This window comes from Engystomops pustulosus, chromosome 7 (genome assembly GCF_040894005.1).
Source record: "Engystomops pustulosus chromosome 7, aEngPut4.maternal, whole genome shotgun sequence".
Taxonomy (NCBI): Eukaryota; Metazoa; Chordata; class Amphibia; order Anura; family Leptodactylidae; genus Engystomops; species Engystomops pustulosus.
In genome coordinates, this window is record NC_092417.1 from 75,998,279 (window position 1) to 76,053,096 (window position 54,818).

Below are 54,818 nucleotides of genomic sequence, written 5' to 3' on the forward strand. Positions count from 1 at the left end.
TCTAAATGGCGATTTGGGACACTAAACCACCGGTCCATAAGAACCTGTAGGTGGGTTAGTGTTCCAAATCACCCTGATAGGCCCCTTTTAAAGTTTACAACTTGTGGGCTGTGTGGCGACTGTATATCACCAAAGGCCGAGTATAGGGTAACTTATAAACCCTTCAGCCAGGCATTTAGCGTCGCCTGTATATAACCGGAGGACACGTAGCAGGATATTTGACAGATCACTCCATATAACGGGCCACTGGGTGTTTGAGGGGAATGTGGGAGGCAGAGAATAACATTATTTTTATAACTGTATATAACACAAATCTGTAATATATGTCGATTTTCGGCGACTACTTTCACCCGGAAGCGCTAAGATGACACCCGGAAGTGAGCAGATCGTATTATTGTTTTGACCGGAAGCACGTGCTAAGCTGAAGTCGGATGTCACCGGAGCTCAGCCCGAGGCGGTGACAAGTCTGTGAACGGAAGGAAAGGGGGAGAAGAGGGGTGTGTGATGTCTGTGTGACGTGTTGTATAAGTGAAGTGCGTTGTTGTTATGTGACGTGTTGTATATGTGCGTTGTTGTTATGTGACGTGGCGGTGTGCGCGATAATGTACGTAATGTGATTGTTAGATCTGTTTCCTCCCTGTTTCTCTCTTTTTGTGTGATGAACCATATGTGACATCCTTCAGCCTGCGCTCAGCTTTGTTCAGCAGTTACAATTTGTGACATGGAATTGGGTTATGTAAACATGATGTGACATCCTTGAACACGCTTTCACTCCTGTTCCTCATGTGTTGCTCTTTGTATATTTGATGTGGTGAGTTGATGTGCATGTTATATTTATGTATGTGTTTTATGTGTATGTGACATGATTATTATGCCCTGTCTACTATTCTTTCACCTCTGTCTCATGTGTTTGTATGTTTGATGTGATTTTTATATTATGTTGTGTACATGACATGCAGTGTATATGCCTGCTGTTGCTTCCTCACATGTCTCAGGAGTTGCTCTTTGTATATTTGATGTGTATGTTTTGATATATATATAAAAGGATTGTAATGGCCCATCTACTGTTTTTACTCCTCTGTCTCAGGTGTTGCCCATTGACATCTGCTCTGCTGGCAAGATAAAAACATGGGCGATGTAGAGAGCCCACCCAGCACAGAGGTCCTCGGGTCATCCCCAGTAGACAGTCCTGTGGAGGAGGTGGATCAGAGCCCCAAAGAGCCTCAGTCAGATGCCCAATCTAAACAGGGAAGTACATGGCAGGAGGACTCTGCAGTTCTGGAATGGATGTTGTGTCGCAAGGAAGATGGAAAGTGGGCAATGGGAGACCTGGATCAAGCCCTTCCACAACCAGTCATGTACCATGGTCAGTGCACACCATGTGAGGTTTGACATACAAGACAACCTGCACACAAATGTGTAACATTGTGAGCCGCAAACAAGGTGCCAATGATGGAGGGGGGGGGGATTCCCTGCTCATACACGGGGCAGTGAAAACCAGAGGCTTGTGGATGAGAAGATTATATGTGTGGCTGTGAGCTAGACACTCCAATAATGGCTAGCATTATATTTGTGTGCACCTTTTTTTAACTGTAATCTTAGAGTTCCTCCATTTTTGGATTCTACTCTTTTTGGAAGGACTTGAACATATCTGCTTATTTTTGTACTTTTTTATATTTGTGTGCCTAAGTTTGATTGCCGTGGACTCACCCTGTGCCTTCTCTTACATGTTCAGAGCTCCTTTGGAGAGACTGGCAGGACTTGTCCGATCCTCTTCCCACTGCTGAAAATCAGTTTGACTTTGCTGTCCTGTCCTACAACATACTTTCACAAGACCTGGTAAATGAAAACCAACAGCTCTACCAGCATTGTGAACCCCAAATCCTGCACTGGGACTACCGCTGGCCCAACATCCTCCAAGAGCTGCAGCATTGGGAGGCTGATGTGAGTCAAGATGAGAAACTTGTAGTGGAACTTGTAAGCTGACTCTGTCCCTGTGTGTTTCCATATATCATAACTGATACCTGTAGATAAAAGGTCAGCAATCCCCTTACATGAGTATTGAACACACTGGATAGACTGGACAATTTATAACCATCATAAAATATTTTTGGAGTGTCTTGCTCTGAACCTTTTTCCACATTGCTATGCTTTGATGGTTCTCTTCCCTTCTGCACACTACAGCCTTATTCTTAAATGGTAGTTCTGGGCGTCTTAGACCCCTACCACACTTGCGAGTGTGATGCGCTGAACTCGCAGCGAGTGCTGCCTGGATTGCCCGGCCCAAACGCTGCAAGCCAGGAGATCCAGGCAGCACTTGCTGCGAGTGTGATGTGAGTTCAGTGCATCACACTCGCAAGTGTGGAATGGGCCTTATACTGCTGCTGACTCTGAGTCATTTCTTTAGCATCAGTTGAGAGCCTAGAGGTGATGTGGATAGTGCAGGGATTAGGGTGTGTGAACCTCTGATGTTTAATGCTTATGACTCATGCTTCCTCAGATCCTCTGTCTTCAGGAAGTACAAGATGACCATTACCGGGAACAGGTGCAGCCGAGCCTCAACGCATTGGGTAACATGTCTCCCTGGTGTTTTATGTTACATTCAGAAGTGAGATTTTGCTCAGGACTAGGCCTTTGTCAGTCTATGACTACTATTTATCTGTTTGCTCTTTTAAAAAATCAATAAAAAGTATTCTGATTAAAAAAAAAGTGAGATCTTGTCTGAAGAACAATCTTTGTTACCCCCTACAGGGTACAGCTGTCACTACAAGAGAAGGACAGGCAGGAAGACTGATGGTTGCTGCACCTGCTTCAAAACACAACGCTTCACACTGTTGGCTGAAAGTCATATGGAATTTTTTCGTCCTGCAATTGACGTCTTAAACCGTGACAATGTGGGTCTGGTGCTACTCTTGCAGCCAGTTCTCCCTGAGGGGTTACAAGATGCCAGTACCCTATCTCCACTGTGTGTGGCAAACACTCATCTTCTCTACAATCCTCGCAGAGGAGATATTAAACTTGCACAGCTTGCACTTCTTCTGGCGGAGGTGGAGAAATTATCACGGAATCCTGATGGACCTCGCTACCCAATAATATTGTGTGGAGATCTGAACGCAACCCCAGACTCTCCTCTCTACCAGCTTTTGTATAATGGTGTCTTGAACTACAGTGGTCTGCCTGCTTGGAAGGTGTCAGGGCAGGAGCTGTACTGCACCACCCCCAATCCAAGGCTTCTGCCCTCCCCATTGTGGCCGGACTTCCTGGGTATTAATGGCTTCTGTCAGTATATACCTCAACAGACTGCTCAGATCAAGGGTAAGTATAAATGGGGTGCCATAAAATACTGGAAGCAGTTGCTGAGATTCTAGATCTGAACACTGGTTATAATTCCAATCTTACAACAAGAGGCCATTGAAAATATGAGAGGGACTATTTCATTCTGCCAGTTTTTGAGTTAAAGTTATGTACAGCCTTCCCTATCCGTTTGGGTGACTAAGCACCGCTTGTTTGCTCTTCCACAGCCTTCTCATTAGTGCAGTTTTATAAACCACCTCTAATTATACATTACTTCAAAGTGAATTGTAACAAATATTGACATTGGTCCTTAGTAAGTCAAACATAGGTGTGCACAGTCCATCAGAGTCTGTTTTCAGACATTCATATGGGGTTCTGAGTATGTAGTCCACATATGATGTTGGAAGAATTCCATGTGTAGCTTTTGCTGGTCATCTGAATGCTGAATAAATCCTAAACATCATGCGTGGCTTAACCAACGCGCTCCCACCACCGAGACCTCCACACTTCTCAAGACACAAACAAATGCCTTTGAAATGACTCTATGACAGATTGGATCCACTTTGAAGGACTGTTTGTATGATGAGATCTGTTTTATATACCAGTATTGTGATATGTAGAATTTTCAGGTTTTATCCCCTCATTAGTAACCAGTTTTTTACTGTTGTAGACAGACAAACCTACACTCGGCAGTGCCTTCTAGAGCTTCGCTACTGCAACTATTCCCTCCAACGACCCCAACACCTGGTGATGTTGAAGGGTGTTACAGACAAGAAGCCAGGTAGGTGGCTGAGGAGGGTTAAAGAAGTTGTACAGTTTCAGCAAATAGATTATATTGTTTCTAGATTGGAATTGTGTTACATTTTTCTGTTATGGTTTATGTATCAGTTGCTTATTTTCTAGTTCTTTCTTTCCAGTCATTTTTTGTTTTCTTTCAGTCTAGAAAAATCTGGGGATGTCACAAGGGTGCACCTGTGTGACCAGAAACAGATTTTTATTTACTGGAAGTAAACGGTTTCCTATTTATTCGGATATCAACAGAACAATCAGAAATTAATATGGAAAACTGTCTTTCATCATAAAAACAATAATATTTATTGCCTGCAACTGGAGACCTATTAATGTTATGTGTATTCCATACATTTTGTTCATCCTGTTTGTATCTCCTAGATCCAAAGCGCGAGCCGATCCATGACATCCTGGACAATGGAATACCATCATTCAGGTAAGTACTAGAACTCTCACCATTCCTGTGACTATCAGGAAATAGTTTTTAGTGATACAAATTGTATACAGTAGTGTGCAACAAACTCATTTTACAGCCGCTCATCCAATAATACGATGCGGGTTCTCAGTACTAAGTATCTGGCCTTTTGTATAATTTAAGTAAATTAATGAGCACTCCCCTTTTTTTTTTGCAGTGAAAACAATGAATTTTTATAAGTGGTTAGAAATTATGTGTAATGTTTTGACTAAACATATGCTCTTATCAAACGCTTGATTGTGCAAGTTTTGACCCTCCCCGTTGCCCATGATTTGTATTTACATGATGTTTGTATTCTTTTCCTGTTTGTTCATTATCTATGGATCATATACTTGTAATTTATCTCTCCCTATACCTTATGTACACCAATTAATATATTGTTATATCTTTTGTTATATTCTACTCACTATTTATCTATTTTTTTCCTTCATCACAGTTTTTGATAAAGGCTTATATTTAGCAGTAATGTCACAGATTTCTGACCATTGATAAAAATCATGTTTTAACTGCAAACATAAAAAAGAGTGCCTATTACTTTACATGCAGTGCGCAACAGTTATCATATCTGCTCATTCATTACTATGTATCTTACTGTTATGACCTGGGTATGGGTAATGTTGTATCTATGTGTCTCTCATGTGCCTAACCCTTCCCCCTGCTCTCTCACTTCGGCTTTGAAAACTCCCACCAGAGCCCCTCAGGCTCATTAGCACAATTTTTGATTGATTTTGGAAGGAAGGAGGTCATGGATCACAAATATAAGCAGACTACCACAGTCTCACTGCCTGGATCGATTATCAAGTGCTCCTGGTTTATCAGGTTTGATGGTAGATTTTCTCTAAGTCAGGGCTGCCTGTACTGAGTTGTAATGTAGGATACACTTTATAGACAAATTACTGGGACCCAGCTCTTAATCATTGAGTTCAGATGATTCATCATTTCCATTGCCTCAGGTGCGGCCCTTGCGTTTACAATTATTTGTGAAAGAAGTAGTTCTAAAAAATGTGCACACAGAAGCACTGTATTGTAATAGGTTTTCTGCTTTTGGAGCCTATTTTCCCCGTATTTTAGAATGCAATCTGTGCTGAATTGTCAAAATGTTAAACACTAAAATTTAAGGTTTCATCTGCCTTAGCAAACTGTTTTAAAGTTGTCCATGAAACTGCATAAAATTGTGTCAAGAGGTTTATACTAAGGTGGTGTTGAGAAACTGCTACTTGCATGGTAGAGATGTCATACGACTTTTAAAATGTCACATGTTCTAAATTTGGCACACCAAGCGCAATACAGAAATATGACCAATTTCTAAGTTAGTTACTTGCTGCTGGAGCATGTCGCAGCTACCATTCCAAAAAAAAATTTAAAACATGCCCAGGAAAACTTCTAGAATTCTTGTGATAGATTTAGCACTGCTAGATTACTGCACTGTTAGGCAGTATCTTACTCCAGTTTTTTAGACTGTGTTATGAGCTGTTTAGATGCCACATTGCGGCTTATACAGCTTGATTAATGTGGCAAATGCCATGTTAATGTTTGCAGTTGATATGCACATTAGATTCACTTGAAAAATCAGTAAGAAGAGAAGTTGGAAAAATTCACAAAAAATGCATAAATTTGGTGCAATGCAGCATATGCGACAACTCCCTTCAATGATGCATTTTCCCCATAGTGCATCCTGTAGCCTCCTGACTCAATAACTGCAGTTTGTAACTCCCTCTCATACTTAAAAACAGTGCTCCAGCCAAGATTTCCTAGCCAAGCAGCTTCATGCAGGCCTTGCATCACCAAGCACAGTGACACAAGTGGTAAAGTGCAATGCAACCACTGGTGCAAATTCACACTTCTCTGTTTGGCAAAGACACTCCAAAGTCCTATAGAAAACCCTCTGAGGAGAGTGGAAGCTGTGTTTGCTGCAAGCAGTTGTATCTTCTCCACATTAATGCCTATGGATTTACAATATAATATCATATAAGCACCTGTAGTATAATGTATAAGTGTCCCAATATATTGTAAATGTGAGAAGAGGGAATCCTAAAATAATTTTCTCTTGCAGCTAAAAGAATTGTAACTCCATCTTTGGATGTGACTGGGGTATACAGGGTGCTGGTACTTGGGACCATATGGAGATCTAGATGTAGCAGTTTGTCCAGTTACTTCTGATTGCCATAGAGCTTGCCGTGTGGCATGAAATAAGGCACAAAGGGGATCATAAATGTAACCATGTCTTTTTATGCAGGTCACCGCCCCTTTTACTCCAGCACAATCTAGACCTGACTTCTGTGTACACCCATTTTCTGCCGGCTAAAGGTCGTTTTGAAGTCACCTCTATGACGCTAGGAACAGGCAGCAACGTGGATTACATCTTCTATTCTGCAAAACCCGTTCCTGTACGTGGCAACAAGCATGGTGAGCGCTAAAATTGGCACATTATCTTACGTGTTTGCTGTATTTGTACACTGTGAGCCTCAAACTGTCCCTGTGTCTTCCAGGTTTGAGATTCTACCAAGACACTCAGCTAAAGCTTCTGGGGCGACTGTGTCTTCTGTCTGAGGAAGATTTGTGGGCAGCACAGGGACTCCCAAACCCCTTTTGCTGTTCTGACCACTTGTGTCTTCTGGCTCGATTCAGCCTCGATCAGTCGACAGGGGGTGAGAAGATGTAGATTGCAGGATCTGCTGTTCCTTACTCACAGGACACAGGTTTTATATGGTTCTCTTGCTGGTTTTATGATTGCTGCTGGACTCCTTTTTAAATAGTTAGAGTTAATCTCAGGGGTCTGCTGCACCGTGCGGGAAAGGAACCCTCGGTGATTGCGTGTATAAAGTGTATATAAGAAGCCATTTTAATTTTGAATTCTATGAGCAGGGTGAAAGTGTGCAGACAATGACATTTCAATAAACACCAAAGTGAAAGGACTGGCTGTTCTGCTGCCACGACTCACCACCCACATAAACTAGAGCAGACTGAGCTGATGCCTTTATTAGGGAAGCAAAAGTGTAAAAGGGCATAAATAAGGTGGAAAATGAGCGCCTTTGTGACGTCACTGCATCAATTATCTTATAATGGAGGTGAGAGGAAAAAGTCCTGGTTCCTCATAGGCTGGCACATGTGGCTTGGTGATAAGGCAATCTACAAAGGGTTAATACTGACCAGTAGCCCCTTCCTCAATAGTGGTTACTAATGACCCCCTCTCCTAGGTTCACATTGAGTTGCTAATCTGTTCAGTATTTCTGGGGTAGGGGGTCTTCTGTTGTTGTGATAGGAGGGAAGGTCCAGTTGGCTTAGAGGTTAAAAAAATGCAACTGCCCATTTCATGGATGTCTCTTCAGACCCTGATTTGGTAGCTGCTGAGATCAGGTAAAGATTTTGGGTCCACAGGCTTGTCCCCTGAAGGCCTGGAAAATACAAGCTGCATGTCAGACAGTATTTCTTCCAAGAGATAAATACTCCTCCCCTGCTATGATACTAAATCCAGCATGTCTGCCAGAGGTAGAATACTGCTGCTCAGCACAGTAACTCCTACACAGCACCTTTTGGGTGAAGTCAATCACATCAGCTTTCCTAACAAACTTCCACTGTAATATAGTTTGGTGGCAAGGGTTAATCTCGGGAGATTGTGTAACATAAGGACAATACTGCTATAAGTCTGAGGCACAGTATCAAGATCTGTTTCTCCTTCCTGCTTTAAACTACAGTTTCCCTCCAGTGAGCCACAGTTCTAAACCCTTACTAGAGTTGCTAAGCAGTGTGCTGGAGTCTGGGATAAACCACTTGCCCCTTCAGTAGTTCAGCAAACTGCTGCTCTCCCCTTAGGCTACAATCAGACGACCGCGTGCCCGCCATACTGTAGCACGGCACTCGGGCTGCTCACCCCCGCCTCTCCATAGTGATGCACGGTGCCTTATTCTTGGGAAAGATAGGACATGGCCTACCTTTTTCCCGGGTACGGAACGGTAAGGTGCTGCACCATACTGCTCCATACGGCATGGTGCACCCATTGCCAACCTATGGGGGAGGTATAACCAGCATATATACACTCACCGGCCACTTTATTAGGTACACCATGCTAGTAACGGGTTGGACCCCCATTTGCCTACAGAACTGCCTCAATTCTTCGTGGCATAGATTCAACAAGGTGCTGGAAGCATCCCTCAGAGATTTTGGTCCATATTGACATGATGGCATCAGTTGCCGCAGATTTGTCGGCTGCACATCCATGATGCGAATCTCCCGTTCCACCACATCCCAAAGATGCTCTATTGGATTGAGATCTGGTGACTGTGGAGGCCATTTGAGTACAGTGAACTCATTGTCATGTTCAAGAAACCAGTCTGAGATGATTCCAGCTTTATGACATAGCGCATTATCCTGCCATCAGATGTTGGGTACATTGTGGTCATAAAGGGCTGGACATGGTCAGCAACAATACTCAGGTAAGCTGTGGCGTTGCAACGATGCTCAATTGGTACCAAGGGGCCCAAAGAGTGCCAAGAAAATATTCCCCACACCATGACACCACCACCACCAGCCTGAACCGTTGATACAAGGCAGGATGGATCCATGCTTTCATGTTGTAGACGCCAAATTCTGACCCTACCATCCGAATGTCGCAGCAGAAATCGAGACTCATCAGACCAGGCAACGTTTTTCCAATCTTCTACTGTCCAATTTCGATGAGCTTGTGCAAATTGTAGCCTCAGTTTCTTGTTCTTAGCTGAAAGGAGTGGCACCCGGTGTGGTCTTCTGCTGCTGTAGCCCATCTGCCTCAAACTTCGACGTACTGTGCGTTCAGAGATGCTCTTCTGCCTACCTTGGTTATAACGGGTGGCGATTTGAGTCACTGTTGCCTTTCTATCAGCTCGAACCAGTCTGCCCATTCTCCTCTGACCTCAACAAAGCATTTCCGCCCACAGAACTGCCGCTCACTTTTTTTTTTTTTTTCTTTTTCGGACCATTCTCTGTAAACCCTAGAGATGGTTGTGCATGAAAATCCCAGTAGATCAGCAGTTTCTGAAATACTCCGACCAGCCCTTCTGGCACCAACAACCATGCCACGTTCAAAGGCACTCAAATCACCTTTCTTCCCCATACTGATGCTCGGTTTGAACTGCAGGAGAATGTCTTGACCATGTCTACATGCCTGAATGCATGAGTTGCCACCGTGTGATTGGCTGATTAGAAATTAAGTGTTAACGAGCAGTTGGACAGGTGTACCTAATAAAGTGGCCGGTGAGTGTAAAGTCTCTTTAGAATGTGGACTTTGTATAATCTGCTCATACCAACATATCTACCATGACAAAATCGAGCATGGTAAACCAGAGACACATACTCCTAGATCCAGGTACTGTGACTATGGTAAGGTTCTTACATTTGTTCTCCATGGCCTCCTTTCTTTTAAAATTATGCTAATGAGCCACAAGGACTCTGGGGGCTGTTACCAGAGCCCTGGCAGCAGAGGAGGTTTCGGCAGGAAAAGGGAAGTGCTCCTTGCACAGTCTGACAGCCTGTGAAACTACTGCATGGAATGGCTCTACTAATGCCCCCGCAGAGCCCATATGACTCATTAGAATAATTTTAAAGGTAAATGTTAGAAGGAAGGAGTCTATGAATTACATATAGAAGATTACAAAGTCACAGTGCCGGGAATGTACCCCTGGTTTAACAAGCTTGATTTTTGTAGATTTCCTTTAAGTGTGGCACGGATAGCCCCTATAAAAGTGTCTTAACACTGAATTTTCTATTTTTATGTGGTGCCAACATAATGGAAATATACATATATTATGACCAATGACTTTGATAGAATGAAAGGCTACATGTTACCTTCTCTCTGGCCGCTCCCTGCGCTGTGGACTGGCCTGTCCTCTCTGAGGTGAAGGGGTGACATCCCTTCTTCGTTCTTTAGGAGGTGAAGGGGGTCCCTTGATTATCTACAAAAAATATATATATTTTTAAATAAGTCTCCAAGGGCCCCTGCTTGATGTTTTCCTCTATTTGTTCTCTTTACCCTGAGTCTCATCTCCCTGCTGTGCCGCTCCAGCTCCCGCCGCAGTCCCTCAGCACCCAGTTCTTGCACGTCCAACACTGAGTGTTTCCAATCTATTTGCTCCACACTATGCGGGTCGTGTGACACGTAAGGACCGATCTTTATTTTTCGGAGCGTGTGCCAACAGTGAGCGTAAGCTTCCTGAAAATCTGCCAACAGGTCATTCAGAGTCTTATACCGAAGTGGCTTGTACATCAGATCTTCCCGGCGGCTGATTCCAATCGCTCCAAAATGTCCACCCCAATGCAGACCCAGCACAATGTGCCTGAAGCAGCCACCAGCAAACTGAGTCTTGAAGCTAATGGGAAAGCGCTCAAGGCCAGAGATGCTGTTTGTCAGATATCTAAAGATAAAGACTCAGGAGAACAATAGAGACTTCTGATCAAACCCAAACTTGGCTTGAAAAGAATGAGACCAAAAGGGCGAACTTTAACCCCCCCATCTACACAACCAGAGAATATCTGCCTTTATAAAAAATAAGCAGAGTACATAGCACAGGACTAAACCTTATAACAGATCACAATCTGCAAAGGGGGAATATTTTCGGTGGTCCAGCTCATAAAATGGAACACCCTCATAACCCTTTTTTTTTTTTTTTAAATTCCAATCCTGACCGAAACCATAGATCTGTTGCCCCCTAAGCACCCCAGACAGTTTAGAAGACTACTACACTCTATCTCCCTATACAGGGGAAAGCTGCTGATGACTTGTAAATTAGCTGTCCAGGAGGTCAAGTCTCCAGAGAGAGCATGACTCCTGCACAAGACCTTTGGAGATTCCTCTTCCTTAAAGGGAACCTACCACCACGATTCTACCTATAAAGGTGGATGTAAGGGATGTGAGGATAGCTCTTTTTAGAGCTAATCCTCACGTCCCCGCTAACTTTTAATAAACTTTATTCCCTTAATATGTAAATTTACTTATGCGGCTACTGGGGTGTGGACTAGCCGGGTTACTCCTCCTACCCTGTGTGTGAGGCGCGCAACATCCGACAAGCCGGAGTTCTGCGCATGCGCAGTAGCTCCGGCCTAGGAGCTGTGTCTGCTCAGCCGCGGACCTGCGTTCTGCGCATGCGCAGAACGCCAGCATGTCGGGCGAGGGCGCGCAGCTACGAGGAGCTGTGCGCCGAACACACAGGGTAGGAGGAGTAACGTGGCTACTTGGGCATGGAGTAGCCGTGCCGTGTAGCCTCATGCCTGGCTACTCCACGCCCCAGTAGCCGGACAAGTAAATTTACATATTAAGGGAATAAAGTTTATTAAAAGTTAGCGGGGACGTGAGGATTAGCTCTAAAAAGAGCTATTCTCACGTCCCTTACATCCACCTACCACCCGATCTACCTTTATCGGTAGAATCGTGGTGGTAGGTGCCCTTTAACCTATTTTCTCACCTAGAGTCAGGAAGTAAGAGCTCTACCTGACTTTGCCAATTATGTCCGCCTTGCAGGCGTGTGGAGACTTACAGCCATTGATGCTCCACTGGGGGATTTCTGGGAAATGCGCAAATACGTTTTACATGATGAGATAAGGAAAACATTGCCTTTTAGCTACCTTGTAAGGTAGCATTTATGGGTGACATTTCCGTTTTTGTGGACGTACAGTTTAGAAACTTTGAAAATACTAAAGACATCCTGCCTTACTACAACAGCCTTACTCTGCTGTTTTCATTAGGTTTAATCAGCTGAATATAATCAGCCTGTGAATAACTGGAGGATCAGACATCAATGCTCTCTATTTTCCCCCCCCATGTGTCACTTTGGCGACAACCTAAGCTTCTGTACTCAACACATTTTGTGCTGTGCGGTCTCTTAATATAATATCTGCCACTATAAGGATACATGCCCAAAATTACGGCCTCCAAGCATTTGATGGGTAGAGCTTCCTTTGTCATTTCTTTAGCTAGGTCCATCAACCTAAAAGAAGAGAGAAGATAAGCCGTAAACACATCCCCACGATGGTCCCTGCATATACACATTTTTAATATGCAACTGAAAACATGCAAAGATTATTCTAAAAAGAGTAACCCTCACCCTATAATCTGGTAGTTACTATGGGGCACGTTTACTTACATTGCCGCTTTGAGTTCACACTGCATTGTCCGACTATAATGCACCCTCCTGCGATTCACTAAGATTGTGTGCCTGATATCATGAATGTTTCTTTTTAGTGGTTTAACTAAGTGCTTGGGCTTGTGACACAATCTGAAAGTTAAATCCTGCGCTCCGTCCGAATCAGTTGGACAGTCCGACGGCACGCCGCCCAGTTTGTGTCCCATGGAAGCCAGCAAAGCTGTGCCAAAAAAAGTTTGCATGCGCCACAATCCCAGCGCAGACACTTCTTAAATACCTGTGCAAGCTGTGTAATCCCCAAAAAAGGTGCACAGTCCAACAAGTACAGGGCACAACCATTAGTAAATGAGCACCTACACTCACCGGCCACTTTATTAGGTACACCATGCTAGTAACGGGTTGGACCCCCTTTTGCCTTCAGAACTGCCTCAATTCTTCGTGGCGTAGATTCAACAAGGTGCTGGAAGCATTCCTCAGAGATTTTGGTCCATATTGACATGATGGCATCACACAGTTGCCGCAGATTTGTCGGCTGCACATCCATGATGCGAATCTCCCGTTCCACCACATCCCAAAGATGCTCTATTGGATTGAGATCTGGTGACTGTGGAGGCCATTTGAGTACAGTGACCTCATTGTCATGTTCAAGAAACCAGTCTGAGATGATTCCAGCTTTATGACATAGCGCATTATCCTGCCATCAGATGTTGGGTACATTGTGGTCATAAAGGGCTGGACATGGTCAGCAACAATACTCAGGTAGGCTGTGGCGTTGCAACGATGCTCAATTGGTACCAAGGGGCCCAAAGAGTGCCAAGAAAATATTCCCCACACCATGACACCACCACCACCAGCCCGAACCGTTGATACAAGGCAGAATGGATCCATGCTTTCATGTTGTTGACGCCAAATTCTGACCCTACCATCCGAATGTCGCAGCAGAAATTGAGACTCATCAGACCAGGCAACGTTTTTCCAATCTTCTACTGTCCAATTTCGATGATCTTGTGCAAATTGTAGCCTCAGTTTCTTGTTCTTAGCTGAAAGGAGTGGCACCCGGTGTGGTCTTCTGCTGCTGTAGCCCATCTGCCTCAAACTTCGACGTACTGTGCGTTCAGAGATGCTCTTCTGCCTTCCTTGGTTGTAACGGGTGGCAATTTGAGTCACTGTTGCCTTTGTATCAGCTCGAACCAGTCTGCCCATTCTCCTCTGACCTCTGGCATCAATAAGGCATTTCAGCCCCCAGAACTGCTGCTCACTGGATGTTTTTTCTTTTTCGGACCATTCTCTGTAAACCCTAGAGATGGTTGTGCGTGAAAATCCCAGTAGATCAGCAGTTTCTGAAATACTCCGACCAGCCCTTCTGGCACCAACAACCATGCCACGTTCAAAGGCACTCAAATCACCTTTCTTCCCCATACTGATGCTCGGTTTGAACTGCAGGAGAATGTCTTGACCATGTCTACATGCCTAAATGCACTGAGTTGCCACCATGTGATTGGCTGATTAGAAATTAAGTTTTAACGAGCAGTTGTTCAGGTGTACCTAATAAAGTGGCCGGTGAGTATATGTCTAATAACTTTCTTGGAGATGTTCCCCATTCTGTATCACCTACCCAGTGAGTGGCCTTGTCTTCTTGATCTCAAAGAACTGAGTTCCTGTATGATTGTATCTGATCCGTTAGTTAAGGTTATAACCAGGCAGAGGTCCCTATCCCAGGTCTCCTGAGTGTGAAGATTCAATTTTTTTTTTGAGGTTTTGTATCTTTTCAGGGCAATTTACAGCATATGGCCAGTTTCACACAGCAGTAGTGTGTATCCTTATTTGTGTATAATCAACGTTTATTAGAAGAAAAAAAAAGAACAAAATAAGAGAAAATAGGCAAGAAATCAATTGCACAATACGACTGATCACGCAGGATCAAATATTGCATCAGGTAGGCAGGCATATTGGAGGTAAAAGCATAAATTCTAAACATGGAACATGAACGAGATACCCCAAAAAGCTGTTACAAGTGGGTGATCGTCACAGTATGTCGGTAAATTAGCAGAAACATTAAAGATGTAGAAGGACAAAGGGGACACACACACATGGAGGAAACACATAAGACTGGGGTGCAGACTATGAGAGAAAGAGGTCTTGGAATTTCTGGGAACTTTGATATGTGTCCTATGGGAGCCATGACGTAATGATCTTATCCGGGTCTGCCGAGTTGTTGGCCACCATCTCCTCCATTCTACGGATGAAACTGAGCTCTTGGAGCCACTTGATCACTGTAGGGGGCTCTTCCAATGTCTTGGAATCACAGTATGTGCCGCAGCTAAAAAGTGACGGAGGAGGCCTTTTTTTTTTAGAGGAGATGGAATCAGGTCGAATCGACAGCAAGGCTGTAAGAGGCGATGGGGCGACCCTCCTCCCAGTAACCTGATATGTATCAAAGACATTATTCCAGAAAGGCTGGAGCAGTGAGCAGCTCCACCAAATATGAAGTAGGGTACCCACATTCACACCACACCACCAAAATACATCGGAGACCTCAGGGAAGATCCTATGAAGTTGAGAGGGGCCTCTCTACCATTTGGACAATATTTTATAATTCTTTTCCTGGGCACTACAAGGAATCTGCATCTTATGTGAGAAGAGGAAGGATTTTTTTAAACTGTACTGTACAGGTGAGTTATTGGCTCACAAAAACTTATGTAACAATTGATGAAATAACGGATGTAAACTGGTCCTAATAAAAATCTGCTAAGAGCTGCTGGTCACAGGATAGTAGTGGGTGTAGCAGGGGCTCCCTTAAATCATGTAAAGTTAATCAACCTTTTTGTTTGAAAAATGACTAAAGAAGTGATATATTGTCTTTCAAGAATTATTTTTATTTCCTGATGTTGTAAAAGGGAAAGCGTTATCAGAAAGTGACCATTTTTTACCCCCAGACAAAATACATAGCAGTACAATCGACAATGGGGGGAGATTTATCAGAAGTTTCTGAGAACAAAACTGTTCTTGTTGCCTTTGGAAATCAATCAGAGCTCAGCTTCCATTTTATAAATTGATGTGGGAAAAAGATAGCTGAGCTCTGATTGGTTGCTAAAAAACAGTTCTGTTCTCAGATAGATCTTTCCTAATATATATATAGAAAACACTATGATTGCCTCCACCACTGGCAATAGATGATGTCACAGCTACCTCGCATCTGCACAGAGCATGTCTAAAAATATTTTTAGCTGTCTACGGCCAAGAATATCACTACATACTGATAACAGAGCAAAACAAAATGACTGCCCCAATAAGAATATAAAAGAAAAAATCTACAGCAAAAAAATAGACAAATGTGATATTTTGTCATTTGGATTAGCGAGTCAAAACAATAAAGTTATATATCCTTTAACAGTATGTTGAGTCTGAAATGTTTATTAAAGGGGTTGGCCACTTTTCAATAAATCTGTTCCATTAGACATACCTCTGCATGTATATGTACCTCTGTATCTTTGCCTCCTTTGAGAGTTTTGGCCTTTCCCTGTTCTCACCATGCTGCCCATATATATATATATATATATATATATATATATATATATATATATATATATATACACACACACACACACACACACACAACTTCCTGTCTCTCACTCCTTTAGTCTGTCCTAATGGCATCACCCACTGTGCCTCTTTCTCTACTGTCTCTCACTCCTTTAGTCCCTCCTAATGGCATCACCCACTGTGCCTCTTTCTCTCCTGTCTCACTCCTTTAGTCCCTCCTAATGGCATCACCCACTGTGCCTCTTTCTCTACTGTCTCTCACTCCTTTAGTCCCTCCTAATGGCATCACCCACTGTGCCTCTTTCTCTCCTGTCTCACTCCTTTAGTCCCTCCTAATGGCATCACCCACTGTGCCTCTTTCTCTACTGTCTCTCACTCCTTTAGTCCCTCCTAATGGCATCACCCACTGTTCCTCTTTCTCTCCTGTTTCTCACTCCTTTAGTCCCTCCTAATGGCATCACCCACTGTGCCTCTTTCTCTCCTGTCTCTCACTCCTTTAGTCCCTCCTAATGGCATCACCCACTGTGCCTCTTTCTCTGTCTCTCACTCCTTTAGTCCGTCCTAATGGCATCACCCACTGTGCCTCTTTCTCTCCTGTCTCTCACTCCTTTAGTCCGTCCTAATGGCATCACCCACTGTGCCTCTTTCTCTCACAGTCCATCCTCACGGACAGAGGGAGAGGGGAGGGGGCAAAGTAGGAGGAGTCATAACATCCTGGTGCAGTTCCCTCCTATTCATCAGTGCACAGGCATGTAAACAAAGATCCACAGAGAGTTAGTATCGGGGATGATGACTCAATTATTAAGGCAGTAAAAACACATGGGAAATTATGTAAAAGAGTGACCAACCCCTTTAACATCTATGGGAAAGTTTCATAGATTTTCTGTCTAATCAGGGCAGAGGTATAAGTGGGCAAGGGGAGTATGTAGGTTGTGTTGCCTATAATGTGAATAGCTAATTCATTAACAGGAGTTTTGCTTAAAAGGGGTTTTCCCACAAACAAAAGTTAGGGCCTAATTTGCTGATCAGTGGGGGTCTCGGAGATGAGACCCCACAGATCATGAAAACGAGGGGCCCTATGTACCTCGGTTGGACCCCTCATTGCTCCGTCAAACAAATGAGGCAGACGGCCGCACTTGGCTGTTCTGCTCCATTACTCTGAAGGAGCGACGAGGGGTCCAACGCAGGTACTGTGGGGGTCTCATCACTCAGACCTCCCACTAATCAGCAAGTTAGGCCCTATCCATGGGATACTTGCGTTTGTGGGAAAACCGCTTTAATTTTAATTCTGGCGATAAGGACAATCAAATAAAAAAGATAAAGAGACACATAAATAGAGACAGAGGTGGTAAAGGATACTGCAACTCTCGGATGTACTTCTGCACGGCCTCCACACGCTCTGGAATAGAGGATCCGGACGTCAGTGCTGGCACTGGTGGGATTGGCACCTGTGGTTGAATGTGAGAATCAGCATTAGGTCCACACTCATACCAGGGCCAATGTACTTCTGTCACCAGCAGATTCTATTCGTATTCGTTGAACACTTACCCGGGGAAGTTCTACAGCACTTCGGATAGACTTGACAAGGTTGTCACCATCCGGATGAGTCCGTGCAACGAATCCCCACATCCGTTCCCATGTGGGTCCGTCTATAGGGAGTCCACCCCTATTCACATAAAATGGGACTCCTCCGTCTTCGTCGACAGTACCATTGTGAAGTCCCTCAGACATTCCTGAGCCACCCACCTGTTAGCAGCTGCTACACAAACCCAGCCAGGACCGCTGTCCCCACACATCACTCCCCACTTCTTCTAGCTGGGCCCCAAAACTTGTGACTGAAACCCATTAACTGGATATGAACTTTCCACACTTATTCATAGCTGTGGCCTCAATACAGCAGCCCCCTTCCCTTTATGGAGACCCCTCACACACGGAGCAAATGACCCTATTCATACAGCAGATGGGACCCCAAAACTAAGCAGGGACACTATTCTTTGATGCTCAATAGAAACCTCATTTCTCCCTATTTCTGCAACCCCAACATTGAGCAGCCCATCTATTCTTGGCTGACTTTATCCCAGTGACACAACATGCAAAGCTGTACCTGTAATCCAGGGACCCAACACGGTAGCCCTCTCTTTCCTTGCACCCCCAATAAAACAGCACCGCTATTCTCGAGCACCGCTATTCTCGGGACCCCATACACCCAGCAGCACCGCTATTCTCGAGACCCCACACACCCAGGAGCACCGCTATTCTCCGGACCCCACACACCCAGCAGCACCGCTATTCTCCGGACCCCACACACCCAGCAGCACCGCTATACTCGGGACCCCACACACCCAGCAGCACCGCTATTCTCCGGACCCCACACACCCAGCAGTACCGCTATTCTCCGGACCCCACACACCCAGCAGCACCGCTATTCTCCGGACCCCACACACCCAGCAGCACCGCTATACTCGGGACCCCACACACCCAGCAGCACCGCTATTCTCGAGACCCCACACACCCAGGAGCACCGCTATTCTCCGGACCCCACACACCCAGCAGCACCGCAATTCTCCGCACCAAACACACCCAGCAGCACCGCTATTCTCCGGACCCCACACACCCAGCAGCACCGCTATTGTTGGGACCCCACACACCCAGCAGCACCGCTATTGTTGGGACCCTGCACACAAAGCCCCCGATCATCAGGAGGAGCCGCCCTGTCACAGCTGGATCATCATTAACCCTTAAGGTGCTGGCGGGGGCCCGGGGTTCCGTTATTTCGAGCTGCTCTTCAAAGATTCCTCGAACTGACAGTGTTAAAAATCAGCAGCCAATCACACTGTCTGTGATGCCACGTAACGGGAACCAATCAGAAACCGGTAGCGAACAGGCGGAGCCATGTACTGATAAGGTCTCATCTCGGATGCTGTTGCTCCTGGTAGGTTTTATGACGCAAGTATCACGTGGTTTGGTGCGGTCACATGATGTCTCTCACCAATTTCATGCTCTTCAGTGCTAAACTAGGAGAGGGATGTGGGTTGGCGATGCACGGGGTGTGTCCGGATTTTAGGAGAACTCAGGACAGTCATACATAGGGGCAGCTGACCTGTTACTATCATGCTTGTGGTAGGCTCAAACTATTCCTGAGAGACAAACAGAAGACGTGGTTGATATTGTTCACAAATGGCACCGAGTCCGGGCGAGGCAAAAAGAAAAGGCGCCAGGGCCAGACAGCATATATACTGCAAAGAGGTGAAATATGGCCCAGAGCCTGCTCTGTTTGCTGCGTAACTCCCTGACAAGGAAGAACTGAAAGGCATCTAGGAAAAGAAAGAGAAAGTGGAATAAAGTCTGAAAAAGGCTCAAAACAAGTGGCTGATGTGGGCACACGTTCGTGTAGATGTACCCTAAATCACAGCCACATGATGACTGTTTGGGGCACGGTCACATGTTGCCTTTTGGTTGCGTTTTAATTGCATTTTGAAACCCATTATAACAGCTGAGTAGAGGTGATTCGCCTAATTACATTTACAAAACACAGTGTAAACACAACCAAAATGCACTGTGTGACCGAGCCCTCAGAGATTTTATCCAGGGCTCCAACAACCTCCCTCAGTTGTAAGGTGATCTCCAAATTAGCAGAGAAAAAGAAAGTTTTCACATACCTTGGCTTGTCCTGAGGTGGTGGAGGCTCCTATAACTGGAGTGCACACGTGTAACTGGCTTTATGCATGTAGGATCCAAAAAAGGAAGAGTTCCATAGCCGAAACGTGTAGGTGTTTGGACCTACTTGAACACCATGTACAATTTTTAATGATGACTAAATAAAGGAAAGAAATATTGTTTTATCTGGATGTGCTACGGAACATTTGGCTCTCCAAATTAATTGTTACAAGGGAGGATAAGAAGGCTGACGGTACCAGGTAACTGCGCTCAATCACTCTTTATTCAAGTAACACAGCCTTGTATATAGAAAACAGAAATACTTTTGCGTAACAGGAGGTGCCAACTGATTTCATGGCAGCCCTGGGGTCCTATGAAGGTCCTGAGGGTTGCTCGCAATAAGTGCCTGTTAGATCGTGCTTTCAGCGTTCTTTTTTTCAGGAGACTACTGGGACTAGGGGAAAATCTGTGTATTTGGGCTAGTAATTGTCTTAATAATATAATACAGAAGGTCACCATTATTAATTGCACATTCCCAGATTGTGGTGGAGTTAACACGTTTAATATTTTTATTAATGACCTCAAAGAGGGTTTACACAGCAGAGTTTCAATATTTTCAGATGATACTAAGCTCTGTAAAGTAATTGATAGTGTGGCCAATAATATGACATTAAAAGGGTATTCCCACAAAAACAAGATTCTTAAATGTACTCAGGATAACAAAATAAAACATTCTCTAATTTACTGTTAACAAAAATATAGCATTTCCAACCTATCTATATCAGTCATGGTGTATACAATTTCGGTTGCCCTGGGATCCAACAGTTAATTTTCCGACTTAGGGTTGGGCAGAACAGATTCTTCTCATGAAAATCTTCTCCTGTCTCACCCTGCAGTGTGTCTCGGCATTCATTCCTCCCACTTGCATTCCAAGACCAGCTCACACATAAAGACTCACATTTCTTTCTGTCAAGCAGCAGTATGAGGACAGTAAATCTACAAGCTACAGGCAAGATAAGATCTTTATATCAGTGGAAGGAGGCACAGCAGATCTGACTGTGTATGTGATATAGCTGAGTTAGCAGTGCTGGAAAGTGTCATTGTGTGTTATAGCCATCTCATGATCTCTGATCTGTCTTATCTCTCTTTTTCTATGTGTCAGACACTAGTGAATATCCAGAAGCTAAATTAAAGTGTATATAAACCGGGACCCTGATAATGTAACCACATTGTCAGCAAACTGCATCTCGTAGCACAGAGGGATCATGAAGTGTCAGCTAAGATAGTCCCTGCCCGCACTGGAATTTTATATTGACCATCACTGAGTTAAAGGAGCTAAAACAGCAATAAAACTCAGTAAAAAAGTAAGGGGCTAAAATTAAGTTTATTGTGTAAACATCACTAGGGGGTTATAATTTGATAACTTTCTTTCATGGACAAAACTTTGTAAAGAGGGATTTGTGGAAGCTGGAGTAATGAGTGGGGAAATACCTGAAAGCTTTAGTGTAGATACAAGGCAATGGAAATTTGAATTACTTCTCAACAGAAAATTGAGATGGTGTTCACACTTTCCCAGGAAGATGCCGACACTACCAATCCCGTGTCCAAAGAGTTATAAGGCAAGGGCACATATAACCTGTGACTGGGTGTAGTTAAAATACAACGGCGGTGCTCAGCTGGCTGCCAGAGTCATAAATCAACGTAGTATTAAAGAGGAAAGGAAGCGGCACTCACCAAGTGAATCTTCTTTTATCAAACAACCATGGGCAGGGAGGTATAACAAGGCATCACTCACGGCGACGGCCCGTTTCGCGCAGTCCTGCGCTTCCTCTAGCCGGCTGCCCATGGTTTTTTAATAAAAGAAGATTCACTTGGTGAGTGCCGCTTCCTTTCATCTTTAATACTACGGAAATTCGAATTATGTTCTTAACAGTAAATAACATGGTAAACTTTCAGCAGAAAAAGACTTGGATTGGTGGACGATAAACTTCATTTTAGTGACCAGAGCCAGGCATTTTATAGTTTGGGCTTGAAGGACTTTTTCCAAACTTATAAACTATGATTACCTGCGCCGATCAAGCTTGATAGAGGTACCAGGGTATCTTCTGTTGGCCCTCCCAACGCAAACCCCGTCTGCCAACTACGGAAGCCTATTGGACCCATCCCACAAAGAGTCTCAGTGAAAAACACAATACAATATACTGCAGTACTTCTGTATTACTTTGTATTATACCAGTGATTAAGGTATTACATATGTAAGTCCCTTAGTGGGACATAAAAAAAATGTCAAGTTTAAAAAAATATATATACAGTACAGACAAAAAGTTTTCTGTATTTTCATGACTATAAAAACTGTAGGTCACACTAAAGGCATCAAAACTATGAATTAAAACATGTGGGATTATATACTTAACAAAAAAGCGTGAAACAAATGAAAATATGCCTTATATTCTAGGTTCTTCAAAGTAGCCACCTTTTGCTTTGATTACTGCTTTGCACACTCTTGGAATTCTCTTGATTAGTTTCAAGAGGTAGTCACCTGAAATGGTCTTCCAACAGTCTTGAAGTAGTTCCCATAAATGCTTAGCACTTGTTTGCCCTTTTGCCTGCACTCTGCGGGGTCCAGCTCACCCCAAACCATCTTGATTGGGTTCAGGTCTGGTGACTGTGTAGGCCATCTGGCATAGCACCCCACCACTCCCCTTCTTGATCAAAGAGCCCTTACACAGCCTGGAAGTGTGTTTGGGGTCATTGTCCTGTTGAAAAATGAATGATGGTCCAACTAAACACAAACCGGATGGAATAGCATGCCACTGCAAGATGCCGTAGTAACCATGCTGGTTCAGTATACCTTCAATTTTGAATAAATCCCCAACAGTGTCACCAGCAAAGCACCCCACACCATCACTCCTCCTCCATGTTTCACATTGGGAACCAGGCATGTAGAGTCCATTCATTCACCTTTTCTGCATCGCACAAAGACACGGGGGTTAGAACCAATGATCTCAAATGTGGACTCATCAGACCAAAGCACAGATTTGCACTGCTCTAATGTCCATTCCTTGTGTTCTTTAGCCCAAACAAGTCTCTTTTGCTTGTTGCCTGTCCATAGTAGTGGTTTCCTAGCAGATATTTTACCATAAAGCCTCCTGCACACAGTCTTTTCTTACCAGTTGTTGTAGAGATGTGTCTGCTGCTAGGACTCTGTGTGGCATTGACCTGATCTCTTATCTGAGCTGCTGTTAACCTACGATTTCTGAGGCTGGTGACTCGATCAACTTATCCTCCACAGCTGACGTGATTCTGGCCTTCCTTTCCTGGGGCGGTCCTCATGTGAGCTAGTTTCTTTGTAGCGCTTGATGGTTTTTGCAGCTGTACTTGGGGACACTTTCAAAGTTTGCAGATTTTTTCAATTTTTTGGACTTACTGACCTTCATTTCTTAAATTAATGATGGCCATTCTTTTTTCTTTACTTTTTCTACTTTTTTCTAGCCATAATACACATTCTACACATCAGCTGTGTATCCACCTGACTTCTACAGAACACAGCTGATGGTCTCAACCCCATTTATAAGGCAAGAAATCCCACTTATTAAACATGAGAGAACACACCTGTGATGTGAAAACCATTTCAGGTGACTACCTCTTGAAGCTCATCAAGAGAATGCCAAGAGTGTGCATAGCAGTAATCAAAGCAAAAGGTAGCTACTTTCAAGAACCTAAAATATAAGACATATTTTCAGTTGTTTCACACTTTTAAGTATATAATTCCACATGTGTTAATTCATAGTTTTGATGCCTTCAGTGTGAATTTGTATAGCAGAAAACACTCTACAGAAAACTCTTTGAATGACAAGGTATTTGCACATTTTTTGGTCTGTACTTTATATATATAAATATTGAAACAAAAAAACCCCAAATTGCTCTTTCATCATAACTAACTATTTAGTATATTAAAAATAAAAGATATTAAAAAAACCAAATTAAGGAGGGTGTAAAAATAAAATTAAAAATGCAATTTTAGTGCTTCAGACTTTCTCAGAAAATGTAATAAAGAGATCAAAAAGTCAGATGTACCCAAAAAATAGTACCAATCAAACATTATCTTTTTGTGGAATAAGTAAACCCTAATAATGCTTTTGATTGAGGAATAAAAATGAGTTCTCATTAGAAAGGTTTCTTTTTGCTAGTAGTAGTAGTAGCAGCAAAATATACGGTAAGTAAATCTGTTTAGTACATTTGGTATATCCTTAACCCCTTAACGCTCTGCGCCGTAGCTCTACGGCGCAGAGGTGTAAGGAATGTATGAAGAGGGCTCACGGGCTGAGTCCTCTTCATACAGAGGTGGGGGTTTTTGCATTTTGCACAAACCCCCCACCGCTAATAACCGCGGTCGGTGCTTGCACCGATCGCGGCTATTAACCCCCTAAACGCCGCCGGCAAAGTCGCCGGCGGCGTTTAAAAGACGGCGGCGCGCGGGCGCCGCCATCTTTTTTTCGATCGCCACGCCCCCGAACGTCATCGGGGGGCGGCGATCGGTTGCCATGGTAGCCTCGTGTCTTCTTTTGACACGAGGCTATCTGGCAGCTGCAGATTCGTTACAATGAGCCAGTGGCTCATTGTAATGAATGTGCTGCAAAAATGCCATATATTGCAATACAGAAGTATTGCAGTATATGGTAGCAGCGATCTGACCATCTAGGGTTAATGTACCCTAGATGGTCTAAAAGATAGTGAAAAAAAAAAAAAAAAAAAAGTTTAAAAAATAAAAAAAATTAATAAAATATTAAAAGTTCAAATCACCCCCCTTTCCCTAGAACGGATATAAAACATAACAAACAGTAAAAATCACAGACATATTAGGTATCGCCGCGTCCCAAAATGCCCGATCTATCAAAATATAAAAACGGTTACGGCCGGCGGTGACCTCCGAGGCGGGAAATGGCGCCCAAATGTCCGAAATGCGACTTTTACACCTTTTTACATAACATAAAAAATGAAATAAAAAATGATCAAAATGTCGCACAGACCTCAAAATGGAAGCAATGAAAACGTCGCCTCATTTCGCAAAAAATGACCCCTCACACATCTCCGTGCGCCAAAGTATGAAAAAGTTATTAGCGTCAGAAGATGGCAAAAAAAATTTTTTCTTTTTTGTACACATTCGTTTAATTTTTGAAAATGTATTAAAACACAATAAAACCTGTATAAATTTGGTATCACCGCGATCGCACCGAACCAAAGAATAAAGTAGGCGTGTTATTTGGAGCGAAGAGTGAAAGTCGTAAAAACTGAGCCCACAAGAACGTGACGCACGTGCGTTTTTTTTTCAATTTTTCCACATTTGGAATTTTTTTTCAGCTTCGCAGTACACGGCATGTTAAAATAAATAACATTACGGGAAAGTAAAATTTGTTACGCACAAAATAAGCCCTCACACAGGTCTGTACACGGAAAAATGAAAAAGTTATGGATTTTTGAAGTTGGAGAGCGAGAAATGAGGCGAAAAACCCTCCGTCCTTAAGGGGTTAATCATACTAACTTAGATTCCTAGCATACTAATGTACTAACCTAATTTCATCATGTTTTTTATACTATGCAGTAAAGAGTTAATACATTTCTATTATTGCTATAATGCTATCATGCTATTTTTGTCCTAAAAATGAACCCATTGGAAAATACAACTCTTACCACTGTAGAAAGGCACAAGGTGTTGTGGTGGATGGTAGATACGTGTCACCGTGGTGCCTGGCCTCGGTGAAGTAAAAACCAGTATTGCTGTTGTCAGCGGCGTTCGGCCACTGACACTTTTGTTATTTTAGCATAGCTGCAATGCAGCTGATCCGGGACAGGTCTTTTCTGGAGCAGTCACAGTGCTGGGTGGGATGGCTGCTCCCACGTTCCAGGCCAGGGCTTGCAGCCCTATGTAAAGCCACCTGTGTCAGGAGAAGGGTGGGTGGTTCCCTACCTGTGTGTAGCTGAGTGGAACACAGGGAATAGCAGAGCCAGAGCTGAGCCTTGCTGTGTGGGGAAGTCTGAGGGTGAAGACACACATGGCGTTTTTGGGCCGTTTTTGGGCCGTTTTTGGGCCGTTTTTACTAAGTGCGTTTTCAGATCGTTAAAAACGCATGCGTTAAAAAACGCATCCGTTTTTTAAAAACGCATGCGTTTTTTGAAAACGCATGCGTTTTTGTCCGTTTTTCCGAAATTGCGCAATGAAAAACGGACAAAAACGCATGCGTTTTCAAAAAACGGATGCGTTTTTAAAAAACGGATGCGTTTTTTAACGCATGCGTTTTTAACGATCTGAAAACGCACTTAGTAAAAATGGCCCAAAAACGGCCCAAAAACGCCATGTGTGTCTTCACCCTGAGGACTGAAAAGGTGTTCCTAACCCAGGAGGGTGAAGTACGGTACTGTGTCTGTGAATGTGAACTGTGCTTGATAACATGGACTGAGATTTATCATATGGACTATGCATTTTGTTTTGCCGGCTGGAGCAAGCCCTTTTGCCTGTTATTTTTATGTCTAAATAAAGACACCTCTTTTGTTCACCTGAAAGACTGCTGCCTGGCGCTTCTCTAAAGGCTACCATTTGAGTGAACCCCTACACCACTAAAAACAAGCCCTCATATACCCAGGTCAGAATAATAAAAAAGGTGTGTCTTTTAGAAGTTGAGCATGGAAAATGCTGTGTCCTGAAGGCCATTTTAGACCATGATGGTAAGAAGTTTTCTTTCCTTGCTTATAGTATGCCACAAATCTCCATGCAACAAACAGTTCAGATAGAACTCAGAATTCAGGGAAAATACAGGAGGAAACTGGTTGGGTAGGTGAGAAATATTTTGCCATAATCTATAAATATATATGTTCACTCAGCATGTTTTACTGGCTGAAAATTACAGAATGATTTAGAGAATATCAACCACTGAAATCTTTTTGCGTAATTGGTCCTCACTGGGGGTACATCACTCAGAAATCCCCCAGATCACCAGTGTCTGTCTATCTCGGGCATTCTCATTGCAGTGACTGTCTGTCTCGGGCACTCTCATTGCAGTGACTGTCTGTCACGGCAGTCTGATTCCAGTGACTGTCTGTCACGGCACTCTCATTCCAGTGACTGTCTGTCACGGCACTCTCATTCCAGTGACTGTCTGTCACGGCACTCTCATTCCAGTGACTGTCTGTCACGGCACTCTCATTCCAGTGACTCTGATAGTCACTTTGTCTATGGAGAGATTTAACAGAAGTTTCTGACAGCAAAACTGCTCTAGTTGGCCATGGCAACCAATCAGAGCTCAAGTTTCATTTTTGCACAGCTGTTTATAAAATTACAACTGATCTCTGATTGGTTTTCATGGGCAACTGGAACAGTTTTACTTCAGACACTTCTGATCAATCTCCCCCTATCTCTGTGTCTCTATCAATCTTACCTCACACATAAGTGTCTGCAACACCCTCGCCGATGCAATGGCGAAGTAGTGCTTGCGAATAAGCCCCATAGCATGTCACCACATCACACAGGGGACATTGCAGTGGTTAATCCTGCCTGGCAAGGCAAAAGTTAACTTTGTGTATGATGCAAGATGTGTATAGACCTATCAGCTAATGTCTTGTATTATATCCTGTCCTCTGTAAGCTGAGATGTGATTGGAGGAGCAGCCACCACCTGACCAAGGGGAGATAATAAAACCCCTGGCCAGGAATGTTCTAGAGAAGTCTCTCTCAGGAGAGAGAGGAGAGCAGTCTCTCCCAGAAGGGAGAAGAGACCAGTCCTGGTCAGACCTGAGGGTCTGCAGGACACCAGCTAGAGATCTAGTAGTCAGCCAGCATACCAGATAAGAGCAGGAAGAGCTTTGCCCCTGTCTCTGAAGAGTGGAGCTGATAGATTAGCTAGTATAGTGAGGAAAGGGGTATCATCCTACCTTCAAGGGTGATACCTGAAGCACTCCAGGACGAGCTGAAGTTTCCTATTAGGACACAGCTACCTCCCAGCCTGCCCTCTGCATCCAGGCTGGAGAACTACCTCCTGTGGCTTCCTCCAAAAGCATCTCAGTACTCCATCACTCTGTTAAAGGCACGTTGCTGAAGTTCCTGTCGGTTCCAATAAAGAACTGTAAGTTGTTTTTGTTCAACCTCTGCCTCCGTCTGGTCCCTGCTACTACAGCTGCCACCATAACGGGCACCCTGTCCACCACACAGAGACTCATACTCTAGACACCAAAGGGTTGCCCCAGGGAGATCCGCTATAGCAGCCTCTCCCTCATCATTTCTTGCCAACACCACCTTGCTGGAGACCTGCCAGGCTGTAGGACAGCCCTCCGGTTCCCCATACCAAGCCCCGTGACACTAGCGTGCTTAGGCCGCAACCGCCAGCCACTCAGGTACTGCGGGCCCAGGCTGTCTCCAGGCCCCAAGAAAAGGCTAGGCCCCGGTGGGGGATGTTGCAAGTGGCGTCACGAACAGGATATATACTTCTGTGCCTTATTCTGGCACTAAAGACTATCCTTTATTAAAGACTGTGCTGCCTAACCCTGCTGCCATCCGGGTTTGGGCCCAAGTGATTGTGTGTTTCTGGATTGAACTGTGTTAATGCTGCCACGTGCTGTCGAGCGCCGCTCCAGCACTCAAGAGGTTAATCCCTGCAAGAACTGTACCAGCTCTGCTACATCCGGCGCTGCCGCGCCTGAAGATTTACCTCAGAAACTGTGGCGCAGCAAGTAATTCCAGCCCGCCAAAACCTTCACTGGCGGGAAACCCAGACGACACACCAAGCTCCACCCACGCGCGAAGGGCGCGAACCCCGCCTCCTGTGGCGCAGGAAAAATTTGAGCCCGCCACAGCTCTTGGCGGGAAGGACTTGGACTCCTCCCTCTGGCACGAAGCGGACTTCCTGCCCCGCCTCAACGAAACGCCAGAACGAGTGTGGACCTGGTACAGTGAGGTCGACACCATGTGGGGTCCTCGGCCATTCCCCTCCGTGGAACAACCGGAGTTCCTAGAAGTTCTGGAGACCATGATTGTGGTCTCTGCTCAGCCGGTCCGGAGGCCCTTCGCTGGGCACCGGCTGCATCGTGGACTGACCCGAGCCTTCGTCACGAGGATGTACCTCGAGTCGGTGACGGAGCGCCAAGCACTACCCGAGCGGTTCCTAGTGCCTCTCCCGGCTACCATGCTGGTGCTGCGGGCCCACGTGGTGGCGCCACGTGGGGAGGCCCCGACTCCTGTAGAGCCAGCGCCTGGGCCTACTGCTGCCGTGCGACCTGCACCGAGGCCCACTGCTCCTGCCGACCAGCCTGCCGAACCTGCTGATGTGGTTCCTGACCCTCCGGCTGTTCCTGCTCCAGTTCCGGCACCTGCCTGACCATCTGCGAGACCAGGACCTGCACCAGAGAGACCTACTCCAGCACCGGCACCTCCGCAGCCTCGAGGCCGAGGTAAGGCCTTCCGCCGGCAACTCCGAGGCGCTGTCTCAGAACAACGACGCCCCAACACCTCTTCTTCCTCGGCTGCGAGTCCCCGGGCGGTGACCCACGTGAATGCTCCATCCACGGTGATCGTGAGTACGGGTCCCATTGCCATCCATGGGCCGGGGATGATCCAGGGCGCCACCCCCACCGTCTCCCCTGCCGGGAGCGTTGCCAGATCCCGCAGTTCTTCCGTGGGAGAAGACACCCCGGCTAGTGAACCTTGTCCGGAGGTTCCGACGAGGCCCACATCTCCCCTTGCCAGTTACCAATGGGGTGACGACCCGGCTCCAGAAGAACCGGAGCTGGAAGGAGCCGCGGCGCTGCCGCAGGTTCCCATTTATTTATTTCTGGACCCCTCCGTGGTCCCTGGCTCAGTTGAGCCCCCGTCTGGAGCAGCAGACATCCCGGGCGACAGCGCTCCTCCCCCTGAAGGTCCGGAGGCTGCTGTTGAACCTGCAGTGCCCGCTACTGCCACCGGGTGTCCCCAGCCGGCACCTACTCCCGCTGAGGATGCACAGGATTCCCTGCAGAGTGCAGATCCTGTCTCTGTTGAACCCAGCGATGCAGAGTAACCCCTGAAGGGCTGTAGCCCACTTCAGGTACTGTACAATGTGTGTATATATGTGTATCTATTCCTCTTTTCCCTAAAGAGCCAGAAACTGTCCTGAGACTCTTACCCTTATTTATCTCAGTCAAGAGATTTTCTACTGTCTTGTGCTATGATAGCACCCCTTCCTCTGCCACAGCAGAGATTCCTACCAAAGGACTCTGTCCCTCTACACATAGAGGAGACCCTTTGCATCTTTATTGCACTTTTCCCAGAAGATAGACTTTGCCATTAAAGACCTTCTGTGAGACTTTTGCCAACTCCAAGGAAAAGTTGCTATTGCTATTGACTACTTATTATATTGCACTTAATGCCTTCCTTTTAGGTACGGACATTATGCTTGCACTTTTATGCCTTTTCCTTTTCAGGTAAAGAGACATTTTATCCTGCTACCCTGAGTAGCCTATCTATCTGTAACGTTCAAGATGTGTACCCATTGGGCTCCTAAGCCAATGTGAGTTAACCTGTTTGCACACTGTCAGAATATATGCCAGTAGTCTGCATTAACCCTTTCATAGGCTTTACAGGTTGTAGTGTGGCTGTGTCGGACCGTCTTTCTGTGAAACACTGACCGCTACCTTAATCCCCAAACCGAGGTTTGCACATGGGGGTAGTCCGTAAACTGTGGGTCCTTCGGGGACCGGGGGTGTTACAGAGTTAGCACCTGGATGCCACTCATACTATGGGTAAGGATGTCAGTCAGGAGGTACTCGTGTCGCATATGCTAATGCAATGCAGATATACACATTATATATTTGTCGCCAGGGAAGAAGTGTTTATATAACAAATATACAGGCCTTGGTGCAAGGAGTGGATTACAGGACATGACACCACACCTTTCCTACTGTACAGTTCGGTTTAATGGCGTCAGCGACCAACTGTCAAGCACTTACATGTTTTGTCTTAGTCCGACACCAACCCAGGTGCCTGTCTCCAGGACCATGGGCGGTTTGTCCCTACACCTCACATAGCCTGCACTTCCCAGAAGTGCCCCTATCCACCTCTGCGCCCTCAAACCATCTGTAGTCGAGCCGAGGGCGGCTCTTTCAATTGCCCCGGGGGTATGCAACACCCTCGCCGATGCAATGGCGAAGGAGTGCTTGCGAATAAGCCCCATAGCATGTCACCACATCACACAGGGGACATTGCAGTGGTTAATCCTGCCTGGCAAGGCAAAAGTTAACTTTGTGTATGATGCAAGATGTGTATAGACCTATCAGCTAATGTCTTTTATTATATCCTGTCCTCTGTAAGCTGAGATGTGATTGGAGGAGCAGCCACCACCTGACCAAGGGGAGATAATAAAACCCCTGGCCAGGAATGTTCTAGAGAAGTCTCTCTCAGGAGAGGGAGGAGAGCAGTCTCTCCCAGAAGGGAGAAGAGACCAGTCCTGGTCAGACCTGAGGGTCTGCAGGACACCAGCTAGAGATCTAGTAGTCAGCCAGCATACCAGATAAGAGCAGGAAGAGCTTTGCCCCTGTCTCTGAAGAGTGGAGCTGATAGATTAGCTAGCATAGTGAGGAAAGGGGTATCATCCTACCTTCAAGGGTGATACCTGAAGCACTCCAGGACGAGCTGAAGTTTCCTATTAGGACACAGCTACCTCCCAGCCTGCCCTCTGCATCCAGGCTGGAGAACTACCTCCTGTGGCTTCCTCCAAAAGCATCTCAGTACTCCATCACTCTGTTAAAGGCACGTTGCTGAAGTTCCTGTCGGTTCCAATAAAGAACTGTAAGTTGTTTTTGTTCAACCTCTGCCTCCGTCTGGTCCCTGCTACTACAGCTGCCACCATCACGGGCACCCTGTCCACCACACAGAGACTCATACTCTAGACACCAAAGGGTTGCCCCAGGGAGATCCGCTATAGCAGCCTCTCCCTCATCATTTCTTGCCAACACCACCTTGCTGGAGACCTGCCAGGCTGTAGGACAGCCCTCCGGTTCCCCATACCAAGCCCCGTGACACTAGCGTGCTTAGGCCGCAACCGCCAGCCACTCAGGTACTGCGGGCCCAGGCTGTCTCCAGGCCCCAAGAAAAGGCTAGGCCCCGGTGGGGGATGTTGCATGTCTTATACTCATTGCCTATAGTAACCAATTAAAGCTCAGAGCTCATGTAATTACCTGTGGCAGAGCAGCAACCAATCACGGCTCAGCTTCCAACTGCCACAGCAGCACCAGACAATGGCTCATATATATGGTGGCTAATAAGTGCATTTTGGAAACTTGGTCTATGATGTTCCCTGAGTCACAGAGAGTGAATGTGCAAAATTTGGTGGCTGTTAACATGATGGTACAGATTTCTTTAGCAGACATACATACACACACACACAAACATCCAGCTTTATATATTAGATAATACAAGCATTGAAATCTGCTTCAAATACGTAAGATAACATGACTAGGGAATAACTGGTAACACTAAATCAGATTTGCCTATTTGTAACAACTATTATCAATAAGATACACAATTTATTTTGGGAGAGTAAATCCTATCCCAAAAGCAAACCTCACCCTAGTAACAGTCAATTGGGTTAACTAACTGCATACAGATTTGTACAGCTTCCTAAGAAGTTATTGAAAGTTTTATTTTTTGTTGCTGGTTTGTAAACAATTTCGGGCCTATTTTAGGTGCTCATAGATTGGCTGCAGGGATATTCACTACCCACCGCTAGATGTAATACTTTGGAAATTTTTTATAGGTTTTAACACCCTTTTTTGTCTTATTTGAATGCAATTAAATATAATATTGGGATTAATTAATAGTAAATATTTTTTTTGGCATTCTTGCTTCTCCTTTTTTAGTGTTTTTTTTTTTTTTTTTTTTGCAGTACTTTTCCAATGTCTGTCACACACGGGGATGTGGGAGAGTCTCTTTGGTCTAGAGCCTGTGGACTCCCTGGACCACCACGGGGGACCATTGTACTAGCCGCAACCCGGGACCGTAGTCTAAATGGCCCCTGGTCTTCATCGGAACCCGCTGCAAAGCGGGATGGTCTTGCTGCGGCTAGGTGCCACCAGGTGTGTGACTAGGCCCCCGGTGGCAGCCAAGGTAGGGAAGCAGGAAACCGGACTCAGGGAAGGCAGGTCCTCGGGAAGGCAGGACCTCGGGATCCTCTTTTGTATCTTATAGATTTTTCAGACTTACCTGTTGTTAGAGTGTGAACCTAGGGGGCGCTGGAGAGCCACCCACAACCAGGGTTGAAAAGGACCTTGACCACACCCATCCCTGGCCAACTCCAGATGGAGAGCGATCACAGCAAGCCAGTGCTGTATGTCCTGCAGTCAGCAGGAGGACTTGGGACCAGTTGGAGACAGACAGGTGGTCGGTCCCAAGAGGACTGGAATCCAGTAAGGACATTGTTCGGTTGAGCTCACTGAGCGTCAGAGCGCTGAGGAGGAACCCCAGCAGTGTTCCTTGAACCTAGGAGGTAGCTAGGGTTCAAGAAGTGAGGTAGTGCCCTATGTAGAGGCTAAGCTGTTTGTTATTTTTGTTCTTGTAATAGTTTTAAAGCTGAATAGAGCCGTTTCTTTTGGATTGCTATAAGCTCCTACATTATTGTTTTGGCGCTCAGCACCACAAAAGTCGCCTGTAAGGTCCAGAAGTTTCTACCTTTGATGTTAAGTTACTCCAAACCCCACACTGTGTATTGGCAGTATCTGTCCCCTCAGCTATGGACCTAAAATGGATCATAAGGACCCCATTGGCTGCAACACTGAGCCACATCGCCCTCAACATGAGGAATCCATCTCCATTATTGGAGTCCTCTTCAAGTTGCTTTTCAAACTTGGACTGTGAGTGTACTGTTTGGCGCTTATTGAGGTGTGTATAGATACATTCTTGTTCTGCCTCTGGTCTCAATAGTCAGTCTAATAATTCTCTGTGGGTGCCTCTTACCTATATTCATGTTTAATTATTATTACATTCTATGTTTGGTTACCCATCATTTGACATTTCTAACCTGAGATTATTACTCAGTCTACTAGTTTATAGTTCAGACCGGGTTGGTTGTTGCCGGCCATTAGCCGGCAGTTGCCTTGGTAACCATATTGTATGTCTCCCATTAATCCTTATTTTTGTACCCTTCCTCCCCCCACCCTTGGGAGTTACTTCTAGCTGCTATACATCTGGGGTGGTCTTTAGTACCCCTGTTTATATCACTAGCCACTTTATGTGTTGACTAACGGGCGCCGTTACTGTACACGGAACTGCCACCTGTGGTGTGGCTTATGCATTCATTCAACATGATTTTCTTGCACACATACTCTGAATTGCACATTTATTTTTTAGCATGCATGCTACTATCCTTTTATATGGTTTTTATGAATAAAATCAGTTTTTTTGACTCCTGTTATCACTTATGTATGGTTGGATATCTTTATGCACTAATTGTTCACTGAACTTTCTTGTTGTTAACTTCTTGGGGTTATATTAGTGTTTTCAGTTTTTATAATTGTTTTTCAACTATTAACACATGCGCATAATTCCATAGTTCACCGCCATCATGCCACTTCTATTTTTAATGTATTCCTTGTAATCACTAAAGCACTTTATGGCTGGTTATACTCACCCTTGTAAACTCAATATTATTTGTTATATTTAAATCTTTTCTTGTTTATTTTCCGCGGATATACTTGTGATATCCTCTCCTGTGTGGCCTTTTGGTCTTTATCATCCGCACATGGGGGTTCAGCGTTGATCGTCGCCATGGTGACATATTGGGTAACATGAGTTTTTGTGTCCTTGTAACTTGCGCATACGCATAAGGTTACAGCATCGATCGTTGTTATGGTATACTTTATTGCGACTCGTCACTTTCGCTTTTGTTTTCCAGCTGTCAATACCGGTTCCTAGATAACCCGCACATAAGCATTTAGCTATGAGCAACATTGTAACCTTCCCTTTGGTTCATTACTTCTGGTTACAGTTCAATGCCAGACACATAGACCGTATTCTATATACCTTGAATGTTTATTAACTTAGTGATCTACATCTATGTAACGACTATTAGTCATTTATGTCTTGCATTATTTTTAATTGCCGGATTTTTATTCGGGATTTCTACCTTTGGAGCCGCCTTCCTTCCCCCGGGTTGATCACTCGCCTTACCAATCTCGCCTCTGGATTCTTGGATACGTACTCATGACATAGTTGCTAGTTTTGTGTTTGATGTATTTCTATATTTATTTTTATTTACCATATATAACCAAAATATATTTTTTACTTTACACAAATTCTTCATTCCCCTATGTTTCACATATTCATTGTATCCCTTATTAATATGTGCACTTTGAATCACTAAAAATATGTGTTTATATTTTAGACATTTCTCCTTTTTTACAACTGATTAGTTCTGGGGCTTTGGAAACCACTTAGTTAACTGTGAATTATTTTCTGTACAAGAGCGCAAGCGCAAGATGTAATCAACATGTGGAGCCTTGGGCATTTAGACTTCACCAATAATTCACGTGCGCAATATACTGGGTGAATGAAAGTTCATGCTTGATGGTTGAGCACTTCGTACCACCGCGCATGCGCAAACTTTCACAAATATCGCAATAATTTAAGCGGACCAGCATAGTGTGTTGCGGCGCTCACAGGTGCTGGCATTTAACAGGCACACGAGATTGGAGGCGAGTGACCTCCCGGGACCTTAAAGGTAGGCTTCACTCGACTGGAGGCACTGAACCCTGAGGAAGTCGCATGACTGCGACGTAACGCGTGGGGTCCCTCCGGCCGCAAGTCATAGACCTAACCTTTTTCCCCCCTACTAAGTATTTTTCACTGAACAGCTTTTGCTGCATTGATTTGGTCCTGTTTTTTTTATTCAGAGGGGCTCCACTACCCGTATTGATTTATCTTTTACATTTGTTTACTTGCACTGTTACGTAGGAGCTTATAGACCTATAACAGTATATGTCATCCACTGTGTTTATGGTTTCCAGGACTGCATTGCACTACTGCTATCGGTTGATGCTTACATGGTGTAGGGCAGTGATGGCAAACCTTTCAGAGACTGAGTGCCCAAACTACAACCAAAATCCACTTATTTACCATGAAGTGCCAACATGGCATTTCAAGTAGTAACTTATTGCTACCTGTTCTTCAACATCATTCAATTGTATTGGTTCTCCTAAGGCCACCAATGCAGTTGAGAGAAGGAGGGCAAATTCAGACTATCATTGTTGCTTCTATCCAGGAAGAATAGTGGGTCCAGCAGGATGACCACCAAAGACAACGCAGTTCTGTCAACACCTTCTTGCTTCTCCTGCAGTTTCAAACAGCCAGTGAAGTGTTGCTTTAAAGTAGCACTTTGAGGAGCATCCCTTAAGTTGCTTGGGACTGCAGGAAGATTTGGTGGATCTGGTCCTGTTTGGTGAAATTGGGGCGATGGCCTGAGTGCCCACCGGATGGGCTCAGAGTGCCACCCGTGCCATAGGTTCGCCACCACTGGTATAGGGGGTTGTCTTTAACTGCTTTTTCACTTGTGGCCGTTTGTGGATCTCTGGGATGGGCTTTGATCCACATGGTTAGCTTTGATGTGTATGCTTACACTTTTTAAATGTTTTTATGAATTCTGATGCATGGCATCTTTGGTGTGTGTTCACATGCTTTTCAACAATAAAATATTTTTCACTGTTTAGCCTATACACACTGGCTTGTTCCTTTGTTTTCAGCTATATGTCATATATAGTGTGTTGGCTCTATATATATATATATATTTGGACAAATTTCCACTAATTCTCTGTATGTAGTGTTCTGGTTACAGTTCATTACTTCCGTCTGGTTATACCTCTATGATCGCGACACATCAACGTGGCACACAGGTGAATTTAGTTCCACTTCCACTGGAGAGAGTGTGTGTTCAGTTACCTGTCTCTACTACCATGTACTTCAAATTCCTTAATAAATAAAAGAATACATAACAAAAAAAGAGACCCCTAAAAAACTTTAAGATTTAAAGTTTATTTACAGCACATCTACTATATACAGTAATTCATACAACATCCAACCATCTGTGTGCAAATTACAACCTGTCTACTGTACATGCGCCTTTGTGTTTATTACACCCCATCTTCTGTACAAGTACCCATCTGTGTGCTTGTTACACCCCATCTTCTGTACAAGTACCCATCTGTGTGCTTTTAACAGCTTAATGTGCTATACAAGGATTTGCCTTTCTGCCTTTTACACCTTGTTTTCTTTGCAGTTATAATTCGTGTCTGTTGCACCTTGCATTCTGTACAAGTTTATCTGTATGCCCTCTACATCCTTGTTACATGTAAAAGTTCCCGTGCGTGAACGTTACACACCATTATGTCCTACTGTGTTCACAGTTTCCTACTGTGTTCCCTTTTGCTGCTATGTTCCTCTGTGCAGTCATTACACCCTGTGTCTTCTACACGTGCCCATTTGTGTGCTTATTACACCCTTCTTGTGTCTTTTCTACAACAGCTTTTTTATGTGTACCCTCCTCATCTGTGGGCTTGTTACGCTTTGTGATTTAAATGAGTGCTTATTTTTGTGATACACCTCATCTGCTGTACAAGTGCTTATTGGTGCCCACACAGTCTTCTTTATAGGGGCTTCTTTGGTTGCCTATTACACCAGTTTATCTGTTCAGGTGTGTGTCTGCTATACCCGTATGTATAGGTGGGCTGGTGGTCTCTGCAGGTCATACATATGGGGTCAGACTTGTACATCACATTTGGCCTCCAGCATTTCCAGGAAAAGTTTGTGCATAGGAACCATACCCTGTGCCCTCAGCCCATGAAAGTGCAGCAGCACTTTACTAGCTGTTTGGCGCAGCAGTGGAAGGGTGAGCAGGAGCTGTCCAGCTCTTCGTGGCTCATCTCGATGATAGTTGGTGTTATACTCATGCAGAGCTTCCTGGAGACTGTCCTGCAGGCTCCGAACACTCTGAACATCCTCTATATGCAGTGAATCTACAAGAAAAAACATGGAGGAGGTAGAGAAAGGCTTGCACAACTGACGCAACACAAATAGGTGAACTACTGACATGAATTTTTTGACAGAGATATAGAGGACCCACCAGTAAAATCCATTCTTGGGGCCCGCCACTGTACAGCTACAGTGGGGGTGGAGGGGGGGGGGGGAGAATATTAATTCAGGCAAAAATTGTGCAAGTTCTCCAAGAGACAAATTTGTGAAAACAAATACAGAAAATTACATTGTCTGATTTTTAAAGAATTTATTTGAAAATTTTTTTGCAAAGATTTCTGGCTCTCAAAGACCTGTACTACACCATGGTGAAGACCAAAGAGCTGTCAAAGACACCAGAAACAAAATTGTAGGCCTGCACCAGGCTGGGAAGAATGAATCTGCAATAGGCAAGCAGCTAATGTAAAGAAATCAACTCAGTGCAGTAATTAGAAAATGGAAGACATACAACATAACAAAGGCTACCGTCAGCAGCACACTATGCTGCCAGCGACTCGGATCCTGCAGTGCTAGACGTGTCACCCTGCTTAAAACAGTACATATCCAGGCCTGGGTGAAGTTTGCTAGAGAGATTTAAATGTTCCAGAAGAGTATAGGCATGCCATATGGTTAGATGAAACCAAAGGAGAGCTGTTTAGTTGTTTGGAGGAGAGTGAGTTGCATCCAAAGAGCACCATACCTACTGTGAAGCATGGGGTGGCAACATCATGCTTTGGGGTTGTTTCTCTGCAAAAGGATGAGGACGACTGAACCATGTACATGAAAAAATGAATGGGGCCATGTATTGTGAGATGTATTTGAGTGCAAACCTCCTTCCATCAGCAAGGTCAATGAAGGATGGATAACAACAAAGGATATTTAAGAAAGTATTGAGAGGAACGTTTGTTATTGACCAAATACCTATTTTCCACCATAATTTGCAAATAAATTTTTTAAAAATCAGACTGATTTTCTGGATTTGTTTTCTCATTTTGCCCCTCATAGTTGACATCTACCTATGATGTCATTCGGAGGCCTCTTATCTTTTTAAGTGTGAGAACTTGCACAATTAGTGGCTGTTGAAATCCTTTTTTTCCCACTGTAGTGTATTTAGCAATTTTCTTAATTTGGTGTTGTTCTGGGAACCATGTCAGCCCTCTTATCTCTGCGAGCCTCAAACACATTCCCACAATATGCTGCAAATGATCAGTGATTGTGGCCTCCAGTACTATTGACAAGATGAAGTAATGATATTGGTTAACTAGAAACAGAATCAAGCTGTCATCTGATATCCAATGTGCCTACATTAAGGTAAAATAAACTGTGCATATTATAGTTATGCATATGATGGTTCACATTTTGTTTATTAGCTTAGGGCCGCTGGGGGATTCACCTGCGATCCAGTCTAAGCCTACTGACATGCAACATGTGGATGAGATGTGAGTTGTATACCTGAGTTGGTGAGCACCAAAGCTTTTAAAGTGACATATTCTTCCTTGTCAACCCGGAGGTGGCGGTATCTGTGAACAAGGTGCCGAGTGCAAAGGTACAGATTGTGTAGGCTGCAGACTTGGGACCTTATTTCATCAATGGCATAATCCTCAGCATACACTAGTTTATCCCGGAATGGTAGAGAACGGTATACAACGCCCAACAGCAGAATCTCCATCCAGGCTCCTTGTAAAAGGCTCATTTGGTCAGCCAATGAGAGGGAGGAGAAGCCTAGATAAAAGTCCAGAGGACAGTCATACAATAGATGATGAGAACCTAGAGGTGCTGAATTATATTTAGGTGCTAGCAGAGACTAAAGGTATTGATTTTATAGAGTAGAAAGGGCCAGACTCAACGTGGGTTGAATAAATATATATATATATATATATATATATATATATATATATGAAGAGGCAGCACTCAATAAATTGTGGAAAAGTGGTGATCCTTTATTCCATCACACAGCGATGTTTCGGTGCTAAACCGCACCCTTCTCAAGCATGTTTGAGAAAGGTGCGGTTTAGCACCGAAACGTCGCTGTGTGATGGAATAAAGGATCACCACTTTTCCACAATTTATTGAGTGCTGCCTCTTCACTATATATATCGAGGACCCATGCCAAGGGATCATCGGCTGCTGCACCAACCATCAACCATTGGCCCGTGCTGCTTTGGACTTTCCATTATATATATATATATATATATATATATACGGCACTTGGAGACTGGAATGAGCTGAATTATACATAAAAGAGAGGGTCTTGGACTATGTAAAAGCAGGAAGGGGGTAGATTTTATACAGTAAGACGGTGAGTGATTATGGTTCTGGACCATAAGAAGGATGGACTGTAAGTGGAAAAAAACACATTAAAGTGAATATGTCACCAGGAATGTGAATTTTAGCTGGTGACAGGTTCCAATAGCTCATGCTATGTTGATTTTAAAAATGCCTTTGTCAGCATTCTGAATCATTTAACTAGTTTATAAGACTGTATTTCACATCACCTAGCTTCCTTTCAGTTGCATGTGATGAGCCCCGGGGGAAGGGTAGTTGCAGCTTGTGTCTCAGTCTCCTCTCCAGTTCCTGTCATGTGCATTGAGCAGGCATGGGAGGGAGGGGGATGGTGTGTAATAGAGGAAGAATGCATGATGAGACTAAGACACAAGCCGCAGCTTCCTCTCTGGGGACTAAGCACACGCTGCTGTCAGGAAGCCAGGTAATGTGAAATAAAGTTTTATAACGTGCTGAAATGGTTCCTAATGCTGACAAATGCATTTTTTAAATTAGTATAGCTATTGGAATCTAGCACTAGCTAAAATGACATTCCTGGTAACAGATGAGGTCGTTAAATGGTGGTAGTAAATCTGGATTAGAGGTAGTACCAACTAACCAGGAATATGTTTAGCCCACCCAATGGTCAGCACAAGCTCCCGATCAGCAAGTTCACAAAGGGTGCTGAGGACTTTAAAGTTAGTATCAGGGAGGTTGGGATCAGGCATGGCATAAATCTTCTCTGGTTCCGCCTTTAGAAGTTGTGACACAATTGATGTCCCTGGGTCTGAAAGAGAAAAAGGAGTCCATTAGAACTCTTGAGGAAGAAGACTGCAGAATTCTACTCTATAGCCTTAAGAACTCACATGTCTTCTTACGGCTTGCCTGAATCTGTGCCCCGTGAATGCCACCATCTGATATTAGAAATCTTTTATATTTCTGTCTCCCACCTCGAACTCTGTCTAGGCGCACACCTGCAAATAAAGGCACAAGGTTATCAGGTGTCTGGTGCCTCATCAGGAGGGTCATTAGTATCAGTTCTCACCTTCTTTTAGCATTCCAACCTTCAGACACTTGGCAAAGCGGCAGGACTGGCATGATTTCCTGCGACGCTTGGTGATCTCGCACTGCTTTGATGCTGGACAGCTATACTCAATGTTACCTGTGCAGAAGACATTTCAAAGACCTGATGATCAGTGATGACAAGAACATGAGTATACATACCTGTGCTCCAAACCATTTACATACAAAAGGCAAGCTCAACCACATGGTGTTGGTGTTACTTTTGGCATGCAACAGCAACAAGACATAGTTTTCTGTTTCCTCCCGCTCATTAACTACCTTGGATTGTGCGTTTGAAGAATGCCTTGCAGGCTTCACAGGAAGCTACACCATAGTGGTACCCAGATGCTACATCGCTACACACCAGGCAAAGCCTTTTTGGACATGGGCCATAGTTAAATTTCGCGTGGGGGGAGCTTCTTCCAGAGATTGAAGGGGAATCCAGAGTGCTAAGAGACAGACTGAGGACCCTGTTAGTGTCAGTGCCTGGACTGTGACATGTCATTGAATGTGGACTACATGTCTCACGTTTAAAACACCATTCTGAGGTCAGAGGTTGCTCTTCTGAGGTCATCCGCATCAGGAGGCTGAAGAGAGAATAGATTATAGGATTAATTTTTGATTATTATTCTGTCATTAAAAAAAAATCTACCATTTGCTTTTATGCATTATGAAACAAACATACCTTGAGAATGCTGTAGCTACATTGATGTTTGGTTCACAATGCATGAAAACAAATGGTAGATTTCCTTTAAGAAATAAACGATGCACTGGAACATCCACTCCACTATCCATATCTCCCTGAAAAATCACTAATATTGCCAATAGGGCACATGTATCTTAAAAATCTACCATGAAAATCAAGCATGATAGCAAGAGTTAATAGAGAAATTAAAAGCACTACTGGACATTGATAAAATCAACACGGCAAGACACAAGGAGAGCGGAGCAAAGGCGTTTTTACAAAATGGAAAGTATTTATTGAGCCTCGTTTAAGCAGGCAATAAGTTATTGGTAAAGTTCCTTCGTCATGTGGAGATGCTGTTATCCCAATGAAGGCATGACGTGAGTCCTCATGATCTCCAATTTGGAGCAGGATTTTTGATAGCTACAATTTCAAGGATGTCAGATATATATGGGGTGCAAAATTTGATGATTGGACAATTATTTTAGTATATGTATTGTTAGTATGGGTTGTAAAATTTTGAAATGTCAATAAAAATGTTTGATTCAAAAAATACCAAGGGGTGAGCCTGTGCTCACTGTACCATGCACAATTTACTTCTATGGCGGCCATATGGTAACTGTATGCTGGCATGTGGCCGCCATATATGTGTGTGTGAAAGGGGCCTAACAGGAACATACAGGTCCTGTCCTTAAAATGTCTCAAAATTGTCACATCCGGTGGTTTGCTCCAAATTCAACACTTTTCAATTCAGATATATCCTATGACTCCAGATGTGGTAGATATATGAAGTGCAACTTTTCAAAAAGTTGTAGATTTAAAGAAAATCTACCATCAGAATCCAGCAGGATAAACCAGGAACACTTACTAATAGATTCAGACATTTTGACTGTGGAAATTTTCTTATATTTGTTATCTAAAATTATGCTAATGGGTCAGAGGGGCCAGTGGGTGTTTCCAGAGCCCCTCAGTGATGTCTTTTCACTGGCTGTTACAATGATTAGACCAGGTCTCCCCCTCCCCCTGTACTTCCTGCTGATGCTAGATCACACAGGCAGAGGGAGGAGGGAGAAAGAATAGGGAGACTCATTGTAAACAGTCTGTGACAGTGCACCACTGGGGAGCTCTAGAAACAACCACCAGAGCCACTCAAACTCATTAGCATAATTGTAAAAGGTAATTTTAGAAGGAAGGTGGCCATGGATATAAGAAGATTACCACAGTCACAGTGTCTGGATCTATAAGTTACTGTGCCTGATTTGCCATGCTTGATTTTGATGGTAGAATTCCTTTAACCCCTTAAGGACGCAGCCTGTTTGCAGGTTAAGGCTCGCTACTTTTTTTTAAAATTTGACCAGTGTCTCTTCCTGTGGTAATAACTTTTCAACGCTTTAAGATATCTCTGTGATTTTGAGATTGTTTTCTCGTGAGACATTGTAGTTTATGTTAGTATTGTCATTTTGGTGATCCGTTCCTTTTTTGGGGGGTAAAAGTTCAAAAATTTAGGAAAAATTTGAAAAAAATGACTATTTTCAAAGTTTCAAATGTTATACCACAAATTTTTTGTGATAGAAACCTTTTGCCATTGGTCTTCTTTTTATATCCATTATTTGTTTTAAGTTTCCATTTTTTTTTTTTTTTATGGATGTGAGAAGGCTTGAAGTTTTAGTAGCAACTTCTCAAATTTTCTTGAAATTTGAAAAATGCTAACTTTTTGGTGATCAATTCAGTTTGGAAGTGCTCTATAAAGACTTATGTACTATATACCCCCACAAGTAACACCATTTTATGAACCTAACATCTCAACCTATTCAAATCAGCATTTATGAAGTCTGTTAACCCTTTAATTATTTTTCCGGAAGCATATGAAAATGGAGTGGAAATTTTGAAATTTCAATTTTTGATTTCAATCTTTCCAATTTAGCCCTAAAATGGATACATTCAGAAGGAAATTGAGGTAAATATATATTCCTAATTTCTTGCCCTGCTTCTTCCGAGTACGGCAATACCAGACATGTGGATGTCAGCTGCTGTTTCCCTGCACAGTGATGTCCAGAACAGAGTTAGCGATACTGGGAATTTGGAAGGCCAATTTGGCTGCAAATATTTTGTGGTGCCACAGTGTAATTGAAGAGCCCCTGAAGTAAAAGTACAATAGAAAACCCCCCAAAAGCATTTTAACCCCCAACACGCTGGTAAAAATTGAATGCAAAGTAAATGGTGCAGAGTAAAAATTTACAGGCTGGGCACACGGCAGGGCTGAGAACGGAAGGAGTGAAATTTTGATTTTCCAGCTCCGTTTTCACACGTTTGGATTTGGAGTGCCATGTCATGTTGGCAGGGCCCGTGAGGTGCCAGTGCAATAGAAACCCCCAATAAATGATACCATTACGGAAACTAGACCCCTCAAAGAATTTATCGGTGGTTGTGGTGAGCATTTTAACCCCCAACACGCTGGTCAAAATTGAATGCAAAGTAAATGGTGCAGAGTAAAAATTGCGTTTTTTATCTCAAAAATGTCATTTTAGTGCCTCATATACTGTGCCCAACCCATGCCACTTTAGACAAACACCCCAAAAATCATTCTGCGGGTTGTCCCGAGTACAGCAATACCACACATGTGCCAATAATTTACAGACTGGGCACACGGCAGGGGTCAGGAAGAAAGAAGCACAATTTAGGTTTTTAAGCTTCGTTTTCACTAGATTGGTAATGGGGGATACCCCCCCAAGGTACCAGTACAATAGAAACTCCCAAGTAGTGAACCCATTTTGGAAAGGGCACCCCTCAAAGAATGTATGTAGGCTTGTATGAGCATTTTAACCCCTAAGGTGCTGGCTAAAATGTAATACAAAGTGAGTAGTGCAGAGAAACAATTGTATTGCAATTTATCAAATATGCCATTGAAGTGACAAAAGTATTTTGCCCAACTCATGCTACTGGGGAAAAACACATCAAAAATCATTCTGCGGATTACCCCGGCTAGGGCAATACCCCATAGGAGGCAATAATCTGTAGGATGGAGACACGGCACGGCTCAAAAGGGAATAACTTGTTGGAGCACAGACATTGTACTTTTTTTTTTTTTTTTGGCATCATGAAAGATTTGTAGATGCCAATAGGGGCCAGTACAGTAGAAACCCCTAAGAACTGACCTTATTTTGGAAACTACACCCCTCCATGAATTAATCTAGGGGTATAGTTAGCATTTTAACCCCACAGGTGGACCCCTGAAAAAGTGCATAATGGATAGTGCAAAGTAAAAAATATCCATTATGTCATTTTGTGCCCAGCTGCTGCCATGGGAGACAAACACCCTAAAAATCATGATGCATGTAAAGCATACGGGACAGTAATCTACAGGCTGGGCACATGGCAGGGCTTAGAAGGGAAGGTGCGGCATGCAGCATGATGTATAAGCTGTGCGTCAGGGTAACAACAGGGTACTCTAAAAATCCAGGGATGTATGATAAATTCGGAAGCAATCTTTCATACATAACCCTGGTTTTTCTGGGCATGTCTCACAGTGATGAATGGTGTCCTTCCGAATGCCATTTTTGGAGCACACCCTGCACCTCTTTTGTGACTTTCCCTTGCTGGCTGTTTGGGGAACTACTCCTGGAAAGTGCTGCCCTGGTACAATACGTGATGTGGCCTCACTTCCAGATGTGCTAGCACTCCCCCCTTCCTGGTCTCCAAAAAGAAAGTACTTTATTACCACCTCTTGAAATTCCAGGAAAGTTCCCCTCTGGCCGGCATATCGATGCAGCACATAAGCATTATACAATGCCATCTGCATGATGTGCACGGCCAGCTTCTTGTACCACACCCTCGACTTCCGCATGGCATTGTACGGCTGAAGCACCTGGTCAGACAAGTCCACCCCTCCCATGTATTTGTTATAATCTAAAATACAGTCTGGCTTGGGGGTTTCTGTACTGGCATCTCGTACTGGGACAGGGGTGGTGGTGAGCTCATGTATTGTGGTTAATACAAGGACCTCTCTCTGGTCCTTGTACTTAACACACAATACAGAGTCGCTGCATAGTGCCCTGCTTTCGTGCCTTTTAAGTTTTTGCCCAAGCAGCGACTTAGGGAGACCTCTCTGATTTCTGCGTACAGTGCCGCATGCCCCAGTATTTCTGGAAGTGAGGCACTTGAACAGGGTGGTGCTGGTGTAGAAATTGTCCAGGTAGAGGTGGTAGCCCTGGTCCAGCAGTGGGTGCACTAAATCCCACACTATCTTCCCCGTAACACCCAGGAAGGGGGGGCATTCTGGGGGCACTATAGTGGAGTCCTTCCCTTCATATACCCTGAACTTGTATGTGTACCCTGATGAACTTTCGCACAGCTTATACATCTTCACACCATACCTTGCCCTCTTATTGCGCAGGTACCGGCGGAAGTGAAGTCTCCCTTTGAATTGTACCAGGGACTCGTCTATGCTCACATGTTTGGCGGGGGTATATGCCTGGGCAAACTTCGCACTAAAATGATCTAATATGGGCCTGACCTTAAATAACCGATCATAACTGGGGTCACCTCTGGGTGGGCACTGTGTGTTGTCAGTGTAGTGCAAAAACTTATGGATGGCTTCAAAGCGCATCCTGCTCATTGCCATGCGGAACATGGGGGTGTGGTACAGTATGTCTGTGCTCCAGTAGTCCCTGATTGAAGGCTTCTTTACTATCCCCATAAGGAGTATTATGCCCCAATACTTGTGCATCTCTGCTGCAGTGACAGGGGTCCACCTGTAGGGTTGTGCATAAAAGGACGTGGGGTTTTGGGCAATATGTTGTGCAGCGTAGAGATTTGTCTGAAATATAATAATATTCAGCAGCGCCTCATCAAAAAAAAACTTTAAAAAGTCCACAGCTCTGAGCCCTGTCGTGTCAAAGTTAATTCCAGGATGGCCCAAAAAGTCAGGGACCTGAGGGGTATAATTATCTGTTGCTACCCATGTGGGTGTCGGTGTCAGAAGCAAGCATGTTATATGCCTCCAACACAGTGTACGTCTTCTGAGACATTGCACACAAAAAAAATAGAGAACTAGAAAAATTAGATAATGTGCACCAAACTACACGGATAAACCGTCTAGCAGGCAAACAAAAAAAAATATATAATGCTAAACTACACGGACAAGCCGCACAGATGGCACACACAAAAAATAATGTGCACTAAAGTACACGGACAAGCCGCACAGATAGCACACACAAAAAATAAAAAATAATGCGCACCAAACTACATGGACAAGCCGCACAGATGGCACACAAAAAATAATGTGCACTAAACTACACGGACAAGCCGCACAGATAGCACACAAAAAAAAAAGATAATGCACACCAAACCACACGGACCAGCCGCACAGATGGCACACAAAAAATAATGCGCACTAAACTACACGGACAAGCCGCACAGATAGCAAACAAAAAAAAATAATGCTCACTAAACTACACGGACAAGCCGCACAGATAGCACACAAAAAAAAAAAGATAATGCACACCAAACCACACGGACCAGCCGCACAGATGGCACACACAAAAAATAGCTAAGTACGGGTACATTTGTAGGAAAGAGGCAGCACGCCAAAGTACGTGGAAAAGGGTGAAGCGTTTATTCCATGTGCAACGTTTCGGCGTTGTGGCACGCCTTTTTCAAGCATAAAGTGCAATGTGCATGTCCAAACATTTAAGGACCAAGCAGGTAGCTGATTGGTCAAGGTACATAGTGACAATAAATATGATACACAATAAAAATCAATACATATTTAAAAAGGATACATTGGGTATTGATATAAGCTTGATACAAACTTTTTGTGCAAACAAGCGTGTAAACAAACATAGTATAAAGTGCTAAAATACAGTCCTCCCACCGGTGTCTCGACCCCGCCCACGTCTCCTCCTCTTCATTCATGTATAATCGGTGGCTCGTCTCCATCCACCTGTTTTTGAGCGCCAACCGGAAGTGACGTCATCTACGAACCGGAAGTACACCTACGGCACTCTGAAAAAAAATATTACCAGGCACCGAAAAAACCTATGTGCACCGCGCAAAAAGGCGCTACAAATGCACCTAGCTTGCCCTAAGACAAACTAACTACCGCTAAGACTGCTAAAGATTCTGTGCAGCGCTATTCACACGGCGCACTGAAAAGTGCGTCCAGTGCAGAACAACGCTAACACAGCGCACTGAAAAGTGCGTTTGGGTTCAGAAGGGACAGACAGGGAAAAACGGAAGACACGTGGGATCACACAAGGCGATCACACAGGGAACACACAGGACACAGGAAAAAACAGATAGGGATAGGGATTTGTAGGGAATAATAGGGATCAGATAAGGATCAGAACACTATTTATAGTGTAAAAGTGTATTTTGGTGCACACAGTAACGCTCTTTCCTCTCTCCAGCGATACCAAACCAAAATGGTGCCGCTGGAGGAAGAGGAAAGGGCTAAAAGCATGTTTTTTAGCCTAAAATCGCTGTAATTGGCCAGTCAGGTTTGACTGGCCAATCACGGCGATCAGCGGGCGGGACCGATTTGATTGGTCGGGTGACGGAGACAGGAACTCCTCCTGCCTCTGTCACCCAAATCTCGTGCCGATGTCACCACGTCTCGCGACGTGGTGACAATTCTAAAATAGTATGCACTCGCGCCGTAGCTGTACTACGCTGAGCGCTAATCGTCGGAAGCTGCGCAGTACAGCTACGGCGCGGAGCGCTATGGGGTTAAGCATGATCCATTTCAGTCTCCTCCTGGTCTACGAAAAACATTAGAACTTACTGCAGCAAAATATGAAACTTTCTAGTCAAAAAGCTGAAAATCTTCTGCAGACATTAACATCTCATGTGCCAAATGAGAACAACATTATGCCTCAACGCACCTTCTCCTCCTCGGTGCGCTCAGTTATAGTACAACTTATGAATAGATAAATAAGGAGGATCACTATCTACAGCTGTATTTTTATTTGGGAGCGTTGTAGCGACAGAAGAAAACATCCATCACTGCAATTATGTGCTTTCATGTCCTAATGCTGACCGAGATAGCACTTTGGACTTGTAAACACTGTGGCACTGGGTCACTTACTCATAGATCCAGGCACTGTGGTAATCTTCTTATATTTGTTATCCATGGCCTCATTCCTTCTTAAAAAGCAACTTATTATTATGTTAATGGAACCAGAAAGGTACCGGTGGGTGTTACCAGTGCCCCTCCATGCTGCATAGGCTGTTACACTGTGCAGGAGAATTCCCCCTCCCACTGAGTGAGATTATATCAGGCAGAGGGAGGTGGTAGTGCTGAGGCAGCAGGGATAGGAGAAGACAGTATAAATGCCTGTGAAGCTGCAACCTAGATGGGCTCTGATAATGCACCCCAGAGCCCTTCAGACTCATTGGCATAATTTTAAAAGCTGATTTTTAAAAGGAAACATGCCATGGATGACTCATGCCAACTATGAGTAGGTGTCCCTGGTTTATCATGCTTCATTTTGATGGTAGATTTCCTTAAGGCTACATGCACATGAACGTATAGTATGGACATGTGCTTGCAGTTGTTTCAGCCCACATGTCTTTTCATGGGCTCACAGATAGTTGTGGTTTCCATGACCCTTTGCATGCTGCAAATTATAGAGTAGATCCTGCTCTTGTTCATGTTTGAAGGTCAGACAGTCTTTTTCTATAGTCAGTGGTCTGTGAGAAGACATCACACACCGTTGAAACAGAGGATGCAAACAACGACCACGGAACTGTTCTTTGTGGCCTGTGAAAAGCGCACGTTTATGTGCAGGGAGCCTAACTGTGATGTACATTCTGCTAAACGTATACTTTAACGGTAATGCCGCTGTGTTAAATAGCCTGTAAAACATTACCTGCACAACGTGTGGGCATTTCACAAGGTGCAAACAATGCATCCGTGAGCCATTTTTGGACCATCAGGGACGGCGCTATGGGTAGGCAAAGTGGGCAATCGCCCAGGGCACCCTGGAAGGAGAGAATCTCTTCTTTCAAATGAATCTTGAATTTTGATTCTAGGTGCCAGGGATCCAGAGATATTCAGGTTTAAAGTGAGAATATCAGGTGCCATTCTTATGTATAAAAATCACTCCCGACGGCAGTTTAACAGTTAATCCTAACACTTAGAAACACACATTTAGATTCATAGATAATGGAAATATTGGGGGTCATTTACTAAGGGGCCGAATCACGGTTTTCCGACGGGTCACTCGCAAATTTCCGATTTTCGCCGATTTTCCCTGTATTGCCCCGGGATTTTGGTGCACAAGATCGGATTGTGGTGCATCGGCGCCGGCATGCAAATCGACGGAAATTGGGGGGGCCTGGCCAAACGAAAACCCGACGGATTCGGCCACATTTACAAAAAAAAAAAGGGTCGCTTGACACGCACTTACCTGCACCCACGATAGGACGGTGAACTTCAGTGCACTCCAATGAACTTCAGTGCAGCAGCGACACCTGGTGGAAGTCGGAGGAACTGCTCCGGCCAATAACGCAACAAAATATCCAGAAATGCCGGGCGGTGAAAGGGTTAATACCCCTTGGTTGAATTCCCGGGTGAAGAAGCTTATCAACTATATCATGTCTATATATATATATATATATATATATCTGTCTAGTTATCTGTCTCCTATAATCTGACCATTTATATATCTCGCTTTTTCAATCAATCTTTTATTACTCCTCTTCTACTGTATTTCTCATCCCGTGGATAGGGCCTATCTTTAGTTCGTGGGAAACCCCTTTTAAGAAATATATCCAGGCTCTTTTGAGCTCTGGCAGAGAGTTGCATGATCTCACGACTCTCACAATAAAGCTCACCCTCATATGTAGAAGTGGTTAGCACTGATAGGGCCGTGGATAGGGCCTAACATTAGTTCTTGGAAAAACCTGTTTAAGTATAAAATTCTCAGTTTAGTTTTAATCCGATTTGAAGTGAGAAGGAGACCATATGTGCCTTTCTCTGGATCAACATTCCTTGATATAAAACTTAGGTCTAAAAACTGTTCTTCAGCTTAACCCCTTATCGCCAGAGCCACTTTGCACCTTCCTGACATTTTTTCAAATATTTCCTGTGTCACTATAAGTGATTAGCTTTGGAACACTTTAACATATCCAAGTGATTTTGAAATTGTTTTCTGGTGACACTTGGTACTTCATGTTAGTTGAAAATTTTGGTGTTATGTTTTGCTTTTATTTATGAAAACGACAGATATTTGGTGAAAATTTGCAAAAATTCTCAATTTTTGAAATTCAAAATGTTCTACCTTTCAACACAGAGTCATAATAGCAAAATCACTTGAAAACTTACATTTACCGAATGTCTGCTTTAGGTTGACACATTTTTTAATGCATCTTCTCATTTTTGTAAGAAGTTATGGGGCTTTAAACTTTGCGATTTTTCACATTTTCATAAAAAACACAAAATCATGCTATTGAGTGACCTGCTCACATTCTCTCCATCAGTTTTACCTGGAAATTTATCATTTAAAACATAATTATCATTTTCACCCAAGTGCATAACTTTACATTTATTCACATTAAATCTCATCTGGCATTGTAAGTCAATGCCTCCAGTTTCCACAACTCTGTAATATTATACTATCCACTTCTGTATTTATTACTTTACAGAGCTTAGTATCATCTGCAAATATTGAAACTCTACTGTGTAAATGCTCTATGAGGTCATTAATAAAAATATTTAAAAGAAATGACCCATGTGGCACCCCACTGGTAACTTTAACCCAATCTGACAATGTTCCATTAATGACGACTCTCTGTTTTCTACCCAAATACACAGATTTTACCCTAGTCTCGGCAGTCTTATTTTACATACTGAAAAAGATATAAAGGGAAACTCTGAATGCAGAGTTAGGCTTACATGACTATGTTACATAGACTCTAAGCTTTTTCTGTTCTTTTTGGTGTTGTCTCCCTGTATAATCCTTATCATTCATGATTTTGATGGTAGATTTCCTTTAAGGTGAGGGCAGTAGAGGAAACCGGGTTGGCCAGCGCTGTTGTATAAGTTGGCTGTTATTAGCTACCCATAGGGGCACATGTATCATAGTTATTTCAGTGGCCACTTTTTCAAGTTTCCTGAAGTTGGCCTACTTAATCATTGCAATGTATCTTAAGTTTTTTCCCTTTTTGATAAATGTCCTGAGTTGCCTGTTTAGTCTCACTTTTTTTTGGTGTCCAACTTTTTAGTCTCAAATTGTAGCTCCCAAAAGTAAGTCTTGGTGTAGCATGCTCTTGTTTGGGACTGATTAGGTGCAATGATGGGACAATTTCAGAGCCCAAAAGTCTCACAAGTTGAACAAACATCTGCGCTACAGTGATAAATACAGTATACTGCAATAAATCTTTGAGACACTTAACTTTGGCACGCTGCTTGATTCTGCACCTAAAATCTCAAACTGTGAAAAGTCTTTAAAAAAGTTGACAATAATGCTTTAGATCATATGCTGGTGCCAAAATGTATTTTGGATAAACGTAAACATAACATCCCTAATTGTTGATGAACATAAATAGCAGACTTATAGCATTTCCTGGTATTCGTGGCAGCAGTTTAATGATATAGTGACTACACTGACTGTAGAAATATACAGCATCTGATTAGATTTATTGGCTATTATTGAAGGACAGCACAAATGGACATCACCATATCAACATTTTTGCTTCCACCAGATTCTTTAGACAATAGTCCACAATGGAAATAAGTTAATAATAATATAATGGTTGGTAAATTACAGTTCACTCCATCTACAGTTTTATACCTACCTGTACCCACCCCTACCTGTCGCCAGCTGCATACCTTTCTGTCAGCACAATGTTGTCATCTTACCAGCACTTTATGGATTCAGAAGCACATGCTTCTATCACAGCCATTATTCTTGACTCCTGTCCTGAGTCAGGCCAGAATGCTGTCACTCTAGGGAGAATGCAGAGGGTAACCATTTCATAAAAGGACTTTGAATGGTGTAAATCACAGACAAAAGTCATACTGCTGCATGATTTACTGGAAGCTATAGTAAAGAGCCTTAAACACAGGTAGGTGTGAAGCCAGAGGTTATAAACATAAGGACAGTGGTATGGGACACAAAAGTCTAATGGAACAGAGGCATTACACAGGCAACTGTAAGGAAAGAGGTTATAGATGTAAAGAACTGCAGGGATGGAGGATCTGGACCTTAAAGTCTAATGGTACTGAGGCATAACACAGGCAACTGTAAAGAAAGAGGTGCTAGATGTAAAGAACTCCAGGGATGTAGGAATTGGACATAAAAAGCTAAATGAAGGAAATTATATATAGGGCCATAAGGAACTGTGACAAATGCTCATTAAGCGCAGGTAACTCTAGAGAGCAAGTCATGATACACTGGGACCTGTGGGAACTGAGACATAACACTGGGAGCTGTGGGGGACAGAGGCATGAGGAACAAGGGACTGTTGTGCCCAAGGGCATGGGGCACAGTCAGCAATGTAGAAAGTGGCATGGACCGTATCATATTTTAAGCAAAGAGGCACAGGCACATCTGCCCATGGGGTAAGGAAACATCCTGTAGATTCAGTGCAGTATAGAGGTGCTGAATAATATTGGCACAAAATATACCTTACCTCAGAGACAGAAGTCACATTTCAGTAGTGACGGGTCCTCAGGTAGCGTGTTTAGAAACCGTAAAGAGACCTGGAGATGAGAGATGTGAAGTGGGACACAGACTCAGCTGGCAGTCTGATAAATAGGAGGGGGAGGACGCAGCCTGGCAGGGGAGGGACAAGTATCTCACAGGTCACTACTGAGAATGCCATCCCAGGGTCACATACTCACAAAAAGAGTGGGTTCAGCAATATGCTTGAGTTTTAGAGGGGGGCCCTACACCCACAAAACAGACACTGAGATCTTATAGGTACTATCTTTAATCAAGTATATTACACAAAACATTTAAAGTGACTACTTCCACCCTGTTCAGGAGGGCACTAAAACCTTCTGTGACCTCTTACACCCAGTGATCCTCAAATGAGCCTCTTTTATTTCGTACAGGATGCTGAGCCTTTCAGGTGACACTTGGCTGGTGAATTATTATTATATTATAGAGAGCAGGTATAGAGGAGTTGGTAATTTGGGTTTGGTGTAGGAGGGGTGTTATAAACTTTACCATTGTGTATCTCTGAGGGTGCAGCTGTCAAGCACAAGCCATCTCCTTAATGGTCAAGTTATGTTTGGGCTGTAAGGGGCCGCAAGGGACAGAACAAGGGGAAACACTGTACTCATGAGAGGAGAATAGATTTGCTGCTGAGACTGGTCTGCGCTCTGAACATTGGTTAAGAGTAGCTTTTAGTCAGAACACCAGGGACTTTGGCAGCAGAGGGACATACAGCTCTCTACACTGCAGGTTAATGGACATTACTAGGCAAGAAGCGCTCAGCCACGTTACACGTTACACGTTAACCCTTCAGCAGCAAAATCCCTGAATATTTATTGTGATGAGGTCGCTGATATTTAACCTACATCTGCTCTAATACCATCTGAATACTTACTAACACATTTGAAGAATAAAATGCGTGCTTAAATCCTGACACAATCCTGAGCATGTAAATGCTCTAACCACTTTAATCATGGGAGTCTTCCATACTTTAAAAGGACATAGGAGAGGTAGAAATGGCTCAAAGATGGGCAAGCAGCTCAGCATATTCATTGGTTCGGAAAGTCTCTCATAGAAAGAAAGGCTAATAAAATCAGGAAGTTTTCTGCTTCATAAAAATACCTTACAGGTGATCTGATTTACCTGTACATATCATTGAGTGGTCAGTACAAACAACTATACAATAAATCAGGGACAGACATTACAGGTGGATAGGTGATTAAGATTATTTTTTTAAGTAGTCATTGTATGGAATACCCTACCCA

General features: G+C 43.8%; 3 protein-coding genes across 6 annotated transcripts; 1 reads left to right on the top strand and 2 right to left on the bottom strand.

The window, feature by feature from the left end:
- Nucleotides 1-344: 344 nt before the first annotated feature.
- ANGEL1 (angel homolog 1) lies at nt 345-7,473 on the top strand. 4 transcript variants are annotated; one of them, XM_072116811.1, is made up of 9 exons: nt 345-464; nt 1,088-1,366; nt 1,736-1,944; nt 2,501-2,570; nt 2,752-3,315; nt 3,965-4,075; nt 4,465-4,519; nt 6,795-6,964; nt 7,048-7,473. In XM_072116811.1, the coding sequence occupies exons 2-9, from the start codon at nt 1,129-1,131 to the stop codon at nt 7,218-7,220; spliced, it is 1,590 nt and encodes a 529-aa protein (XP_071972912.1). In that variant the 5' UTR covers nt 345-464; nt 1,088-1,128; the 3' UTR covers nt 7,221-7,473. The 4 variants fall into 4 exon arrangements, with proteins under 4 accessions (XP_071972912.1, XP_071972911.1, XP_071972914.1 ...); XM_072116810.1 differs by having other exon boundaries at nt 352-497; XM_072116813.1 differs by lacking the exon at nt 345-464 and adding an exon at nt 580-604.
- A 48-nt stretch (nt 7,474-7,521) lies between these two features.
- VASH1 (vasohibin 1) lies at nt 7,522-19,157 on the bottom strand. The gene is made up of 7 exons (XM_072116814.1): nt 17,761-19,157; nt 17,572-17,660; nt 14,285-14,341; nt 12,439-12,513; nt 10,563-10,944; nt 10,379-10,485; nt 7,522-7,953 (listed from the first exon to the last, which is right to left on the bottom strand). The coding sequence occupies exons 1-7, from the start codon at nt 17,941-17,943 to the stop codon at nt 7,884-7,886; spliced, it is 963 nt and encodes a 320-aa protein (XP_071972915.1). The 5' UTR covers nt 17,944-19,157; the 3' UTR covers nt 7,522-7,883.
- A 17,803-nt stretch (nt 19,158-36,960) lies between these two features.
- Nucleotides 36,961-53,610, bottom strand: ESRRB (estrogen related receptor beta). Its single transcript, XM_072114226.1, has 8 exons — nt 53,528-53,610; nt 52,755-52,841; nt 41,488-41,795; nt 41,192-41,308; nt 41,013-41,120; nt 40,766-40,933; nt 39,337-39,606; nt 36,961-37,889 (listed from the first exon to the last, which is right to left on the bottom strand). Exons 2-8 carry the CDS (start codon nt 52,796-52,798, stop codon nt 37,633-37,635), a joined length of 1,272 nt encoding a protein of 423 aa, XP_071970327.1. The 5' UTR covers nt 52,799-52,841; nt 53,528-53,610; the 3' UTR covers nt 36,961-37,632.
- Between the last annotated feature and the right edge of the window lie 1,208 nt (nt 53,611-54,818).

Bases quoted from the DNA above. Each gene is read 5' to 3' on its own strand.
- ANGEL1 (XM_072116811.1), top strand. From the start codon at position 1,129: ATGGGCGATGTAGAGAGCCCACCCAGCACAGAGGTCCTCGGGTCATCC. The intron at 3,316-3,964 runs GTAAGTATAAAT...TTACTGTTGTAG, and splicing joins ACAGACTGCTCAGATCAAGG to ACAGACAAACCTACACTCGG. The intron at 4,520-6,794 runs GTAAGTACTAGA...CTTTTTATGCAG, and splicing joins AATGGAATACCATCATTCAG to GTCACCGCCCCTTTTACTCC.
- VASH1 (XM_072116814.1), bottom strand. From the start codon at position 17,943: ATGTCTGAGGGACTTCACAATGGTACTGTCGACGAAGACGGAGGAGTC. The intron at 10,945-12,438 runs GTATCCTTATAG...CTTTATCTTTAG, and splicing joins GAGGCCGTAATTTTGGGCAT to ATATCTGACAAACAGCATCT. The intron at 10,486-10,562 runs GTAAAGAGAACA...TATTTTTTGTAG, and splicing joins GCAGGGAGATGAGACTCAGG to ATAATCAAGGGACCCCCTTC.
- ESRRB (XM_072114226.1), bottom strand. From the start codon at position 52,798: ATGGCTGTGATAGAAGCATGTGCTTCTGAATCCATAAAGTGCTG. The intron at 40,934-41,012 runs GTGAGTTCTTAA...TTTCTCTTTCAG, and splicing joins GGCAAGCCGTAAGAAGACAT to ACCCAGGGACATCAATTGTG. The intron at 39,607-40,765 runs GTTAGTTGGTAC...ACTTTTATCTAG, and splicing joins GTGGGCTAAACATATTCCTG to GCTTCTCCTCCCTCTCATTG.